We start from the raw sequence: 70,553 nt of genomic DNA, 5'->3' as shown, positions 1-70,553 counted from the left end.
CCCAAGGAGATTACCTATTTAGGAATAAAAGTTAGTCTTTCCCTCAAAAAACTGATCAAATTAAACCTACGACCAATTGTAACACGTATCAAGGATGATTTGGATAGATGGAGAAGTTTACCAGTTTCTTGGTTGGGCAGGATCAGTGTGCTGAAAATGAATATATTACCTCGGTTGATGTGCCCGCTGCAAATGTTGCCAAATTCCATCCCTAATAGCTGGTTTGCAAATCTGGATAAAATGTTTACACAATTTATTTGGCAGGGAAAAAAGGCAAGAATGAAAATTAGCAAACTTCAGAGAGCTAGGGATCAAGGGGGGCTGGGAGTCCCTAATGTACGGCTTTATTACTGGGCTGCACAAATGCGCTATATATATGAATGGGTGAATCCGGAACCTACAAATACATGGATTGACATGGAGTCTTGGAACTGTGGCCTCCTAACACTAAAAGACTGCCCTTTTATAACCTACAAGAAAGTAAAATTGGAGGTTCAAAACATTTTCATTGTCAGAAACACACTGAACACATGGAACAAGATGATGAGCTGTTTTGGATTTAAAAATCCTTTTTCTCTTCTGGCCCCGATATGGAAGAACCCAGATTTTGTTCCATCATGTCATGATGCTGTATACAAATTTTGGCATGAAAAGGGCTTGGACCGGCTTGTCAAACTCTATGAGGGAGGTGCAGTGGAGTCATTTGAAGCCCTGAAAAGCAAATATTCTTTACTACAGTCTCACTTCTTCCGCTATTTACAAATAAGACACTATATACCTAAAAACAGACATGCTCAAAATACATTTTTGGAAGACCTTCTTATACAACCCATACCAAAAAGATTTATTTCTCAGATTTACAAAACCTTTGGCTTAAATTTTAATCATTCTACTGACAATATTAGAAAGCAGTGGCAGAACGATATAGGGGAACAAATAGAAGAGAAGGTGTGGACTTCAATTATAAAAAACACTCATAGGATTCTGAGCTGTAATTCAGACAGAGAGACACAGTTCAAAATATTACACAGACTCCATTGTACACCACTGCTGAGGAGCAGATTTGGACTTGGCTCTCCAAATTGTATTAAATGTTGTTCAGAAATTGGTACATACACACACATGGTTTGGAAATGCTGTAAAATACAAAATTTCTGGTCTGAAGTGAAGGAAGAAGTTGCTACTTTGTTGGGATATGGCTTGGAACTCACCCCATCTCAGTGTATTCTGGCAGCAAAAGTGGACAATGCTCGGGACAAACATAATGCTAAACTGACTGATATTCTCTTGTATGTAGCTAGAAAGACAATCCTTAAACTCTGGGTATCAAAGGACAGCCCTACAGTGGAGGATTGGTACAAGGAGGTTCTGAGAATACTCCCTCTGGAAAAGCTGACCTACACGCTTCATGACAATTTTGAAGGATTTGTTAAGATACGGCGACCCATTCTGGACAATGTGGCCATCGTGGACATGTTTTGGACTGGACCCTGTTCTGATGGGTCATTGATGTTCCGGTCAGTTTGAGACGTACTGAGGCTGGCGGTGTAGAGGGGTGAACTGTTGGAGTTTTTGTTTGTGCTTTTATTTATTTTATTATTTTATTATTATTTTTAGATTTATTTGTTTTCTGTCTGATGCCTGCTGTGTGTTCTTATGTGTTCAGTTGTGGAAGACAAAAAAAAAAAAAATGTGTGAGGTGGGATTCTATTTTGTATTGTTTCGGTCCACAAACCTCAATAAAGAGAATATAAAAACAAAACAAAAAAAAAAAATCAAAATAATTTCATTTCATACCCACGACCCCCAAATGCAGAAGAGATGCAATTTAAAAAAATAATATAAAATATATCAAACTAATGATTTTTGGTGTCTAAATTCAATATACACACTAAAGAGTGTGTTTTTTGTTTGGGAAATGAGAGTGTGAAACAGTGATTTTTTTTTTCAGTGTGAACCTGTTCAGGGTTTTTTGGTCGGAGCTGCAAACCAGCAGGAAAACACTGTTTCCTCCACTGTCAGACACCACTGTGCTGTTGGGACTGGACAATGGAAACAAAACAACTGAGTATTTAGTGAACGTCTTAATTTTGACTGGAAAGTTCTTCATTCACAGATGCAGGTATTTCAAAACTAAACCCACATTTATTCACTGCAAGAATGATTTAAGTTTATATTCTAAATCTCTCAGGTTTGTGAAAAATAAACATGCAATGAAACTGGATTTAATTCTTGAACATTTTACTTTGTTGTGATTACAATGCCCTGAGATTTATTTAGATTTTTTTTAATGTATCAGACTTTTTTTTTTTACTCTCTTGCTCAATCCAAGTTAAACTTTGATGTGTGTTTAAATGCTGCTTTTTTTGTTCTGTATTTTGTATAATTGCAATAAAAAGGTGGAGTGAGGGGTAACTTCAGGTTTGCTGCAGTGCAGACTGCTGACCAGCAGGGGGAGGCAGAGCGCCTCAGAATCAGTGGGGTCATTCTGGAGTGCTTGAAGATCCTCCAGAGAAGAGAGAGAGAAGAAGAGGAGAGCTTCCTCTGGGGTCAGCCTGAGGTCCTCATCCTGGTCTCAGGTCTTCATCCTGCTCTGCTCAAATTGCTTCAAGCTCCAATTTCTACAGATATTTTGGGGAATAAATTAAAACGTTACTGTTTGAGAAAATAAAGGCAAGTGTTGATCAAAAAGAATGAATGACGACAGTGAAACAAGGCATCATAAAATTAATACAAGGAGAAGACAAATGATTTTTTAAGTAATTTGAGACCGATCACTCTCTTGAACACAGATTATGAAATACTTACCTTATTGGCGCGAATATAAGATGATATTTTTTTTCCAGAAACTGTATTCTCCACAATGGGGTCGTACTGTAATCCAGAACTAGACTGTTGTTACAAATCCGTGCCACTAGATGGAGCCAAAGTACCAGTGACCTGAAAGCAAATGAAGCATCACAGTCATATGTCTGTGGCCACAGTGATCTGATGAAAAATGGAGGAGCGTGACCATCTGGAACGAAGGAGCTTGAACTCTCGACAAGTGAGCGAACAACAGAGCCGAAGTTTTGATGTCAACTTTAAACTGATGGTAATCAACATAGTGATTGAACCGAGGTCGGTGAACTTGTCCACCACCTCAAGGGTGTGGTCGTCGATGTTCATGCTGGGAGCATTACTGACATCCTGGCCCATGACCTTGGTCTTTTTAAGGCTGATGGTGAGGCCAAACTCAGAGCAGGCATCAGCAAAGCAACTTATGAGAAGCTGGTGCGCTTCCTCAGTGTGGGCGACAAGACCAGCATCATCAGCAAAGAGCAGCTCCCTGATGAGAACACTCCGCACCTTGGTCTTTGCTCTGAGTCATGCCAGGTTAAAGAGGCCTCCGTCGCTCCTGGTGTGGAGGAAGACGCCGTCTTCAGAGTCCTTGAATGCGTAGCACAGGAGCATGGAGAAAAAGATGGCAAAAAGGGTTGGAGCAAGGACAAAGCCCTGCTTCACACCGTTCTTGACTGGAAAAGGGTGAACTGGACGACACCGTTCATGTCCTGATGGAATGACTTGATCATGCGCAAAAGCTTGGGGGGCCATCCGGTTCACTGGAGGGGAGCGAACAGTCCATCCCTGCTGACCAAGTCAAAGCCTTGGTCAGGTCGATGAAGTCCAAATAGAGGAGTTGTCTCTGCTCCGGGCACTTCTCTTGCAACGGTCTCACAGAGAACACCATATCTGTAGTTGACCTGGCTGCTCTGAATCCACACTGCGCCTCTGGATATACACGTTCGGCCAGCAGTTGTAATCTGTTGAGGACAATGCAGGCAAAGGCTTTGCCAACTGTGCTTAGGAGTGAGATGCCACGGTAGTTGTTACAATCGCTCTGCTCCCCCTTGTTTTTATAGAGGGTGATAATTTTGGCATCACGCATGGCCTAGGGTACATCTCAACCACACTGCGAAGAGTTCATCTGCAGTGGCTGCGGCAGGATCTGTGGATCCCGTGTTGGCCTCTACAGTCACGCCCAGCGCTGCAGCTCCCTGACCGAAAACCCACGGCACAACCCCCCCCCCCCCCCCCCCCCACCCCCACCATGATCTCTCGAGATCAACGGAGCCAACAAGAATCAACGCAGTAGAGTTAACAAACAACTGCCAAGCTGCCAAGATATATTAGACTGAATTATTAATGCATATGAAGTTGAATAGAACTTGAATTTGATGGTTATAAAGTTATTTACATCATTAATGCAGTTACTGAACCTTTGAGGCTACTTATTTGTTGCTCATTCACTAAGTCATCGCCTCAGATTCTGAGAAAGAGAATATAGATTTTTGTTTCATACTGCAGTAATATTTCTTGATCTTAAATCACACGAAATGTTATCTCTGCTGTGAGTTTTCCAAGAATAATTGTACAAGAAAAAATTGTTTTATGAGTAACCTTATCGTCTTCAAAATAGTTTTATTTTTATTTTCACAAAATGGTATTTGAAAAATAGGGGTCATCTTATAATCAGAGTCATCTTATATTTATGCATTTGACCAGGTCCCCAAGCAACACCGGGAACGTCCGCTGCCGTACCGTGCCGGCAGCTAGCAGTATCTTGGCTCTGTTTGGGGATTCGCAGGCTGGAGGGTTCGTGGAGGGAAGCGCCCTCTGTGCCGCCACTCAGCACTGACAGCAGCCGCAAACGGCGCTCTGTCCCCGGTCAGCCAGCGCTAACGGTGCTCCCTCCCGGCTGCCCACCCACGTTGATTTCTCCTGAGGAGCGGTGCTTTCTCCCCGCCCGTTCGTGGTGTTTTGTTCCGTCGAGCAACGCGAGCTCGCAGTGTTTTATTCCCTGGAGTGGCGCTTTCTCTCTGGCCGTCCGTTGTGTTTTGTCCTGGCTAGCGGCGCTAGCTTCCTGGCTGTTCGTGTTGTTTTGTTCCGGCTAGCGGTGCTAGCTCTCCGGCCGTTCATGGAGTTTCCCCCCAGCCGCCGCCGGCACTCCCCCCTTCCCGGCCGCCAGACACGTCCAGTGGTGGAGGTTCTCTCCATCTGGGTTTGTCTCCGCGACCGCCCAAGCCAATGGATTTCCGAACTAAGCCGTGACGCTGCAGCTCGGCTGTGGTTAGCAAGCGAAGCCCCGAGCCTGAGGCTGTGTAAAGACGGACAAAGCAACCTGGCTTCAAAATGAAGCAGCACCCAACGAGGGCCAGGAAAACAAAACCCGGTGCCAGCTTAAAGTTTTCTGAACTTCATGCTCAAAACACAACACCTTAGAAAATAATTATTTGTTTTGGGGGAACACAACACATCATATTTATTGTTAATACTATTTATAAATGCAGAAATTACAGAAAAAACTGGACAACAGAATCCTTTGAGCGTCTTTTTGAGTAGTTAATCCAGGAGCTAGTCATGGTTACAATGAATCAATAACTAATTAAAACTAGTCAACAAACTGAGTAATTGTGGAAAATAACAATGATAAGAGAACTTAATGTTAATGTTGGCTCCTTAATATAAACCTCCTGAAAGCCACTGGAAGGACCTGTCAATCATTCCAGAGCAGATCTGTCAATCAAGTAGCCACGCCCCCTCATGATGAAAACTTTAATGCTCTATATAAAATTCAATACTCATATATTTTCAGATGGACCACCTGATATCTCTTCCGGAAGATGAAATGCAATGAACAAAACAACTCTGAACCGTAGAAACTCAGCCGATCCAGTTTAATTGATGTTTCATTTTTAATTGGAGTCTATGGAGTCACGGTAATGCAGCCTACTGTTTGGGAGGAATCACAGACATGGAAGATTCAACACAAGCATGGACTGTAAAGTTACCAATACAAGGTATGCAGAAATCATTCAAGATTGACTCTGGAGCTGACACAAGTGTTATATCAGAAGAAACATTTGACAAGCTTGCCTACAACCCAAAGTTAAGAAAGCCAGCAAACAAACTAGAAAGTCCTGGAGGAAAGCTGGACTGTGCAGCTTATTTTATTGCCAGTACAATGAGAAAAGAGAAAAGATTCAGATTCAAAGCCAATGTGATCAAAAGTTCACAAAGCAGCCATCTATCTCCTCAGTCGCAATGTTGCTATTGCCATGGGCCTGAAAAAACACACAGAAGAAATAAAAGCCTCAATACAAATCACTGAAACTTGCCCTAATGAAGTAGGGAAGTTGAAAATCAAGCCCGTCAAAATCACTTTAAGAGAGGATGTGGTACCCCACAGCGCGACAACTGCAAGGAGAGTGTCAGTGCTACCAAAAGTAAAGAAAGAACTGGACCGCATGGTAGACTGTGGCATGATTCGGCCAGTATCCGAGCCGACAGAACGGTGTGCTCCAGTGGTCCCTGTACCAAAGAAGAACAAAGAGCAACTGAGGATTTGCGTCGATCTGAAAATGTTAAACAAGATAGTGTTATGACCCAGGGTCGGTGGGAGGTTACGGGGAGTGGTCTATTGTGCTCTGCCGCTGCTCCCGCCTCTCCCCTCTGCACAGGTGCTCCAGGTTAAGGTGATTGCTCCGAGGACCGCTATAAAAGCCAGAGCGTGCACGTGCTCTGGGAGGTCGCTGTCTGTGGTTCGCCGCCGCCGCCGCCGCCACCGCCTCGCTCCTCTGCCGCTCCATCCGATGACATCCTCGGGGTCCTGCTCCCGCTCGTCGGCTGCGGGCCCCTGTCGGCCTCATGTCGGCCTTTACTTTTGAGTTATGTCACTGGATCTTTTGTTTACTTTATTTCATTAAATTTTCCTTTTACGCACGTTACCCGGTCTCTGTCTCCCTCGTTTTGTTGCGGCTTTGAGCCGGCCGTAACAGATAGTAAAAAGAGTATGTCTTACCGACTGTTGATGATATTTTGCCCAAACTCACTGGTGTCAAGGTGTTTTCTCTGCTAGATGCAGCAAGCAGCTTCTGGCAAATACCGCTAGATCCAGAGACTGCCAATTTCACGACCTTTATAACCCCATTTGGCAGATACGATTTCAACAGGCTACCATTTGGGATAAGCAGCGCTCCAGAAATCTTTCAGCGTGAGATGACAGAACTTCAGAAAGGACATGAAGGTGTTGCAGTCTACATGGATGACATATTGATATACTCCAACACTTCAGAGGAACATGAGGTGAGACTACAAAAAACACTGAACACCCTTAAAGATGCTGGGCTAAAGCTAAACCATGAGAAGTGCCTCCTGCGTCAGCAGCAACTCGATTGTCTGGGACATTGCCGGGGTTGAGGAGTAACGGATTACATGTAACGGCATTACGTAATCAGGATACAAAAAAATTGGAACTGTAATCCGTTACAGTACACGCAAAAAATATGTAATTTCGTTACAGGTACTTCTGATAAAAACACAAATTACTGAGCGGGATTACTTTTGAAAATCGGAATATACCAGGAACAACAGATATCCAAGCCGTATACAGACATTGTGACACTTTACGGCACTTCACTGCACTTTATGGCACAAACCGCCACATCATAGATCTACGAACAATAGGCACCGTAGATATATAAATGACAGACGCCGCAACGACCGCTGTCTTGGAGCAGCCTCCCGCTCTACTGATATGTTTAACCGTGAATGAAACAACCGGCGATGCCGTGGATTTTACCACCTGCTGTTGGAGTCATGGCTGCTCCAGGGAGAGAAACTCATTCTTTAGCTTGAAACGTAGACATTTTGTATTTAAGTCAGATGAGGCCCAGAACTTCTCTGTACAATGTAAATTCTTCTTCCCAGAAGTGAAAACGTTCTCAACATCCAGGAACTCATCAAACCTGAAGACACATGTACAGGTATGAAACACACCTGAACTCACAGTGAAGCTAAAGTGTTATTAGCCTGCTAACCTGTCAGTAACCTGCTGCTGAGAACCGCAGCCTCACCAGGCTGAACTCAGAAGAATCTGATGGAGGCAATAATATCTTCAGCCTGGACGGAGGATTTATTGGAGAGTCTGCATGTTTCCTTCTGTCACTGAGGAATGAATCAACTCTGAACTCTTGAAAAAATACTTTGCATGGCCTACCTGAACACAAAACACTGCTCCTCACTGCAGCAGTACAGCTACACAGCAGATTGAGTATATAATATAAATGTGTGTTCACGCTGTCACTGAGTACATTTATATGCAGTCAATATTTGGGTTCAGGTCAATATTCCAGTTTCTGAATCATTTGGAATAACACGTTTACATGCTTAAACAGACAGAGTTACTCCTGTTTACATGATCAGGGATATCCCCATTCAGACCGCGGCCACAGACGACGCCATGACTGCATTTACACTTCCTGCCACTAGGGGAGCTGTTTGCATGTTCAACCTTATTTTACACAGACACCACAGAGGAAGAAGGGCTGCAGGCTCTCTCTGCATGTTGTTAGAAAAAGAGTGTGAGCCGGCAAGACGTGGTAAAATGTTTAATGATGCGATGCACCGTTTTTTTCAGTAAAAGAGAAGAACTGAACGATCGTTTTGGCACATTTTATTTACTTAGTAGCAGTTAAACTGTGTCACAAGTAGTTCCTGGACTCAAACGACCAAGATTCCTTGCGGGTAGAACATGCGCAGAGCAGTATTTCATGTCCGTTTCGACCGGGATATCCCAATGCGCGTTTATATGACCAGAAATTCCGGTTAGAAAAGGAGTAACCCAGGGGTAATATTCAGGTTTTTAAAAACCAGAATATGAGCATATTCAGGTTTTTGCACGTGTTTACATGGCTGTGCGCAACCGAGTTATTGCCAATATTCTGGTTAAGAAAGGGTTATTGACTGCATGTAAACGCTGTCAATGTGGCTCCTGGGGCTGCTGCTGGACTGTAGAGCTACTCGAGGAACACAGTCTGAACTGATGGAGCTGATCCTGAGTCAGAAAGAAAGTCAGATTCTCAGTAGGTTTAGAGGATGTCATGTTGGTATTAATTGGGGCTGAACACAGAGTGCAGCAGAGTTCATCACATTTAGAGCAGGGGTGTCCAAAGTCGGTCCTCGAGGGCCGCAGCCCTGCATGTTTTCCATGTCTCCCTGCTTCAACACACCTGAATCTCATCATGGCCAAGTCCAGCAGAAAGCCAGAGAACCAGCCTCATTGCAATCAGCTGTGTTCAGAGGACACGGAGAGGGGCTCACACATACCGTCTTCAGAGCGGGGGGGTGGGGGGGCATGTACACCCGCCCATACACTACGTCCTAGATAGCTGCCTAGTTAACCTATACACGCAGCCAGGTGTTCTGTCAGATTTTGCTACCCATCAAAAATTGCTACTTTGCGGCTATGCGCATGCGTTCCATGTCATTAAAGTCACGCCCATAATTATTTGCTCCCTGTCGGAGTTTGCGTCCTGTGAGCGTCGTGAGCAGGACAGGAGAGCTCTCGGAGAACTGGTAAGTACTTTGTGTTGTAAAACTGGAATTTATATGTCCCAGCATCCTATATCATAGCCCTATGTAATTATCCCAGCTTGTTTTGATGTTTTATCAGTACTTTTATGCAGGAGCAAATTTTGATAGTTCACTTGCACGCCATCAAATAATGCTCCCAGTACTCAGTGCACGAATGAATCATTAGTAGGCTATTCACCCCAAATACCCCCGTGTCATTAATTCCAGCTCGTTTTAATGTGTTTTATATGTACTTTAGGGTGGTAGCATATTTTTATAAGTTCACTTGCACCCATCAAATAATGCTCTTTTTTTAGGGAATGTGCAAGATTATTGCTTGGTTTGCTCCTTCCTTGAAGCAGACTGCAAGAAGAGCATGATAGAAATGGTAAAGTAAAATGAAATGTGCTCACAACTGCTTGTTCCTCAATAATGAACACAATTGTTTTTGTTTGGTTTTTTTACAGGTGCAGTATGAATCATGCTCAAGGTGGGCACATTTTGAATGTGCCCAATATGAGGATGCCAAGAGGAAAACATTTGTGCCCAAAATCTAGAAAGAATTAAAACTACTTTATCGAGTCTTTTGTCTTTCTATTTAAATGCAAGCAGGCCAGTCCAGGACCTACTTTTATGCCTTGAAGCCATGCTGTTGTTATGTATGTTGCATATTGGACTCTTAAAATCCAACTGTCTTTGTGAAGTGTGTACTGAGAGTGGACCGAGCCATCATGTGACCATGATTTGCTTCACATCTGAGCAAGGATTCAGCTGTTGTAATGCCCTCTCTGCTTTGCTGGACTCCATACCCCTTTGTTGTGATGGCTGACTCATCCTTCAAGACAAAGATTGTGCCCTACCATTGACCAGATACTGTAGGATTGCAGTGGATCAGGCCAAGTTTGCAGGGCAGAGCCGAGGCCCGCTTCAGATTTTGGAGGGAAGCCTTATTTGATGGGGTGCAAGTGAATTATCAAAATATGCTCCTGCCCCGAAGTACATATAAAACACATGAAAACTAACTGTTGGGATGAATGACACAAGGCTATTGGGATCGATACGAATGATTTATTCATGTACTGAGTACTGGGAGCATTATTTGATGGGTGCAAGTGAACTTATAAAAAAGAAGCTACCACCCTAAAGTACATATAAAACACTTTAAACTAGTTGGAATTAATGATACGGGGGTATTGGGGGTGAATACTAATTATTTATTTGTGCACTGAGTACTGGGAGCAATATTTGATGGGGGGGGGGGGCGGTATTGTATTGTCAAAATATGCTCCCTACAATTTTGGTTAAAAAAAAAAAAAAAAAAAAAAAAATAGAGGAAGACGCAAGAAGATTTGCTTTTTTTTAACATGGTAACGTCATTGTAATTAGATAAACAATTGTAATGGACAAAGCTGTAGGGAAAAAACAACGGCAGCAAAATTTGACACGGTAGCAAAAATTTATAGACGTGTCTATCAGAAAATGCAACGGTAGCAAAATCTGATAAGGCAGCAAAATCTGACAGAACACCGGCCCTGCTTTGAGACCTGCCAGGGCTTCGTCACTCCAGGCGGTTCTTCCAGCGCTGCTTGGACCTTTAGGACATCACCTGCCAGTGGTGTTACTAGGATGCCAGGTGTGGGTGGGCATTTGTCTTACCAGGGGGGCTCGAATTCCAGCATAAGGTCCTCATTCAACGGGGTGCTACTGGTATGGGGCGTCGGAGCGGGGCTGGGGGTGTCGGGGGGGTACTGAGGAGACTCTACAAGTACTTCAGCAAATCGCAACACATATGTATGGGATATCACATGCGGTGCCGGACATGCGGTGCCCCCGCCCCCCCGATAACGCTCCTGTCGCCTGCGATGTTGATGAGGCCCTCTGGCCAGACAGAAGCCGCAGGCATGATGCCCCGTAATGCTTATGCCTGAATTGGGGAGGGGGGGGCTTTCAAAATAAAATGTTTTGTCTGAAAATTTGTGATTCTTTGTTTGTCTATGAGAGAAGGGGGCATTGTCATTAATTCAGTGTGTTCCATTTCTATAATTGTGTTTTCAATTTTGCTCTACAGTGTTCTGTCCATGCTTGGTAGTGTTCAGCCAAAAGCTTATTATGTTTCTTCCATGAATGGTATGTGTGTGTCATGTGAAAATATGGCTGTTTTCCAAATAAAAACACGAGTTCCACTTTGTGAACATGTTCAGAGATTTGATGGCAAAGTTGTTTGCAAGGGGATGTAAGGGTTTAGCAATTTGTGTGTGATGTTTGGAGTTTTGTGTGTGCAGTTTTGAAAAATTGTAGTTTTGAAAAACGTGTTTTAGCAATCGAAAATAAACTGTAATAGTTAAAGGGACTTAAGGCAAGATTTGTGAAAAACTACACATGCATTTCCACTTTATTCAATGCTAATGGGTCGTGAAGCATTAAAAACCTAAAATAACAGGCCAATCCGAGTATCTGTCTGTTGCCTTATCCAGGCTGTGTGCCAAATAATTTGTTGCTGTTCGGGGTCCGAATTTCCCGCGCAATCGTGGGGATGTCACGTAAATGACGCTGTATGCGCGTTGCCGAACAAGAAGAACATGGCCGCCGTGGACACGGACTCAAACACTGCTGGGATCAGGGGCGGGCAGTGTTGCCAAAATGGTGACTTTCTCGCTAAATCTGGCGACTTTCCAAAGCCTCTTCTCGACTTTTTTTTTGTCAAAAGTAACTAGCGACAAATTTAGCTGCTTTTTCTGGTGCTCTTTGTGACAGGACGTCTCCGCTGTCCTCAGCAAGCAGCGGGTGCTGCGTGAGCCCCTCCCCCGTCCCAAATCACTCACAGACGGCCAGTCTCAGCAGCGCTCCCTGCTGAGTTGGGGCCGATTGGGTAAACGGCCCGGAGCTGCTCCATGGCGGCGACGGGAGAGCTCCAGCAGCCGCGGCCTGCTTCACGCGCCTCCGTGGTTATGCGGCGGGTCCCCGCGCGCTCCGCGGCCGGCACGGAGCGCGTCTCCGCCCGGGAGCAGAGATCCGGAGCTGCCGCGCCGCGGCTTGCTCCACGGAGGCGCGGAAAGCAGGCCACGGCTTCCACGGGCCGAGTGGAGCTGCCCCACGGAGGCTGACGGGAGAGCTCCGGATCTCTGCTCCCGGGCGGAGACGCGCTCCGTGCCGGCCGCGGAGCGCTCAGGGACCCGCCGCATAAACACGGAGGCGGAGAGGAGCTCCGCGACGGATTTAAAAATGAATCGTTAGATTAATCAATGCATAGAAGAACTATTTCCTAGATTAATCGATTACAAAAGTAATCGTTTAACGCAGCCCTATTATCAGCGTTATCTCGTGAGTCAAACAAAATTAAAAATAAAAATATGACCGAAGCCGGGCAGGCACCCGAATAAATATTGGATATGCGTTTGATTCATGGAGGGAACTTCAGCTGCATTTGGGAGTGAAAATGGACGCTTACAAAAATCACATAATATGCGCTGTGGTCCTGCAGTAATCCGCGACGTAGTAAACAGCAGGAGCATCCCTGGTGCAGTGCTGTGAAGCCGGACATTCTGTAAAATGTTTGTGCGCGCTCCCGTGCCGCCTTGGCTGGTGGCTGCAGTTCCCCACAGCACCTATCGCGGCAGCACTGAGGTAAATTTTGAAAAGTTGCCTTAAGTCCCTTTAAAGGTTAATTAATAGTTACATTAACTTAAAAAGGCTGTATCATGCTTTTTTAGCTAGTCCAAGCCCTAGAAATGGCATTAACATGGTCACAGTTTATTTTTGGCGCTAAGGAAAAGTCATTTTGTGTGAAATAAAAGATTTTCTGGGGCTAATTCTGAAACCCGGAAGAGAAAACGCTCTGTTTCACTGAAATCCCGCCTCCCCCCCTGTGGACTTTGAATGACAGCGTACTTCAACCAATCAGTGCTTCAAAACAAATACGCTGGCTAGCTTTAGCGCTTTAGCTTCTCTACACGCAAAGACACGCGAAAACATATTTTCCTGTGAGAACTCACCAAGCGCAGACCCTTCAGACTCTTGCGCTTGCTTGACTGTTGCTTTCAGACGATGGTTAAAGTTTATCTCCGTAATCAGAGTTAGAAAAAAGCGGCAACGCTGATTGCCGAGGGCCTGTGGGAGGGGGGCTCAGGGGAGGCATCTTCACCGTGTGACGTCAACATGGGAAACGGAGTGTTTTCACGTGTGCGGGAGGGGCTGACTCTCTGAGCTGCACAACAAGGAGGAAAGTTCAAACACGCAGGCATGAAGGAAAAAAACGCTTTGGGGGTGTTTTTGGTGAGTACATAACTATATAACAAGGTTAAAACATACAAAAAGTGAATTTTGCATGATACAGCCCCTTTAAAAAAAACACTGAAGAACAAAACCCATCGAATTCATGTCAACATTTTATTTAAACATTTCTTTAAATTTCTCATTTTTGGGACAGACCACAAACAAAAAACTCCTGAAGGTGAATCTTGTCTCACAATGTGGAACATTTCCTTTGAACTGGATGCTCTCTTGTGGTTTGGGGATCAAGCTGAACTTCCTCAATGAGCTTAAAACAAGAGAGTCTTTCTTCATCTATTGGTGATATTTAAGGTGGTGCAGCCTTGAACGACGACAAGTAAATCTCATCCCACATGTTTCACAAGGATATTACTTCTCACCTGTGTGAGTCCTCATGTGGACCAACAAATGACTCTGTTGCCTGAAACTTTTTCCACATGTTTCACAAGAATACGGCTTAAAACCTGTGTGAGTCCTCATGTGGACAGACAGAGAACTCTGTCGACTGAAACTTTTTCCACATGTTTCACAAGAATGCGGCTTAAAACCTGTGTGAGTCCTCATGTGGACCAACAAATGACTCTGTCGACTGAAACTTTTTCCACATGTTTCACAAGAATACGGCTTAAAACCTGTGTGAGATCTCAAGTGGTGCAACAAATTACTTGAGATACTGAAACTTTTTCCACATGTTTCACAAGAATATGGCTTCTCACCTGTGTGAGATCTCATGTGAACCAACAAATGATTCGGTCGACTGAAGCTTTTTCCACATGTGTCACAAGTTTTCTTCTTATCAGTGACCGTTCTTACCTTCTGACATAGTTTTGTTTTTTTACAGACAGGTTCACCACATGTTTCCTCACAGTCAGCCTGCTTCTCTGAAACTGGAAAGTCAATCAGTTTGTTCTCATGGTGGACTTCAGAGTCCTGAGAGAGGAGCTGCTCAGTGTCTGGTTCTTCTTCTGGTTCACTCAGGTCACTCTGCTCCTCAACAGAAGGAACCGTCAAGGTTCCACTTTCAAACGTCACAACAGGTCGCGCTGCCGTCTGGCTGGTACCCAGATCCTCGTGCTCCTCAGTCTCTGGAGGCCCTGGTTCCTCCTGGTCCTCTGGAAACTGTAGAAGCCCTGGTTCTTCTGGTTCATCTTTTATCTGTGGAGCTCCTGGTTCTTCTGGTTCCTCTTTTATCTGTGGAGCTCCTGGTTCTTCTGGTTCCTCTTTTATCTGTGGAGCCCCTGGTTCTTCTAGTTCCTCTTTTATCTGTGGAGGACCTGGTTCTTCTGGTTTCTCTTTAATCGCTAGACCTTCTGGTTCCACCTGTTCGAGACAGTAGTTTGCTTCCTGCTCCACTCTACAGTCAAGGTGCTGTTGAAGTTCTGCAGGGTAAAAAAGGGACAAGATTTAACATTAGTGTCATTACTTCTACAGTGCAAGCTTTAAAAACAAACTGGGACTGAGGTGGTCAAACTGAAAACAGTAATTCCAATTTAAATAAAAACGCATAAAGTTTCTCATTTTCACACAACATTCTGTTCACTGTTTACCTGAGATGTCCTGCTTTTCAATGTTCTCAGGAAATGCTTCTTCAAAAAACATCAATATCCACATTTTTATTGTTCAGGCCAGTGAGGGAACCAAGTCATCTTAGTTCCATCAAGCACCTCTGCAGCTGGATGAAGGAAGCAGCGCAACGTTGGAAAACACTTGACATTGTGATTTTATTTCTCATCCTGATATATATACACACTGCCTCGTGGAGAGTGGGAGCCCATCGTCTTCAAGGAAGAAATGTGGCGGAAGAAAATTCTGAATGATTGTGATCGGCGATCACTTAAACATTTGATAAAATCAAATCAATGAAAAACAACAGTAGAACTCAGGGCTACGTTTAAAAGTGAAAGCAAGAGCATTTCCATAAACGCAATGCATACATAAACACTGGGGCGGTACACCTGTCAAACGGTAACGCGGGTGTCCTCAGGCCAGCTCAGGGAGGAGAGAAACCTCCCGTAGAGCAGAAGGGCAAAAGCTCACTTGATCTTGATTTTCAGGATGAGTCCAGACCGTGAAAGCGGGGCCTCACCATCCTTCTGACTTTGTGGCTTTTAAGCAGGAGGTGTCAGGAAAGTTACCCCAGGGATAACTGGCTTGTAGCGGCCAAGCGTTCATAGCAATGTCGCTTTTTGATCCTTCGATGTCGGCTCTTCCTATCATTGTGAAGCAGAATTCACCAAGCGTTGGATTGTTCACCCACTCATAGGGAATGTGAGCTGGGATTAGACCGTCGTGAGACAGGTTAGTTTGACCCTACAGATGATGTGTTGTTGCAATAGTAATCCTTTAGTAAGCCTTGAGAAGACCACTAATCAGTGAGGCTCACCAGAAACAAAGGCTTCAGTTTGCTGGGGAGCATAAGGATTGGACTCTGGAGCAATGGAAGAAGGTCATGTGGTCTGAGGAGTCCAGATTGACCCTGGTCCAGAGTGATGGGCGCATCAGGGGAAGAAGAGAGGCAGGTGAAGTGATGCACCCATCATCGTGCCGACTGTACCAGCCTGTGGGGCAGAGCCATGATCTGGGGTTGCTGCAGTTGGTCAGCTCTAAGCTCAGAGGTCAGCTGACAACCTGAATATACTGAATGACCAGGTCATTCCATCAGTGGATGTTTTCTTCCCTGACGGCACGGCCATATTCCAAGATGCAATGACAAGATTCATCCAGCTCAAATTGTGAAAGAGTGGGTCAGAGAGCATGAGGCATCATTTTCACACATGGATTGGACACCACAGAGTCCAGACCTTAACCCCATTGAAAACCTCTGGGATGTGCTGGAGAAGGCTCAGCGCAGCAGTTAGACTCAACATCATCAATGCAAGATGTCAGTGAAAAATTAATGCCACACTCGACAGAAATCAATATTGTAACATTGCAGAAGCTTATCGAAACAACGCCACAGCGAATGTGTGCTGAAATAAGAGCTAAAGACGGTCCAGCGAAATATTAGAGTGTATGACCTTTTTTTTTGGTGCCGACTCCTTTTTCGGCCAGGCAGTGTGTACAGCGATGTGGAAAAAATACAGTCATTTCTAACAGATGACATGAAGAGGAATGTAAGTAAAGCCACACTCCTGCCATCCGGAACACATTTAACCTGTTTGTTGCTCTTCTTTCAATGTTGTTTCCAGCAACTCACTCTATGTGCAGGGGTGTGGTCTGCTTTGGCAAACTGATCAAGAACCACTGTGATTGGTGGATCGCTGCACACACTGGCCCTCATTAATCAAATGATCTTTCAAATGGGCGTAAATCTGAGCTGTGAGCTCATCGTATGACTGGGCTCGCGTGGCATGAATGAAACTTCCGTACCTCACCGATCTCAGTGTTCGAATGATCAGGTGTTGATAAATGCAGCGGCTGAATTTGATCGTCCTTAACATGTTACGTCCTGAAATATTCATGGTTCTGAAGCCCCGCCCACTGAGGCCAAACAACCACAGCTCCGTCCTCACAACACTTGATGCTCACGTCTCACACATGGCTGCACTCCCAGTCACTACACAAACCATACGTTAGTTTGCAAAGGACACAGCTGTGGTGGGATTGATGACCAACAATGAGGAGACGGTCTGCAGAGAGGAGGTCCAGGTCCTCATATCCTGGTGCCTGATCAATGACTTGCTCCTGAACACCAGCAGGATGAAGGAGCTGGTCGTGGACTTCAGAGGACACAGAGAAACTACACACAGCAGCTCAGTGAAGACTGTTTACACTCATTATATTCTTGTTTGAAGCCATTAGAGCACATATGTCAAAGTCAAGGCCCGCGGGCCAGATCCAGCCCGCAACTAAATCATCTATGGCCCCTGGGATGATATTTGATTAGTATTAGAATGGCCCGCAGGCCGCATCCACCCGCTGCTGTTTTGCACGCACCAATACTGCATTCCCCACAATGCAACGGGAGCGTGCGAACTCACTGCAGCACAGCAAGGGGGCTTCGGCTTCAATATTCATCAGCAGTCAGAGCAGATGTTAACTTTCAGCGATACTCCTCTCGACAAAAATGGCTCAACGGAAGGTGGATGCTGAGAACAGGGGTTTTCAAGCCAGGTGGGGGGCAGAGTACATGTTCACGGAGGTAAAACGCAAACCTGTGTGTCTTCTGTGTGGAGAAAGTTTGGCTGTAATGAAAGAATACAATCTAAGAAGGCACCATGAAACGTCTGAGAAACACACAAAGACAAGAATATGAACACGGAACAAAGGCTACAGAAGGTGGAAAAATTAAAACGAGGCCTTAAGTCCCGGCAGGCTCTCTTCAGAAAAGCCAAATCACAAAGCAAGGCTGCTATCAAGGCGAGTTTTATTGTGGCAGAAGAGGTCGCAAAATCAGCCCGGCCATTTACAGAAGGAGAGTTGATCAAAAACTCTATGCTTTCAGTTTGTGACGCAGTGTGCCCAGACAAAAGACAACTATTTTCTAACGTGAGCCTGAGCAGAAACACTGTTGTTCAACGTGTCGACCAGCTTTCCACCAATCTAAAACAACAGCTTGTGGAAAAGGGAAAAGATTTAATCACATATTCCCTTGCTGTGGATGAGAGCACCGACACATCTGACATTGCCCAGCTGTCAATTTTTATCTGTGGAGTGGACTCCAGCCTGAGCATAACAGGAGAATTGTTGGCATTACGTCCTATGCATGGCACAACTACAGGACACGATCTGCATGAAGAGGTGTCCAGATGTGTAACTGAGACGGGGCTGCCTTGGGGAAAACTCGTCGCACTGACAACAGACGGAGCACCTGCCATGTGTGGGCACAGGAGTGGATTGGTGGCAAGGATGTGTGAGAGGATGCGGGAGGAAAACATCACAGATGAGCTGACAGCTTATCACTGTATCATACACCAGGAGTCGTTGTGTGGCAAAACCTGAAAATAGAGCATGTAATGAGCACCATAACGTAGCAGTGAACTTCATCAGAGCCAAAGGTTTAAGTCACCGACAATTCAAGGCATTTCTGGGCGAGTTAGATACAGAGTATGGTGACTTGCCCTATCACACAGAGGAGCGATGGCTAAGCCAGGGAAAGGTGCTGCAGAGATGTTTCCAGCTGCGTGAGGAGATCTGTCTATTCATGGAAAGCAAAGGGAAAGACACAACACAACTCCGAGATGAAACGTTTTTGTGTGAAATGGCGTTTCTGTGCGACATCACAAGCCATCTGAACGTGATGAACCTGCAGCTGCAGGGACGGGGGCGTGTCCTCTCTGATATGCACCGTACGGCGAAGGCGTTTAAAACCAAGCTGAATCTGTGGGAGACACAGATGTGGAAAGAAAACTTGAGCCACTTTCCCAGCTGCCAGACCATGAAAGAGAAGCTCTCTACCGCTGTGTTCCTGAGTGCACAGCTTGCCGATAAACTCAACATACTTGTCGCCGACTTCCGACGCCGATTTGCTGACTTTGAAGCCCAAAAAAGCAGGTTTGAACTGCTCGGCAATCTTTTTGCAGTTGATGTGGAAAGCGCACCACCAAACCGACAGATGGAGTTGATTGAGCTCCAATGCAATGACACGCTGAAGGAGAAATATGAGAGAGTGGGTGCTGCTGAGTTTGCACGTTTCAATCAATCAATCAATGTTTTCTTGATATTAAGGAACATATTTTGTTTTTGAAGGACATTTCCTTTTTGCTGTTTGCCTGTTAAAAATGTGTGCCCTTGAAATTACTGACAGAGCCATAAAAGAATATTGGATTATTAATTTAATCATTAAATAATATGCACTGTGTTAGGTCTTGGTTCAATAGGCTATATGCAATCATTTCAACGTGTTTTAATAAACATTGAACCAGTTCAGCCCTCGGCTTGTAGCAAACTTGTTTCTTTGGCCCTCTGTGGATTTGACTTTGACATCCCTGCATTACAGATATGCTGTGAAAGACATTTAGTGTTTCACTCTCATGTTACACAGTAAATGTACATTGTTAAAGCTCTGGCAAATATTTCCTTGAGGAAACATGCCGAGTTTCCTAAAGTGGAATACGGTGCTGTGATTAAACTTCCACACCAGAGGGAGCGCTGTGTGCTGTAGTTGAAGTAGAAAGTGGAGAAGAAGAGTGAAAGTATTTGGAGTCACCAGTCTGCTGAATACAGGTGATGGAAATATTAAAAACATAACACACACACAGATCCTGCTTCTGTCTGTGGTGGATGAAACAAACAGCCATAACGATGGAGATCCTCCAGCAGTCACACTCACTGTTCATTCACACTTTAACGTACCGATTCTGTGTAACTTGATCTGAGGTTTGAGGATGACTTCCAGCAGTCTGTGTTGGCGATCAATCTTCTCCTGGTACTGGACGATAGTTTGTTGAAACACGTTGAAGATTTCCACAGCAGCAGCAGTGAGTGTCCGGGTGGTGGAGTCTCTCACTGAGTGGTGGGAATCCTCACTTCCACCATCAGCAACGGTCGTCTCAACAAGATCCTCCTCCTCTTTAATGTGTGCAGCTTCATCTTCCTCCTGCTCCACACTGGAACTCGTCTTCTGGTTCCTGAAGTGTTGCTGTGGACTCTCTGGAGGGAAACAAGACAAACTCCCTGATGAGATGGATGTGAATGTTTTACAGTGAGGGACAGATGAGACAGGACAGGCTGCATTTAAAACAGAGACATTTAAAAACAAATTAAACTGCTCCTTTATAGAAACCTGACAGCAGCTGTGAGGTTTAAAGAATAAATGAGGAAGCTGTCTGGATGCTACTTTGGCTTCTCTGAGCTCTCAAACGCTGGTGGGAAGTTTACAGGTTGACGTGGTTCAGACTTGTTTTTTTTCCCAGCAACACCTGAACACGTCATTACTCTGTAAGAGTTACTATAATGTCCAGGCCAGCTGAAAGCTTTACTGAGGCTCAGGACTGATCCAGGATCATCCAATCCAAAACAAGGAACTAAACAGGAAGTTCTCATTAGAGATAGACCGATATGGTTTTCTCAGGGCCAAAACCATCATTGATCATCGGCAGTCAAGGAGGCCGAAAACCAACATTTACAGCCGATATTCATTTGCAGTCAAAGTTTAAATATTGCCGTTGAATAGCACAAAGCCTCTCGGGCTTCTGTAGCTACTTCCTGTTTGTGTTCTGCAGGCCAACTGCAGAGATTTCAGAGTTCTTGATTGTTGCTCATCTTTTTCTGAGTGAAGGAAATATCTGCCTGTTTGTATTGAAATAATTAGCGTTGGAGTTTTGTATTTAGTAAGTGAAATGTTTTACGGCGTCACGTCTGTGAGGAAATCAGAATTCAGCATTAATCTTCCAGTCAGGAGACAAATCTCTTCTCTCCAGAGTTTTTTTCACTGACAGAGCTTCTTCTCTCCTCTCCTCTATGCACATGCATCTATGGTTCTATGCCAGGGTTCTGCAACCTTTTGGACCAAAAGAGCCATTTTTGTGACTTCCCACTATGTCAAGCTGGTTTGGAGCCATAAAGCACATTCAACATTTCAAATGAGGCCAATGCAGCTGATGGAGAGTCATATTTAGGATACACTCAAGACGTTTTAACTACAGTTCAGAATAATGAACCTTTTAACACATTTAATCAATTGTCTTACCTGATTTTAACAGTTTTGTGCCTCTTTTAAAGCTTTTTTCGTGGACAATTTTGAAATGTAGCTGTTTTAGCCATGTTACCTCCTTTTCATCAGTCTTGCATGTTTTTTTTCCAAAAAATGTTTAATACTTTTCTTTTAGAAATCTAGATATTTCCCATTTCTTAAGCCACCTTATCTTCTTTTTTCCCCTGTTCTTGTGGTTTTAGCCAATTTTCTAAATTTTATTTGTACTTTTTTTTAATACAGTTTGAACCAAGAATGGCATATCCTGTAGAATAGTACTGTGGTGTGTAACTATAACAAAGTAACTTACATGTTTATTCACATTTCATGTTGTGAAAGCTTCATGGAGCCATTACAGAGGTGCAAAAGAGCCACATGTGGCTCCAGAGCCACAGGTTGCACACCACTGTTCTATGCACATACATCCAGTGTGTTCAGTGGTTCAGAAAAGGTGCTGGTTCTCTCTTTTGCATCAGTCAAATTCTAAGTGCACGTACAGCTCATCCTGAAACAAACTTTCCTCTTGATACATTGATCACCGGTTTGAATCACTGCTACAAAGTCATTTTTCCCCATCAGGTTGCAGCAACAGTGTTTGGTCTGCTAACTGCTGGAGAGGTGAAGTTCAACATATACACAGCAAAACATCTTGAATATTTTGGATATGAGTTCCACTGCAGCTAGATGGAGTCACGGTCACTGTCAACAGTGCATGTGCACCTCTCTCGTGAAGCCCAGGGCAGTATGGGTAATCAAGTCAAGCTGGTGGTAAGTTTGTTAGGTGGGACACTTCCTCATTCTTCAATTTCAGCCAATATTAGGAGTGTTAACTTAAATACAGCACGTTTATAAACCACATAGTGATGGTTATTCCAAAAGGAGCCTCAAGCCGCGGCCATCAAACAGCTGGTTGGTTTGATTTTATGTCCTTCATTTATATTAATCAGCAGTTGGTAGAACCGCCACTAAAAGGTTCCCCAAACTGTTTATCTGCTCTTTACTGGCAGATTATTTATAGAAAATGAAGCAAATCCATTTTCTGTGGAGGAGCCATTTATCGTTTCTTCAGTTTAACCACCAGGGGGAGCAGGATGGTGAAGGTATCAATGGAGCACACAGGTGATTAGCTGCAGGTGTGTGAGAGGGACAGCACACAGTCTGTTGACGGTGTCTAATCGGCACGTGGATCGTATTTGTCCAGCTTTTGGAAGTCGATTCATGCACAGGAAATAAATGGGTTGCTGCTCCCAAACAGAGAAAAACAGTTAATTGATTGATTGACTCTCCCTGCAGATCCGCGTCAGGAATGGTTCTTCCTCTCCACCCTCATAAGGAACTCAAAGTGTATCAGCCCAGGTAGGAAATGGAGTCTACATTTCTGGGCTGATACACTCTGAGTTCCTTATGAGGGTGGAGAGGGAGAACCGTTTCGGACGCGTATCAGCAGCCCTCCTGCAGCTGCAGCTTCGTTTCTGTCTGCTGGCTTCAAAAGAAACAGAACGAGCCTCCAGCAGTCAGACTCAGTGTTCATCCACACTTTAACATACCTGTTCTGGAGAACGGGACCGGAAGTTCTCCTGTGATTTCCAGCAGTCTGTCCTGACGATTCATCTCCTTCTCGTATTCCATGACAGTTAGTTGAAACGCGGTGAAGATTTCTCCAGCAGCAGCAGTTAGTCGCTGCTGAATAAACTCTCTCAAAGCCTGAACGGAAGTCATTGTTCCTGCAGGAGATGAAATGTTTCCTCCGGGACTGGGAGACACAAACACTCAGCCTTCCCGCCAATTCTCACAATTTCACTTGACCGCCAAAGTTTCTTCTTCTCTCTCTTTTGGGAGCGTCACAAACAGCGGTCAGCATTATACTGACACCCTCAGGGCACAGGGGGAACTGCAGCTCATAGGCCCCTCATGAATTTGACTTTACAATGTAAATAGCCCCGAGGGGGGCTTTAAATCCTTTGGCACGGGGATTGCGGCTATTCATGATGTCAAAGAGCCTGTCAAAGAAATTGTCTGCAATAACCTTAGCATCTAAAATCATCTTCACAACAATGTTTCAAACAGAGATCATGTCAAATTAATTCAAGATTGAAAAACCATTCATTATTTTCTGGAACTTCCCTCTCGTCCCTCTACGTTCTGACGTACATCCCTTATCATACTACCTCAATGAATTCAGCTGTTGTGTCACAGTGTTTAAACTGTGAGTAGCCCAGGTCCCTCAGTGTGCAGAGAGCAACTGTTACTGAGCGACTCAAAGTCTGTGCGGCCAGGGACACCTTCATCTTCTGGTTGTCCAAGTGAACATGCTTCTGCGTGATCTTGTTTGCAGCATGTAGTCCCTCCTTTGTCTGAACCTCACTGAGATGAACGATGTACTTCCAGCTGACGGGACCAGTGGTGCTCATGATTGGGCTATAGGCCTTCAGAATCACAATCACAATCTTCACGAGTCACAGCTCACACAAAGCACACAGATAAAATGTGAAGAATCACATACAGTCGTAATGATCTAAATGGAAACATGACAACAATATACTGTAAAATAAAAAATAGATTTGTTAGAACAATCAGCATTTACCTGTAACATGTTACGGGCCAGTTTAAGCATATGGCAGGCGTTCATCATGACAAACACTCTCTCTCCAATCTCTAGATGTGCAAAGGAGGTCTTCAGGGGTTCGTGGGGGTTCCCCTTGAGCTCACAGCCAAGTTGGTTGCACATGCTGATGTTGATGCATGTCCATCCTTTCTCATGCACACCACTCTCAGACCACGAGCATGAAGTTCTTCCAGTGCATGAACAACTTTAGTGTATCTGGTGAGACAGCGCTGCATGGTCAGATAGTCAGCAATGGGAGCTTTCCAGTGCCCTTGTATGCCAACCACCATAAACATGAGAGCCTCAGACGCAACCTCTGTTTCATTCAATCTGTCTTCCATATCCACAAACCCTGACATTTTTTGGTTTGGAGACTATCTTGGACACTGGACACACTGTACTGTCAATTAACTGTCAAGAAAATTACTGTGTGCTTCTCACAGAGTTGTAAAACTCATTTTTTCTACAACACTGAACTGATTAAGAACAAAATTTATAAGAAAGGCACAACTTTCTTTGTGAACACATTACCTGTGAAAAGTAATTCCACAGGCTCTGGTCTGAAAGTTCTGCTCATTAGAGCATCCATAAGCGGCACAAAAGTGTGGCATCTTTTCCAGTTATGGCAGATGAATGTCTGCTGAAAACATGAAATAGAATATGTATTTGGATGGTGAAACCGGCTTTTTAAAATCATCCAAACAACCTGTCACAGCCACACCTCTCCACCCTCAACGAGGTGTCTACTTATATGATGTCTATGGTGTGTGTTGGGTTTTCCTCAAAGGTACGCATTTTCTGCTTCCCTTCAGTCCATTCAGTAGCCTCAGCATTGCATTTACCCCAGTCCTGCACTTTACAGCCTTGTGGTTTGACTGGGAGCTGGTCTGCTCTGGAGTCCCTGTGGGCTTGGCGCGACACCTGTCAGACTTGTGGGTGTGAATAAAGGATCACAGCTGGATCTTCTCTCCCAGCTGGAGTCAGGAGAGACGTTTCATTCTCTGGAAGAGTGTTTTTAGAAGGTCTCTCTGGACTGGTTTACCCTGCATCAGCTCTACCAATGTCAAAGGGTCAAAAACAAGAACATTAATGAGACACGATTAAAGTTCTTGTGGAGAAATAAATGTCATTACATCAGGAAAGAAGACAGAGTTACATTGCTGGAGGATGGAGGCTTGAATTTCTTTGATCCTGATATCATGATGGGATCTGAAAACTGAAACAGCTAAAATCCTTCATCATCAGCAAAGACTCTCTGGTTTACTTTCCCCAAATTTAATTTCCACAAAATGGGTGGAATACATCTCCTTCTGCAGTGTGACTTTAGCTGTAATGTTAAACTCTCAGCATTTCTGTGACAAGTGTCACTGTGTTGGAAATTGATAGACAAACACAATTTTGCTGCAATAACAGAGACATGCTGGTCAGCCGCAGATCAATATCTGAGACGGAGTGATATGTCCAAGGCGTCTGGTCTGGAAGCCCTTTGATGGACCCAGAAGGGAAGTTTTTGGATCATGAAAGTTTTTGTGCTAAAATTAATATAGTGTGTTAAAAAAAAAATGGTTTCAGAGATTGTGAAGTCTGTTCCAAACTCATTTAATTGTCTTGTTAAAGAAAATATGCTTCATTGAAACACAACTCCACTCTCAGATCACTGCAGACTGAAGGGCTTCAGTTTTGTGATGAGAAATGGACGAACACAACGCCAAGGACTTTCCTCTTAAGAGGACGTTTTCCAAACACAGTTAGCAGGAACTTCACTCTCAAAGAATTCAGAAGCGATCAAATCTTTAAAATTCTAAAAAAAATTAATTTCATACCCACGACCGCCAAATGCAGAAGAGATGCAATTTAAAATCATAATATAAAATTTATCAAACTAATGATTTTTGGTGTCTAAATTCAATATAAACACTGAAGAGTGTGTTTTTTGTTCGGGAAATGTTGAGAATGTAAAACAGTGATTGTTTTTTGGTGTGAACCTGTTCAGGGTTTTGTGGTCGGAGCTGCAAACCAGCAGGAAAACACTGTTTCCTCCACTGTCAGACACCACGGTGCTGTTGGGACTGGACAATGGAAACAAAACAATTTAGTATTTAGTGACCGTCTTAATTTTGACTGGAAAGTTCTTCATTCACAGATGCAGGTATTTCAAAACTAAACCCACATTTATTCACTGGAAGAATGATTTTAGTTTATATTCTAAATCTCTCAGGTTGGTGAAAAATAAACATGCAATCAAACTGGATTCAATGCTTGAACATTTTACTTTGTTGTGATTACAATGCCCTGAGATTTAATTCGATTTTTTTTAATGTATCAGAGATTTTTTTTTACTCTCTTGCTCAGTCAAAGTTAAACTTTAATGTATGTTTAAATGCTGCCTCTTTGTTCTGTATTTTGTATAATGGGGTATTTTCACAGCTTCACTACTTCCTGAAAATAGCTGTGCACATTCATTTCCTGTCTTACATTATTGGCCAAACTGATTAATCCAGGTGTGTCTGGTTTAGACTGCTGCAATAAGACACACCTGGATTAATCATTTTGGCCAATAATGCAAGACAGGAAATGAATGTGCACAGTTAATTTCAGGAAGTAGTGGAGCTGTGAAAATGGCCCATTGCAAAAAAAGGTGGAGTGAGGGGTCACTTCCGGTTTTCTGCAGTACAGACTGCTGACCAGCAGGGGGAGGCAGAGCGCCTCAGAATCAGTGGGGTCATTCTGAAGTGCTTGAAGATCCTCCAGAGAAGAGAGAGAGAAGAAGAGGAGAGCTTCCTCTGGTTCAGCCTGAGGCCCTCATCCTGGTCTCAGGTCTTCATCCTGCTCTGCTCAAACCGCTTCAAGCTCCAATTTCTACAGATATTTCTGGGAATAAATTAAAACCTTACTGTTTGAGGCAATAAAGGCAAGTGTTGATCAAAAAGAATGAATGACGACAGTGAAACAAGGCATCGTAAAATTAATACCCAGACAAGGAGAAGACAAACGATTTTTCAGTAATTTGAGACTAATCACACTCCTGAACACAGATTATAAAAGACTAATATCTGTATTGGCAGCAAGATAGAAGTAGCTCTATCCAACATTATTGGCCCCACACAGGATTCCTCAGAGGAAGATCAGGTCACAATAACATTAAACATGTGAACTTATGAGGCCACAGATTTTAAAATTATGGATGGTGCTCTAAAAATGAAATGGCTTCAATCCTTTTGGATGGATGTGAACAGATCTGGTTCTCATTACCTTCATTTGTCTTTAAAAAAAAAACAAACTGGGTGGCACTGATCTGTTGTTAAAATATCTAATTTACCTGTTAAATGTCTGTCTTTCACCAACAGGTTTTGTCATCTTGGAAACTAACATAAACACAACTTTAGCACAACGTCCCTTTATGGAACAATAGAGTCATTTTATTCAGAGGAAGGTCTGTGTTGATGGAGGACTGGTTGGCCAAACACATTAGGTCAACTGTGGCTCTGTTGGATGAAGGAGGTGACATACTTGATTTGGATAAATTTAACGATAAATATAATCTAAACTGTATGATTAGAGAATATATGAAGGTGACAAAAAACATTCCAAAATAATTTATTAATTTCACTAGAAATTCTTCAGGCAAATTATCACATTTAAATATCAACTGTGTAGATTTTTTTTACATAAAATATGTAATAGTTAATTTCTCAGATATTATTTTGTCAGCTCAATTTATCCTGGAACAAAAAAGAAGATACAAAACCTCAAAGACTGGACCCCAAATAAAGTTGTGGTTATTCGGACTAAAGTCTTTAAATTTCCAATCCCTCCAAAATGTACAGAAATAAGCTTCAAAATTCTCAAAGAAATGTATACTTCAAATGAATTTATTCAAAAACGATTCAAGGTAGAAAAATGTCACCTATATAAAGACCATTTGGACACAACAGAGCTGCATTCTTGGAATGTGCTACAATCCAAAACCTTTGGAAATCTGTTCCTCAGCGGTTGACGTCCAGCCCTGTGAACATAGACTTCTTCACTTTCCAAAACATACAGGTTGGGGTTTGCCTGAAGGATCCAAAAAATACATTTTGGTGAATAATATCATTATTATAACAAAATTTTATGGACATAAATCCTGTATGGCACAATCTTCTCCATCATGGCCTGCTTTGAAAAATGATCTCTCTTTGCTACTTAAAAGTATAAAGAAGGTCAACAATGCCCGAGCAAATAAACTCTATTTTCTAATGTCAGAATACAAATTGTTGTGATCCCCTTGTTTACTTTATGATGATGTAAATGCTGGTCTTTTTATTTATTTGTTTTTCTGCTGGTTTTTTGCTATATAACTTTAATTTGACGCTCCTCCTTTGTACTGAGTTATTTTCTGTGACTTTAACTATTTGGAGGTGATATACAGGACTGTCTCAGAAAATTAGAATATTGTGATAAAGTTCTTTATTTTCTGAAATGCAATTAAAAAAACAAAAATGTCATACATTCTGGATTCATTACAAATCAACTGAAATATTTCAAGCCTTTTATTATTTTAATATTGCTGATTATGGCTTACATCTTAAGAAAACTCAAAAATCCTATCTCAAAATATTAGAATATCATGAAAAAGTATACTAGTAGGCTATTTAACTAATCACTTGAGTCGTCTAAACAACTCGAAACACCTGCAAGTGTTTCCTGAGCCTTGAAAAACACTCAGCTTGGTTCAGTAAACTAAATCACAAGTATGGGGAAGACTGCTGATCTGACTGCTGTCCAGAGGACCATCATTGACACCCTCCATCAGGAGGGTAAGACACAAAAAGACATTTCTCAAAGAGCAGGCTGTTCACAGAGTGCAGTTTCAAAGCACATTCACAAAAAGTCTGTTGGAAGGGAGAAATGTGGCAGGAAACGCTGCACAACCAAGAGAGATGACCGCAGGCTTAACGGCATTGTGAAGAAGAGCCGCTTCCAGAATTTGGGGGAGCTTCAAAGACAGTGGACTGAAGCTGGAGTCCAGGTATCAAAAGCCACTGTTCACAGACGTGTCCGGGAAATGGGCTACAATAGCCGTATTCCCATGGTCAAGCCACTTCTGAACTCAAGACAACGGAAAAAGCGTCTGACTTGGGCTGTGGAAAAGAAGCACTGGACAGTTGAAGAGTGGTCCAAAGTCCTCTTTTCAGACGAAAGCAAGTTTTGTATTTCATTTGGAAGTCAAGGCGCCAGAGTCTGGAGAAAGGCTGGAGAGGAGCAAAATCCAAGTTGCTTGAAATCCAGTGTGAAGTTCCCACAGTCAGCGATGGTTTGGGGCCATGTCAGCTGCTGGTGTTGGTCCACTGTGTCTCATCAAGTCCAGAGTAAATGCAGCTGTGTACCAAGAGATTTTAGAGCACTACATGCTTCCTTCTGCTGAAAAGCTCTATGGAGATGATGATTTCATTTTCCAGCATGATCTGGCACCTGCCCACAGTGCCAAAAGCACCAGTAACTGGTGTACTGACCATGGCATTACTGTCCTCGATTGGCCTGCCAATTCCCCTGACCTGAACCCCATTGAGAATTTGTGGGGTATTGTCAAGAAGAAGCTGAAAGACACCAGACCCAACAATGCAAATGAGCTAAAGGCCGCTATTGAAGCGTCCTGGGCATCCATAACACCTCAGCAATGCCACAGGCTGACTGCCTCCATGCCACGCCGCATTGATGCAGTAATTCGTGCAAAAGGATTCCCAACCAAGTACTGAGTGTATTAATGGACATTTTCAAATGTTTGATTTTGTTTTGCTGTTATAATTTTGTTTTTTTACTTGGTCTGAGGAAATATTCTAATATTTTGAGATAGGATTTTTCAGCTTTCTTAAGCTGTAAGCCATAATCAGCAATATTAAAATAATAAAAGACTTGAGATATTTCAGTTGATTTGTAATGAATCCAGAATGTATGACATTTTTGTTTTTTTAATTGCATTTCAGAAAATAAAGAACTTTATCACAATATTCAAATTTTCTGAGACAGTCCTGTATATCTGCAATGTAAATCTACATTTTTAATATTGTTTTGTGATATTGACATTATTGTTTATGTTCTATTTGTTTGTTTAATATGTTCAATAAAAAAACATAAAGGGTAAAAAAAAATTGACATTCCCTCATAAAAATGTTGAATGTCTTCTTCCTGAAGTTTCTTTTATTTTTTATTTTGTGCCATCATCAGTGCTACAAATCTTCCACAGCTCGTTCAGTGAGGTGCAATGTTTTCACGGTTAAAAGGCTAAACTTTGCCCCACAGCACTGCTTGGAGCCACTGAAAGCTTGTAGACGTGTTCCAGTCCATAATCTCCTCATCCTGGTCCCAGTCCACATTCTCCTGGACTTGGACGGCTCCCACTAGTGGCCCAATATGAAATCTACATCTGTTTCTGTGTGAATGGACCATTTTCAAAACGTTGCCATGTAAATTTGCAACATTTTTGAAATAAAAATGCAAAACCAAAATGTTTTCAATTGAAATGTTGTCATCTAAACTTAAAAAAAATGAAACATAAACTGTTTAAAACAGTATCACTTTTGTGGACAGTATCGATCGCCTTTCTGATCCGACACAGAGTAAAACCACAGCTGCTTTCTCAAATGATAATCCTATGAGGTGAGATGAGAGTTTAAAGGATTTTATTTGAATTTATAGCTATTGAAAAGGCACGTGCTGCGATGAGAAAGGCACAGCTCTGCCCAGAGTACAGCATGTTCCTGCAGAAGCCTCCACCACCGCTGCATCTGTGCTTTTCTTCCACAGGTTTGACGTCTGGTGGCTCCTGCAGTGTGGAGATGTCCTTTCTTTGGCCCTGAGACTGCTGACTCTCCAGATGTGACAGCTCAACTCGTGGCTCCCATCTGATGTGTTGTTACAAAGGCCGCACTTGCATGCCTTTTATTGCACATTATATACTTTTTCTTCTATTTTTACTAACTTATGTTTAACATTGCAGCGTTGCACTTCGTAAGAAGTTTGTGAACTTGTTCATTGACAATGGCAATAAAGCTCTTTCTGATTCTGATTCCGATGTCACATAATGGCGACATTCCAAGGCACCTGCAGAAGGACTTTCTCAGAGCAGAGAAGAACCTGCCAATGAAACTGCGTCTCTTTTTTGGGGACGTGACATCGACGACACATTATGCTGCTTCTTTGTTCTGCAAATCCATCTCAACTATGACGTTTCGGATGGAGCTGTACTTCGAGCAGAGGGTCGCAGTTCAACAGCGTCCTCCTGCTCTGTGTGCTGTTCAGGTTGTTCAGGGGCCCATGAAAACACCACACTTTCTCTTCCATGTCTGCAAGCAAACTGGTGTGTCTCGCTGGAAGCTCGTCGGCTGTGGAAGGCTCAGCAAATCAGATTTTTTCTGTTCTTTTGTTTTATTGGTTTCTTAGGATTCATCCCTCTTAAAATGTTGTAGAGGAGCTTGCTGAGTTTTCTAGTGAATTTCGGGTCTTTTCCCGTTAAAATTCTTTCAAACTGATTCAACTCATTCCCACCCGGCTGGGTCTGAAGCAGAGCATCCACATGCTGGATGAAATCATACATTGTCTGTCTTCAGCTGGAGCGTCCTTTTGGTATTTCACCTCGAGTTTTTCCAGTATGCGAAAAACGGCCGCCTGGCAAAAGAAGGCAACACCTGTCAGTGACAGGCTGTGCATCGGATTCAGAGGCTCTCTCCACCCTGTAGGATCAGTGTTTTCCAGATTTCTCATTTTTTTGATTAACTGTCTCAGAAATTTCTTTGGAAACAATCTGACAGTGCTTTAAAGGGCTCTCAGGTCCTATCCAAACACTTCCACATCCACACACACCGCCGCCACCGCCAGGGGAGCTCCACACACACATCCACACACACACATTCAGGATCAGCGGGATCGGATCAGCCGACGCTGCGTGCATCGACACACACACACACACAAGAACCGTTTTAATCTTTCTTCCTTCTGATCTCCACCGGGACAAATCGAGAGCATAGCGGCGGTGCTGGGGACCGGGAGGACGGTATGGGGGAGCACACGGCGTTTCTGCTCTGTCTGCTGGCGACCTTGACGCTTTCATCCGAGGTGAGTGAGGAGCGACGGGAGCCGCTGCCCGTGGCGGAGCGTCGGCCAGCGCTGCCCCGGCTCCCGCAGCGGGGCCCCCGGTACACTCAGCCTGTCGGTACCCGGTGGGGACACACGGTTCCGCCACCGCGGCGTGAGATCTTGGGGTGGAAAAACAAACAAGGCGTTAAAACCCGGCCGGGAGTGGAGCTGACAGCAGTGAGCGGCTTATAGCGGATAACATGACGGCTGTGTTAAGTATCGGAGTCCCGGGCTGATCCGAGGCCCGCTCTCCGTCTCAGGCCCACAAATTAACACCCGCCGAGTCATTTTTAACGTTTTTCTTCGCGTCTCCATTTTTATCATGACGGCCACTGTCGCTGATAACCCACACAGATTTGCTGCGCAGAATAAACTAGCTTCACTGCCGGCTATGCTACCGAGGCCTGCCGTTAGATGTCAGTGATTGACAGCTTGCCTTGCTGGATGCTTTTGTGTTGTTGTACCAATATATCTGTTAAACGCCCAGCTTCAGTGACACGGCAACAGATAGGCATTTGCCCATAGTGAATTAGCTGTGTAAAAGTGCCAGTTCACAACAGTGGAGGTTGTGTTAAATGCTAATATCGGTTAGCCTTTTTGCAGAAAATCACAACGACGCCGAAGTTAGCCTCTGATTCGTCAGTGACGGTGGAAAAATTAAGGGAGGATGTACAGCAATAAAAATCTTCATAATCTAATTTATAACGTTTAATCTTTTTTAGAATACATTATTATAGATGAAGGGAGCGTAAAATCTATTTTCCCCATGCTGCTTCTTTAGATTTTTTTTTTTAATTTTCATTTACAAACCTATAAAATCACGGTATTATCAATTGAAGGGAAAGCATTTATTAATACAAATGGGGTTATTTGTGTTACATGAATTTATTTAATTGAACTGCAAAACAAATTACATCAGTGTTTGATATAGGACATACTAAGCCTGGCCATTTGTCAGTTTATTTGTCAGTGGTCAAAATGTATGCAAAGTGCTTGTGTGTGTGTGTGTGTGTGTGTGTGTGTGTGTGTGTGTGTGTGTGTGTGTGTGCTTACTGCAAATAAAGTGGTGAGAGTCATTTTGTAAGTAAAGTCCAACCATCCTTTTAAAATACAGGTTTTGGGGTTACTGAGGCATTTTTAACAACTTCGAGAAAACAGGCATTAAAGAAATACAGTTGTCCAAAATACAAATACACCCAGTGGCATTAGCTCTGTAGAAAAGTCATTACAAACGGAAAAAAAAAAAACACTAAATTGTGAAGAGGTTTCATGGCCCATGGGCCCTGATTGTTTGACACCCCTGTTTTATATAGACAGTTTAGCCTGTTACAAAATTAAAACATAAGGCATCAAATGTTTGAGTTTTTTTTTTTTTTACAGTGAAATGTGAAGGAAATGAATCCTGTGGATATGTTAAATTCCCCTTAACTTTTCCCTTAAAAAGTGGATTTGAGGCCAACTTCAGTGCACACAGGCATGACAACCGATCTGTAACAACATGACGGAGGCTCTTCATGTCATCAAACAAACCGATCGAACTCGGGAAGTAGCGGCGCTTTGGGCCCGATGTGTCCGTGTCCAGCCTGGGCTCCGTCATTCTGGCAGTGTTTCGACGCGCCTCGGCCCGGCTGCTCAGACTGCTGAGGAGGATGGAAAAAAAAAAAGAAGGATGCAGCCTGATTAGTTTCGTACAGGCAAGATGGCGCCGGCAGCTCCCTGCTGTGGTCCAGGGAGGAGAGTCAGGCCGCGGTGTGTGAGCCGTCTGATGCGCGGAGCTGGTTCTCCATCAGGCCTGCTGCTGCTGCTGCTGGTTGAAATGTCTCCAGCAGCAAAAAAAATGATGCAGGCCGCTGTTTCCAGGCCATACTGGGGTTGTCGTGACAGCAGACTCTTGCTGTTATTCCACTGCAGGTTGTGGATTTCTGTTATATCACTGTAACTTCCTGAGTGGAATAAAGGCACTTCTACTAAGGGAGTTTTATTTGCTAGGTAAGGGCGGGGTAGTATATCTCCCTTTAGTCTCCATAGTCCTCTTTTTTTGCCAAATAGTTTCTAATTTCTTTCTTTCTTGGACTCCTTATTTGAACAGTCTGGTTTATTGCTGATGGTGCAAAGAAAATCTTCATGAAGAAACATCCAAGTGGATGATTAACTGCATCGCAATTTGTGGTTACATGGTGTTTTCAATTTGGATTTTTTTTTTTAATTAAGTAATTCAGAAGTATATTCATTAGCTTGGTGTTTACATGGGGAAACTGAAGGATTGAGTCCTCTCTCACGCTGGGGTCTTCAAAGCGTTCTGATTGGACAGGGGGCGGCCGTGATGTGCTGACCTCTCCCGGAAGTAAACAGCGTTTTTCTCGTCTTTCTTTCTCGATTAACTTTGACGCTTCAGCTTTGAAAATGTCCGCGTTGTTAACCGCCCGTCGATCCGCTCGAAAAAGTGTCTGGTTACTCATCGCTTTGAATTCCATGCTGCAAAGGAAAACTTCTCGGGAAGAAATGAGGCAATATTTACACATTTGAACACATATATGTTGATATATGGGCTGAGTCACAGCTACAGCAAAGTCGGTGTAGAGGAGGATTCAAGGCAGCAGCGGCTTTTACAATAAATTGGTGAGAAAAGACAAAAGTTGAAAGCGAAGTGTGGTATCATGTCAGGCTGCCCTACACTCTGTGAGCCCACCGCAGCACCCAGTGCCCCTCTGACGCCGACACTGAGAAAGGCATGACTTTGAGCTCAGAGGAGGCTCTCGCTACCCAAATGTGAAGGAGGAAACACAGGATCAAGCCTGAATTAGTCATTTAAAGATGGGCGGCAGATGGCCTCATGGCGAGCGCTTTATTTTCAGCTTGTAGCATTAGTCCCGTCTTACGCCTGCCTGCCAGAGAAGTAAAGAGCCCAGAAGGCCAAACACACTGCCGTTTCCTTCAATTGTCTCCCCGATACAAAGAGAGAAAGAACACCATGTGCAGATGGCCGAGCCACTTCTATGGCAGGAGGGTGTTTCCCTCTCGCACGGCTTGATTTAGTATCGTGTGCTGTGGTTTCTGCTCTCATTCCACTGAAAGGAACGAGTTGAAAACAGGCGGACCAGGAGCACATGTGCCTCCCTGTGACTGTAACGCTTATCTCTTTGGCTTCTGTCCCCAAATGGATGTGCAGCCTGCCTGGCTTAGGCCTTAATCAGTTGTTACTTAATATATTAATGCGTAGTGGTAGCATAGCTTTGCCGTCATCCTTCCGACTTTCTAATCCCGGCGATGTGTGTGAATAGAGTTCAGTAGTATAACTGAGAGGGAATAAATGTGTTTGAGCGTCTTAAAGAGGATATGTCTTGTTGAGCTGTACTTATGGTTGTCTTCTTCTTCCTCCTCCTTGTGTGTGCAGGTGCCTGCTGATGACTCTGTGGGCTTGCTAACTGAGCCCCAGGTGGCCATGTTCTGCGGGAAGCTCAACATGCACATCAACGTGCAGAGCGGCAAGTGGGAGTCCGATCCCTCGGGCACCAAGAGCTGCATCGGCACCAAGGAGGGCATCCTGCAGTACTGCCAGGAGGTAGTGGACCGGAGCGCGGCGCGCAAACTGACGACGTCACAGCCGAGAGAACGCTGAGGTCTCACTGTCTTCTGGCTGCAGGTGTACCCCGAGCTGCAAATCACAAACGTGGTGGAGGCCAACCAGCCCATCAGCATCCCCAACTGGTGCAAGAAAGGCCGCAAGCAGTGCCGCAGCCACACACACATCGTGGTCCCTTACCGCTGCCTGGGTGAGCCGTCGACATTTTCTTCTGTGAGCCACAGCAGGACCTGAGAGTCTGTGGGAAAATGAAAACAACAGTGGTGAAAGAAGATAATAGAGAAGCTTTGTGTTAGCATCAAGTCTGGCTCTATTCAGTCTCCTAACCATGATCCAGACTCCTCAGTCCAGCAGGTGCTGATTAAAACAGTCTTTACTATCAGTCACTTTCTTCTTTATTCAGTTGGTGTGTTATAATATCACATTACATTGCATTTGAGTGGATTTCATACATAAAATACTGAAAAAATCAGGCTACTTGTATTAAGTGAACATGTAATATGTGATCACCTTGTTGAATATTGCAACAAAGTTATGATTTGTCATAAATACAATCTAACTTTGACATCGTGAGATGCAGATAAGAAGTTTCATATTTACCTTTAACCACATTTTCCGCATTTTTGATGTGTGTATGTGTTTTAACGTGGATTCATGTAGCACGTCGTCTCATTGTCTGGGTTTGTGTTGCAGTCGGGGAGTTTGTGAGCGACGCCCTGCTCGTTCCTGATAAGTGTAAGTTCCTGCACCAGGAGCGAATGGACCAGTGCGAGAGCCACCTGCACTGGCACACTGTGGCCAAAGAGGTGAGGACGGGCAGTCCGACTCTCCCTCTGCTCCTGTTTCTCTCCGTACCTTTTGTCCTCATTATGTTTCATCTGGTGACTCAGCGCGCCAATGTGTCGTCCGGCTGTCTCGTCTTATCTGCTGTCAGCCGTGTCGGCCTCTTTTTTTCTGATAAGTCTTCTGTATTTCTGTTTCTTTCGGTACAGGCTCTCACCAAGTCGATATATTTAGCCTTAAATGTTTCCTTCAGTGAGCTTTTGAGATGATTAAGCCAGTCAGATGTGAGCACATTTATTTCAAATGTTGGCGTTGATGTCAGGATCCACGGATTGATCAAATGCACACAAATTAAGAAATCATTTGGAATGCAGTCGGGATGAGACCATCACAGAAATGCTTCAGTCTTAAAGCGATGCAGGCTGATGGTTCAGTGAAGTTAAGCTGCATTTATTGAAAATAATCAATGAAATCTAGAGTCTGACTCGTCCGTCTGCTTTGAGGCATTTTTACGAGACGAACATTCATGTTTCATCTGCGCAGTCCTGCGGCGACCGCACCATGAACCTCCATGACTACGGGATGCTGTTGCCGTGCGGCATCGACCGTTTCCGGGGCGTGGAGTTCGTCTGCTGCCCCGCGGAGGCCGAGCGGGAAACCAACAGCATGGAGCCGGAGGGGGAGGAGTCGGACGTCTGGTGGGGCGGAGCCGACACCGAGTACTCCGATAACAGGTACGGTCGGTTGCTTGCACGCCGCGCTCACCGGCCCGCCGCCGCCCGTCGGTTCAGAGCCTGACGGCGACGCTCTGTCGCGGCAGCATGACGCGACAGGCGGACGCCGAGCCGGCCGCCGCAGAGGACGACGAGGACGAGGACGAAGAGCTGGAAGCCTTCGACAGGGACGAGAACGGAGACGGGGACGCGGACGAGGAGGAAGACGTGGACGACATGGCCGACGAACGCTACAGCGACGAGCGCAGCGCTAGCGTCGCCATGACGACCACCACCACCACCACCACCGAGTCGGTGGAGGAAGTCGTCCGAGGTGAGACGCCCGGCTGCTCCCTCCTTCCTGGGTTTCCTGTTGGCTTTTCTCATCGTTTCTGTTGTTTCACTTTTAAGTTTCCCATCAAATTCAAATGCTTCTGTTTAGTTTTTGTTTAGTTTTGGTTGTTTTGCATTTAATTTGTTTTTTGACTTTTAATTTGCCTGTGTGTGTGTGTGTGTGCGTGTCTCAGCCGTTTGCTGGGCTCAGGCCGAGTCAGGCCCGTGTCATGACATGCTGGAGCGCTGGTACTTCGCGCCCGAGAAGGGCGGCTGTGCCCTCTTCTTGTTTGGGGGCTGTGGGGGCAACAGGAATAACTTTGAGTCGGAGGAGTACTGCCTAGCTGTCTGCAGCAGCTCGTGTAAGTCCCGGGACTGGAGCCGAACCCTGAAGGGTCCTCATCACCAGGCCGCTGCTGTAGTTCCTCTTCTTCATTCACTCTCTGTCTCGCTGTCCTGAGTGTCATTTAACCCCTCGGAGCTCTGACGACTGCATTCGGCTGCTCACCCACAGACTGTGTCGTGTGTTCTCTCTTTTTAACTGGAGTCGAGATGATGAAAAAGTCACACAAATATAGTCCAGAAATCAAGCTACACACAAAAACTGTGGAAATTTGTCCAATACTTCTTTGTTGTAACTCTTCTTTTGGCGCTCCATCTTAATACCATCGAAAACTGAATTGTTTCCCTTTTAAATGACACCACAGTTGTGAGACGAGCAGCAGAGTTCAGGATTTCGTTGCTCCGGTTGTAGAATTGCAGAATCTTCTCTGCCGATGCCGAACAAGCCTCTCTTCGCTCCTTTAGATTTAATGATCCACAAATGCATGATTCCTACAAATATGCCTCAAATAATAAATCAGCAGGCAAATAAGCTTTGATACCACAAAGAAATAATTTACCAAACACAAATCATCTTACTTTTTGTTTCTAGTCTGTGATACTGATGCTACTCTGTGTTTTAGTGACGGGAGACCAGAGAAAAGACATTTCTTTCTTATTTTGGGACAGAAACATGTATTTATTCTTATTTACCTGCTTGTTAGCGATGATCTGAGCATAAGAATAGCTCTGTTAAATCTGTATCTGCAGTATGAAGCCAAAGATTTTAATCGGAAAGAAAGCAGATGGTCTGACTGCATTTATTTCTGTGCTAAGACAAATGACTGCTAATGTTAGCTTCATCTTTAGTAAACACACATCAGGGATGAATCGATTATCTCAAAGAGCTTTGATCCAGAAAAGTTGTGCAGCTTTCCCAACATTGAGCTGATAATTAAAGTTAAATAAAGAATTATTTCTTGCAACATCTTTTAAACAAGCAGCAAATAAAGGATCTGTTGGGACTGTTTTCAGCCTGAAACTAATGAAAGAAAGATGAATTAAAGGCTGACTTCATCATGATGGTCTCATTTGGCTCATTTAAGCTTTTTATTTTGTCCAAAGCGGCCATTATAGGAGGAAAAAATCAATCCCTGGCTTGGAACAGACAGAATCAGATTATTGTTTCTCCTCACCACAGGCTGCATTCTGGCTGGTGAACTTCGACCCCAAATCTTTCACATGCTCTTTGTGATCACGTCTAAAACTAACCGGTCCCTCTTGCAGCATGCGGACGGAGCAATGTAAACACCAAAACCTCAGACGTCAGCATGCGTCCCTGCACATGTATGTGTGTGTGTGTGTGTGTGTGTGTGTGTGCGCCTGCATGCCCTAACCCCCTGCTGGAGAGCCATGCCAGCAGCCGTGTGTGTGTAACAGCCATCAGTGTGTTTTAACCAGCCGAGTGTGTGAAAGAGTGGGGGGGGCGCTCCATTAAAGGTCAATTTGCAGTTTCCACCCAGCGAGCTCCATCAGCGGCGCTGCTGTCTGCCCTGATCCTGACTCGGCACTTTGTGCGTCTTATCTCCAGCCTCCCACATTAAACAGAGACACAGTTGGGCTTAAACACACACACACACTTATTCTGGGAAACCGGTCCTTGTTTGTCCCCGGATGACCGATACATAGCTACATACACCCTTCCAAGCATTTCTCCTGTGTGCCTAACCTGTTGTGTGTCATTAACCTACTTGTTTAGTGTAACCCTGTATGAGTTTTCCCCTTCGTGGAATGCATTGGGATCGACATGCGTGTTTTTTTTTGTTTTTTTTCCCTCCATCCTGTCTCTCTGCCATCATTTCAGACACTCTGTTTCACTCCGCTTTGGCCTTCTCCGTCTTTGATTCCCTCCTTTTGCTTCCCTCCAGTGCCCACCATGGCCCCGAGTCCTCCGGACGCTGTGGATCAGTACCTGGAGGCTCCTGGGGACGACAACGAGCACACCGACTTCCAGAAGGCCAAAGAAAGCCTGGAGGCCAAACACCGTGACAAGATGTCCCAGGTGTGCCCTTTTGTTTGTTTTTTTTGGGGGGGGATAATAATTGTGGGATCGCTGCAACAAGCCTTGACTCCTGACCGTGTGGAGTGTTTGCTTCGGCCCTTGATGCTTCTCGTCTTTGTGTTCAGGTCATGAGGGAGTGGGAGGAGGCGGAGAGGCAGGCCAAGAACCTTCCTCGCGCAGACAAGAAAGCCGTTATTCAGGTGAGAAAACGGCGTAACTGCTGCTGCGCTCGGCAGATTGAGTTCATTGAATCAAACCGTTGTTACAACAGGTGCAAACAGTGCTGGCCTAAATCCTTTCGGGAGGGTTATCACTCTGCTCCTGCTCAATTTAAGTATTAAAAGTATTGGGAAAACTATTCTTTTGTCTCTCACCATCATCTTGCACTAACCAGTACAATAAAAAACCTCCACCTCTGAGAGGTTTGGTCACTGCTGCCTACGCTCACTCATGTGGGATTGTTTTCTCTGTAAAAGCGCCATGTGATGTTGTATTTGGTTTCATATAAATACAGCTAAACTAACTGGACCAAACAGGATGTAGCACGCTTTTGAAAATGTCTTTTGTTTGTTTGTGCCACATCGATGGTGACGTGGGCAGTTCATCTTCTTCTGCAACTATTTTTACTCTTCGAATAATGCTGGGAAATGACCACCTCAAAAGTCTTTCAGCCCAGCAAACAGCAGCTTTGTGTTTCGATTGTGAAAGGAACCAGATGAGAATGTGACGTTTTATGGTCTGTTGCATTTGGAAATGAACATTTTCTGTATCTTTGCCAAAATAGGAACTGAGTCGGTTGAAGTGGGGTGGATGGAGGATGAGTGAATGAATGGAAGTAACAGTCGATCAGTGATCTGTGTTTTGAGCGGCCCGTGCTGTGTGTTTGCAGCACTTCCAGGAGGTGGTGGAGGCTCTGGAGCAGGAGGCGGCGGGAGAGAGGCAGCAGCTGGTGGAGACCCACATGGCCCGGGTGGAGGCTCTGCTCAACAGCCGCCGACGCCTGGCTCTGGAAAATTACCTCAGTGCCCTGCAGGCCAGTCCTCCACGGGTACGTGCACGCACACACACACCTCTCACCTCTCAACAAAACCGTGGAGAAGTTTAGTTTTCTCGACACTGATCCCTCTGACTCCTCCCCCCGCAGCCGCGCCAGGTGCTGAGCCTGCTGAAGAAGTACGTGCGCGCCGAGCAGAAGGACAGGCAGCACACGCTCAAACATTACGAGCACGTCCGCACCGTCGACCCCAAGAAGGCGGCGCAGATCCGACCTCAGGTACGCCTCCACACGCCCTCGCAGCTGCAAGTACAGATCACGGTTTTAGAACGGCGGATTTGTCAAACTCGAGAGCAATCCTGGCCGCCGTGCACAAACTCAGTGGGTGAGCAGGTTGCTAGGCAACAGCCTGAAACGCTGCGACCTGATGTGGTTCAGCTGCTCAGTGAGCTCCGTTTGCCATTTGTTTGCATAAGATAAAGCCTCGATGTGACCCTCCGTCGTCCTCCAGGTGCTGACCCACCTCCGGGTGATCGATGAGAGGATGAATCAGTCCCTGGGTCTGCTCTACAAGGTTCCTGCTGTGGCCAATGACATCCAAAACCAAGTCGGTGAGTGTTTCGTTCACACAGTGCAGTAAATCCCGTGCACCGACTTGACCCGGCGGACTGTTTACCTCTCCTCCGCCTCCCCGACGCTCACTCTGCCTTCTCTCTGTAGCGGTGATCGTGCAGAGGGTCCAGTCGGAGCTGTCTCAGCAAGTCTCCTCCCTGCAGAGCGACGGGCGGGTGAGTCCGCCCGCTCCCGCTCGCATTATGCACGGAGTGTGTGTGTGTGTGTGTGTGTGAAAGCGCACTCTCCCACCTATATAAATAGATTTACCCCGACTGAAGGATACCACAGAGGAAGCAAAGTCGCCGTGCACGCTGAAACTTTGATGCTGACGTGGCTGGAGAGCGAGGGTTTCATACAGGACAGGGCGCTTTAGAAAGATGGGAGTTAATGAGCAGGATCGACCACATGAGGGAACAAATCAAGTTAGAAAAAACATATATTTTAGTCTTTTTGCATCTATATGACTTCAGAGGCTCAGGAATCCTCGTCAGGAATGTGTTGCATTGCTAAAGAGGCTCTGGACGGCTGGTCTGCTGCAGGTGGACGGCCGGGTGAGCTACGGGAACGACGCCCTGATGCCCGATCAGACCTACAGCTCCGCCCCGCTGGACCCCGGCCTGGACGGCTTTGGTTTCATCCACCCGGAGAGCTTCAACCAGCCCAACACGGAGAACCACGGTAACACACAGGGACAAGGTTTATTTTTAGCCTCACTACCAGTCGGACCCTATTTAGAATGTAATCTCAGTCTAAAATACGTCCAAATCTGAAAAATGAAAAACTTTCCATCAACCAGTGGATGTTGTCTTTTTGTTCCCTGCAGTTGAACCCGTCGACGCTCGTCCCATCCCGGACCGGGGGCTTCCCACCCGACCCGGTACGTGCTCCATAACCACACACACACGCACACGCACACACACATTATGGGTTCTCCTGTATGAGCAGAATTTAAGACTGCAGCAGTGCCTCGCCACCGGAGCGAGACGCCGCCATCACGTTTCCTGTTTTCCACCCGGTGACCAGATGAGCGCCACAATGTCGATGTCGCTTCGAATGCTTGACTGCCTCAAACCTGTTCTGTTTGTGGCAGCTTTTCTAATTTCTGCTTAAATCAAGATAAAGTGAGTTTCTGCCTCTGTGCAGATCTGCTCAGACAGACTGACTCAAGGAACTCAGCCTTCTGTCGGTTAAAAAATGTAGTTTTTATTGTCCTGATTTGCAGCTTTCTATGACAATACTATAATGTTATAACTTCCACATTTCTTCTTGTTGCTTTCATATTAATAATTTTAAATTGATGGAACACATGAGTGTATAGTTGTGCTCAGTGTTTCTCTGTTTCCAGTGTCTGCCCTGAAGCCGGAGGAGATACCCCAGGTGCGGACGGAGACTGAAGACAGGCAGAGCGCCGGTTATGAGGTTTACCATCAGAAGCTGGTGAGGAATCGAACCGTCCACCTCTGCTCGGCGCAGGCCGCCTTTCTCTGAGCTCACACACAGCCTCGTCTTCACCCCGCAGGTGTTCTTCGCCGAGGACGTGGGGTCCAACAAGGGCGCCATCATCGGGCTCATGGTCGGAGGGGTCGTCATAGCAACCGTCATCGTCATCACCCTGGTGATGCTGAGGAAGAAGCAGTACACTTCCATCCACCACGGGGTGATCGAGGTAAAAAAGAGGGGAGAGGTGCTTCTTTCCTTCTTCTTCTCTTTTGAATCGGCGTGTGAGGATTTCATTCGATCCGCTCTCCTCCCGTTCGAAGGTGGACGCCGCCGTGACGCCAGAGGAGCGCCACCTGGCCAAGATGCAGCAGAACGGCTACGAGAACCCCACCTACAAATTCTTTGAGCAGATGCAGAACTAAAGGACTCCAACATCTCCTCCACCACACTGACCCCCACCCTGCCTCCTCCCTGGGTCTGCGTTTCCCTCCATCGCTCTGTTAATCAAACCGTGTCGAGCCCAAACACCTGCACAGCCATGCTCACATCTTCTGTGGGGAACACGACACTAAAAGACAGGATCTAAAGTAGGATCTTGTTTTATTTCTGCGTTTTAAGCTCAGTGACTTAGGTGTTTTTTTGTTGTTGTTGTTTTTTTTTTAATGTCCTCTTTCATTTTCAGTTACCCTGCTTGAAAGGTTAAAAAAATATGATTTTTATTATCGATCCTTGCATGTTCGGGTCAGGACGTTTCGGCCAAGGAAAGAAATACATGAAGCGAACCTTAAATCGTTTTTATCAGAGCCAGCTATCCGATCGACAAAGGTTCTGTTGTACCTGCACATTTCAGCCAGTCACCCCCCGAGTCCTCAGTGTTCCTCCTGAAAATTCACTCCACACATGTAGAGAGCTGTCGGAGCGGCCCGCCGCGCGATACAAGTGTTTCAGGTTTGTTTTTCAAAAAAAAGGACAAAAAAATAGCAGAAAAAAAAAAACCGCAATGAAATTAAGAAAAAAATATTGAATGTTTTGTTTTCTGATTTTTTTTTTTTTTTTTTTAATGTGTAATATATTAAGAACAGAGATTAGCCGTAAGTATATGTAGTGCATGGCAATATCGATGACTGAATAAGGTATACTGTACATGGTGGTCCTCGGGTCGGGGGCCCCCTCACTAGATATTTTAGCAGGATTGTACATTTCTAGTGTCTTCTTTGTGATCTCGTGATATGAAGAAGAAAACGAGTGTTGAGAATCTGGTCTGCTTTGCCATCACACGGACTCGCTTTAACCGAATCTTGGCTCTTTATGCTCATTTCCATGCTTCACTGTTGTGTTAGCTGCATGGGCAAAGGAAAAAAAAACAAACAAAGAAACAAAGCTCTCTCTACGTATGTAATATATGAAGTGTAATAGTATCCGAAAGGAAGATGATTGTGTTACTGTTTGCGTTCTATGCACTCTTGTCATTTTTGGAAGTCTGATTATTCCCACCAAATGTCATTGCTGTTGAGTCTCTGATGCCAACTGTCGCTGCACTTTTGTTTGGAGGAGGCTGGAGATCGGACGACGGGGAAGTTTTTAATGAAAGCGCATCATTCCACTGTCTGGACTGTAAATATTTGGCCGGCGGAGGTCCTGCTCTCGCCGGCCCGGTTTCACTACCACCGCTTCCCGTTCCCTCGCCTCTCACGCTCTCTCCCTCTCGCTGTGGTTGTACAGAAGTTCTCGGTGTGCGAGTTCAACAGACGGGGCCTCCCGGGCGAGAACAGGTCGATTTCCGGGTGGTCGTCATCTTCTCCAGCGCACACATTCCTTCACCAAATCTCACGCACACATTCTATTTTTCTACATCTCCTGTGTATACATGTACAGTGCTTCTGTTCGTCACGTGGTGAAAACTTCTTTGCCCGTTATCCCTTTTCAGATCTACCCCAGGTGTTGAATTCCCACTGTCTCACACTCCCCCCCCCCCCGCTTCTAAATTATTGATCATAGACATGAATGTGACATGCATATCGTGCATCTTTGAAGTACAACACATATCACCTCTGTGCATCGTATCCACACCTGTACAGACACACGAGCTGACGCTTCGAATCAGGTGAATGTTTTAAATTTGTACCGACGCTCACGACTCTGGGTGTCTCTGAAGCCGAGTGGTTTGAAACTTTTCTTTTTTTTTTTTCTCCCTCCTCTCATTGATTCAGTGACCTTCCTCTGTGTGTAGTTCAATGAACCCATTTGCTTAGAGTTAAGAAAAAGCTTTCTACACTCACTATATCATGAATAAAATTTTGAATGTACATGTGGCTCGTCGCTCGTTGTCGCAATCACACTCGGAATGTAGATATTTAACACACACCACAGGTACAGCGGTTAAGAAAGATGCCTGCCACTTTATTTCCCCTCGTGGACAAAAAAGGGTCCAACAATTTTAAGGGAAAGGACACTAAATAAAATACAAAACGGGTCCTCTATAAATGGAGAATATGAAAATACACTTGCCGTCGTGGCTATCAAAAACAGAGTACCGGTATATACAGTGGAAATTGTCCTAAACTACATAGGAGGACGCACAACATGAAGCTCACAGCTGGGTTTCTTCCAGTCACACGCCCAGCCGTTAGGTCTCATGCACACGATCGGTAATTACAAAGACCTCATCCTCACCACGCTTCTCTTGGTTAGAGTTAAAGAAAAGCTTTTTTTTAAAAAAAAAAAAACAAAAAAAAAACAAACTTGTCTGCCTCAGCCTGATTTCCATCAACTGAACTGTGAGGAGGATAAAGTTGTTCATCCACACCGACGGGGATTGGCTTTGTGTTTCCAATCAGCGATGGAGGAGGGCAGCGGAGCCTGAGGGGGGGCGGGGGGGCGGGGGGGGGGGAGGGGGCTGTGCCGCGGACCCCCCTCAGCTGTCCTTGTCTAGCGTGGTGGTGGCCAGGGTCACTGTGGTGATGGGCTGCCCGATGCCGTGCATCTGCATGCGAGCCAGTTTCTTCTGCTCGCACTCCGACACCAGGGTGTTGAGCTCAGCGGCGCTGTAGCCAATCAGAGTCCTCAGGTCACACACAAACTTGTAGACGAAGCGCTTCCCCTGCACCTTGCTGATCATGTCCCCGTCGTAGTAATATCTAAGAGAGCCGGAGAGACACGAGAGAAAGCGTCAAGTCAGAGGAGAGTTCCAGAAATAACACTGACACTGTCATCTCCTCCATTAGTTTTTCTTCTTTTATAAAGATGTCTTGAGTGTACTGAGCAGTCACGAAGCCAGAGGTGAATAAAAAGACCTTAATTAGCCCTTTAAATGTAATCACCCTTCACAGCTTTCTGAAAGACTGAGCTTCACTTCAACCAGTGCATTAGAGCACTCCACAGATGTTCACTGACACCAGCTCGCCCAGCCTGGGGCGAGCTTTAACAGAAACATTCAGTGAGAGGTCACAGAGAGGGAGCTGACCTGAGGGCTCGGCTGAGCTTCTCGTAGTTCATGGTGGGCTTGTTCTTGCGCTGGCCCCACTTCTGAGCCACCAGCTCCGGCTGGTTGAGTTTGAACTCCCCCTCCTCCCCGACCCAGGAGATGCAGTCTCTGGCGTCTTTATCTGTGAGCAGCTCCAGCAGGAACTGCCACAGCTGGATCTGGCCGTTGTTTCCTGACAGTGGGAGGACGGCAGCGTCAGCGTCGAATGTTAAAACATTAATTAAAACATGCACCCGCGGTCAGTAGCTGTTAGCATTTTCAATATTAAAGTTTTTGTGAGCGCAACAATTACAAAAGAATAGTCCAAATTTGCTGACTAAAATATTCTTGAAGCTTGAAGTTTTGCGTCTGTGCACACCGGTGTTAGAACGAGTGTGTGTGTGTGCGCTGTGTGTCTGGCCGTTACCTGTGCGGTTTCCGGGCGAGCTGCGCTCCTCTCCTGAGATGCGAGGAGCACGGGGGCCACGGCTCTGCTTGAGCACTTTGATGGAGGTGTGTGTGTTTACCTGAGCCGGGATTATCTGCACGGCTGGAGAGACAGACGACAGAGTTTTACTGAGAAGAATGAAGGGAGGGTGCTTCATCAGTGAGAAAAGGGACAGCGATGAAGCTACTGCTAACTCAGATCGCTCTCAAGTGAGTTAAACGGTTCCCCAAGTCGTGCACAGTGAGATCACGTACTTCAGGCATAGCTGCAGGTGTTTATAAGATGATTTTGTTTAGAAGCTTTCTGTGAGTGTTTCAGGAGAAGTCTTACGCTGGTCAATAGTGACAGTGGCATCTCCTCCAGACTGGTCCTGACTCGCCAAGACATCTGAAATAGACACGAAGAAGAAGTTCAAAACTGTGTGGAGCTAAAGTCTGACACACACGAGGCAGCTTCAGGCTCACATTTTCCACTCCTCACATTAGAGGAGAGTGTATGATCTGAGCGTCTCTCTGACTTACATTTGCGCAGCAGCTCCAGGTGGCTCCAGAGGATCTCTCCATTCGGTACTTTCAGCAGGAACTCCTCCTGGTTGAAGCCACAGAGCTCTCGACCTGGAATGTGGATGCTGCCTATTTCCATCTCGTCGATGTTGAACTCCTTCATCACCCACACGGCCCAGTGGATGACTTGGTCCGCTGTCCACAGCATGGGGTCTGGATGCAGAGAGTGTTTGGAGTAGTTACTACAGCGTAGCGACAGAGGAAAGTCAGCTCCACACTGAGGTGATGAAGCGCTCCTCACCATATGGGATACCCAGGCGGACCTGCTCTTTGCGATAACCTTCCAGAGCTGCGGCCCAGCGCGTGACCTGCTCCGAGGTCTCATCGGACAGCGCCGATCGCTCCACGGCGATGAGCTGTCCCTCCTCCACCAGCGTGCCCTCCTCTCCCGCGGCGTCCGGATCGATCACCACCTCCACTGTTTCTACCGGCTTCACTATTTCCATGATGTTCAGCTTCTCCTCACCTGAGCGGAGGCGGAACACGGCGCGGGTTTTTAGAGCCACGTCAAACACGACGACTCATGAAGTGATCAGTGAGGAGTTCGACCGGTACCTGGTTTTGTAATGATCTGCAAGCTGAGCTGCACTGTGCCATCTGTCTTTACTCCCTGATCGAAGAGGCTGTGGTCAGGATGAAGCTGAAGGGAAGAATGAAATCACAAATGACAAGAGTCCTCAGACCCCGGAAACACACACACACACAGCTGAAGCCTGCAATGCAAATGTTTACCTGAATGTCCTGTAAGCAAATCTCAAAAGGATCCAGTGAGATATTTAGCCGGGGCTCCAGAAGTTTCTTCAAATTTCCGATTGGCTCTGTGATGTCGATGTCCTGCTGCACCAAATCGGCTGCAGTGATGGTCTGCTCCTCCACGCTGCAGAAAGACGCAAGGAACAACTGAAAAACTGCGCTCCATTCAAATCTAATTCATTTGCTTTTAAAACAATAAAAATCTTTCTTACCCCTCCTCCAGACATGCCTGCTTCTCTCGTTCATCTATCTCGATCTCTATCATCTCTTCGGTTTCACTTTTAGACATTCTGTGAGGAAAACAGAAAGAAACCAACACGTGTTTACACACGTTTTTACTTGGATTGGCGCATCAAAACTTACACTGTCAAAAACTCTGATGTAAAGAAAATAGTGTATATCTCTGAAATAGTTTGAAGTCTAAAGACAAGTGGAGCATTTACACCATCTTCATCTTTTATTAATTACATATTAATTAAAACAATAAATTCCAGATAATAAGCTGAATATACTGTATATCAACATGTTGTTTGTCTGTAGCCACAATTTCAACAGACATGGAGCCGTTTGGTGTTTTTACATTATTAAAACTATTCTCAACATAGAAAAAAAAATCACATTTAACAAATTACTGCATATCCTTACTGAATTAGTGCAAATAATGCAAATCAAAAATAAAGGTATACATATAGAACATTTTTCAAAACCAATGGAAACAATGATGAATTTGATGTACTCTTGAGAAAGGTGTTTGAATGTGGCTGCTTTTATGAGGTAAACATAGATGAAGTTTTGGAAAGGCTTTTGCAATTAAGCAATATTTTCTACAGGTCGGTCAATGGTTCAAAACCACACTAAATTATAAATTCTGACAATTTGGAACCAAAAAGGGTCATGTGAATCCTTTAAATTCTGCTTCTTTGTATGAAAAGTGCCACAAAAAAGTTTATTAGATAATAGACATGTTATTTACCCTGATGTGTGATATACACCCAATGTATAACACAACCTACAACCAGAGGATAATTCTGCTAAATTATCATGTCAGTTTATCAAGACTCATCTGTAAGTAAATTAGGTCTCCCAATTTAATATTTAATTGAGTTTATTTTTAATGAACTCCCTAACTCTTGCAAATAAGCGCTATTTTAAATGAAAGCTACTTTTTTTCCTTAAGTGTTGTCCTGAAATAGAAATCAATAGAAATACACTGAGAAAGCCACAGGTGACGCTGCACAGTGACTTCGACAAATAAACAGCTGGAAGTTCCACGTTGAAACAATCTGAGACCAAATATATAGCAGGATCAACAGATTAAATTCAACTTTTGCTTCAAAAAGTTCCAGAAAATCAGAAATGTAAACTTCACGGGAAGTCTTCCTGAAGTAGCACATGATCAGAGTCTGTACAGTATGAGGGGGAAAAGACGCCAAAACGTTGACCACACACTGAAACTTTAATACATCTGGAGTGTGTTTGGAGCTGGGGGTATTTAAATCTGCCCCGGTGCGCGCGGGGTAAACACACGGGGCAGTTTGAGGCTGCCAAGGCCTCTGAGCCTCGACTCCTCATTGGCCGTCCGGGACAGTTCACTGGCTGCTAACGTTAGCCAACTCGAGGGCGAGGCTGCGGCGTCTAAAGGCCGGCTGCCGGGCCCGAGGACCCCGCTCGGCTCGTAGGCTGGGAAACGTGCGGGGGGAAGAAATCCCCCAGAAAAGTGTTGTAAACACCCGGGGCCACATGTTAGTGCTGCGGGGCGGCGGGCCTGCGGTTCAGACAAGTTAGCTTCAATATAGCAGCGCGGGGCGAGGCAGCATTACACAACCCGGAGCTCCGCGAGCGACAAACAACCCGCTAAATATCCCAAAAACCCCGCCGCGCTCACTAAATCTGACAAATCCTCCCCGAATCGCACTTTAACCGAGCTCGAAGAAAACTTTTGAAACGGAAATAGAATAAACGGAAACAAAACAGCATAGGGCAAATGGAAAGGAGCCGGAAATCCTGGCTAAAGGTTTACAGCGCAGCGAGACTTCCGAGAGAAGCTCATCCGCACCAACCGGGGACTTCAAGAGGAAAACCAGCACCGGGAAACCACCGAGACGAGCCCGACACGCTCCAGCAAGCTCCCGTTAGACATTTTGACAGCCGCCGGGGGTGAAAGGCGCGGGTTTGATCGCCTTTGGGTGCGTACGCAGTGAGTGTTTGTGACCGGGCTGCGTCTCCACGGACTGTTAGCCGCGCAGCTAGCTCTCCACCGGATCAACAAACTAACCTGTTCTCTTTATCCAGCTAACCGGGAGGCACCGGGGTCAGCCCGTTTAGCAGCCGCACTCCGGCGTTTGTCGGTGGGGGGGAAAAGTTATCTGCTGTCGTCCAAACGTGTGTGCCTCGGGTTTTTTTTTTTAAGGGGGGTGGGTGGGCGGGCGGCCTCTTTCCCGTTAAGCTGACGAGGAGCAGCAGCAAGCGGCTAGCGATGTTAGCTTCACAAAATAGCGGGAAGAGTCGGAGCGCGACGACCAGACCCCCCCTCCCCTCCTTCTCCTCCACCCTCCTCCGGTTGAACACCGTCCAGCTCCCCCCCACACACCTCCTCAAACCGCCTCCGTCCCACCAACGCTCATACCTCCGGGTCGTTCAGGACGTGGAGAGAGGCTGCGGGGGAGTTCAGCTGAGGCAGGGAAGCATCCACAGCCACTCGGCCGAGTCGTTTCATGCAAGTTTTGGGCCCCAGCGAGGAGGGCGGAGACTAACCGGCAACTCACGCTTACCTTAAAAATCTAAAACAACCACGAATCTGTTTACTAGTGTCTGCCAAGCCCCTGCTGCAGCTTAAACACGATGCTTTGTAACCCAAAAAGCTCCACAGTGCTCTCCTAAAACCCACCTGATCATCAATGTAATGTGAAACTTTATCTTTAAAGATATTATAATAACATACTGTACACATTGGGGTCCTATGTCCGTGTAATGAGACCTTAGGTTTTTTGTGAGATATTTAAAGCGTTTGCAACAGGTGTAAGGGGATTTCCATTAAACCTCCCTTCCACCGCCACTGTGTGTATAAACAATAGAATATAGAAGTTTATTTTTCCATTCGTGTCATTCAAAATGTGAAACATATTTCAGATTTTAAGCAGTGTCATCAACATATCCCTTTATTTCGTTACCTTATGTCAAAATACCATAATTCAAACTTGAAATTAAAAATAATGATAAATGTCTAAGATTACATTGAGTGTAGAGCTGTAGTCTGTTTCTGTCAGTGTCATTTTCACCATTTTTTTCCTGTAAATATTTGCATTTTTTTGGTCCTGCCTCCTCATGAATATTGTCTCTTGTTTTTTGTTTTTTTGTTTCCACTTCTAACTGTGGTCATTTTGCAGGTTTTAGTTGCTTTGTGCCTCTTTGTGGTTATTTTATCTCGGTATTGTTTTGTATGTCTGCTTTTTGTCAGTTCTGCTGTTTTTTCTTTTCTATCTGTTCAGAAGTTTTCAGAAAACAGATGAAGATGTATAAAGCCCATAAAAAATGCTTACTTTCTCCAGTTCAGCCATGATTTTTTTTCTTGAAAACTGCCGACTTTAGACTTTGTTTTGTCTCTTTCCAGTTTCAGGTTCGGCTTTCAGTTTCGATAGGTATGACATTCCTCTAAAATTATGGCAGTTGTGAAATATTATTATTTCCAGGTTTTGAGAGTGTTTGGGTCAGTCTAAAATGTTTTTCACTTGGATGTGATAGTCGCTTTAAATATCTTTTGTTTTAAAAACTGATCTTCCTTGCGTTGTGGCAATGTGTGAATGCTTTTCAGTGTCCGGTAATCCAGACCAACCCTCTTATGGATGTTCTGTTCCAGGTGCGTGCTCCTGCTGAGTACTTCAAACCAGATTTAAAATTTGCTTCAGGCGATTAAAAAAAATATTTATCCCAAATTTGCTTGTCTTTTTCAAAAGTTCAACTGCAAATGATCAAATGCTGTGGCCCGATTTTTAACTAAATGTATATGAACGTATACGCAGGTTAATTTCAGGATCGACTTGAAGTGTACAAGCTGCCTGCTGCCTGTTGTGTTCGCTCTCTTTTTGCTTTATTTGGACTTTTTTTTAATCAGTTTTAGTTTCCATTAAGGAATTTCCCTCTCTGGTGAATAATGTAATTCCACCCCCCTCTGATCTGCACCCCCACTCTTCTGTTGAATTACTTTTCTCACATTGGGATGGTGGAGTGGTTCGTGTTCTTGCCTTCACAGCAAGGTCATGGATTCAAGTACTGGTGCAGGGTTTGGTGAGTGTAGGTTTTCTCCCACAAAAACATGCTTGTCATGTTGGTGACCCAGAACTGTGAATGTCAGTGTGTTTGGTTTTCTGTCTTTCTGATCGACGGGTGTCCCGTTCAGAATGCACTTACCATGTAGTAAACTGATTACAACCCTAAACAGGTACTTCAGTACTGATGATGGATGCAAATGATTAAACTTGTATATTAACTTGTAAACATTAAAATGTCTCAATAAAACAGTCTGTTTAATTCACGTTTGACTCGTTTAGTTTTTTATTTTCATGTATGAAAATATAAGTGTTTGCTGAGATCTGTCAGTTTTTTGAAGAAATGTATTTTATTGTGTAAAATGAGTAACTTTCACAAACACACTTCAGCTGGTTAAGAAGCTGTATTTTTTGTTCAGTTATGTATAACTGATCATTTACGTGCAGTTTCAGGCTTCCTTGTGAAGTAAACTACTTTAACTGCGTTGTTAAATCATATGTTGATGTTTTTGTTCACTTTAAGGTTGGTTTTATTTCAACCGGAAATGACAATTGACCCATATTTCCGTTTTTGCTGTCAAAATAAAGGCAGTCAAATTAGTGTTTTTTTTATAGCATGGATTTTGGTTTTTATTTATGGTGTACTGATGCGTTGATATGGTTTAATTTTAAAGTTATGAAATCACACTAAGGAAGCACTCGAAAAAAAATAAACCATGAAGTTGTGAGAACATGGTAAATCTTCAAAATCAAGTATATTATAGTTGTAAATTGATTTCAGTTGATTTTGTCATTTGTTAAACAATTGTTGAATGGCACAGATTGTTCAATAAATCAGACTTCAGGAGAGGCTTGTGTTGAACTACAAAGGTAGCGAGTACGTGCTTTTATTGTGAAGGTCGCCGGAAGTGCCGGCTCATTGCGCTCGGGCCGGGGCGAGCCAACATGGCGGAGTACTTGGCCTCCATTTTTGGGACAGAAAAGGATAAGTAAGTAATGAATAACGGCTTCATTGTTCGTCAGGGACTCTTCCGTCCATGTCGGCCACAGCCCGGACAGAATAGCTCTGAAAAATGAGACGTTACTCTGAAGTTTCTGGCTATAAATGCTGCAATGGCATTAGCAGATAGCGTTAGCATGCTAGCCTCTATCATTAAAAGCGCGCGGCTAGTGCACAGTTAAAGCAGCTGCTGTAACATCTGGGCTAACCGATCACTGGGAAATAACCACTTTCACTGTGACTGAATATAGTTATTCTACCACTGAGTCCTTCTCGGGAATCGTCTACTGTCTGTCGTTGGGCTAGCTTCAGCGCTCTGAAGCCCACACGTCTTTGTTTGAATGGGAAACACATGGACTGACGCTGAAACGAGGAAATCTGCTTCAGCCACTTCACCCAAAGCAAACTTTATCCCCTCTACTTCACCTTACTTTGCAGGCTACAAAGTCTTCACTTTACTCAATAACCTTAAGAATTCCCTGTCTATGTCTGGGTAGACTGGATTTCAAAATAGAGTCTAAAACAATGTGATTTATGGTTAAAAGGTTAAAACTTCGAGGTTAAAAACCCGAAATGTCAGGATGTCTTGTTTTTCCGCATCATGTAAGATATACACACATATATATATATATATATATATATATATATATATATATATATATATATATATATATATATATACATGAATTGAGAATGAAACGGTTTGTTATAAGAACGTATACGTTTTATAGTTGAATAGAAAATACTTTGACCGTCTTACTCTACACTGAAGAATCTTTGTCAGTTCATCCAAATCAAAAATAAAGAAGTAAACAATCATTTGCAAAAGGCTTAACTCTGACTGATATACGTGGAAATGAATTGACAGAAAAAAACACCTCAAAATACTATTTACAGGGCAGAGCTGCAGAGTCTTAGGTTATCCTACTGCTCTGTACTGCACTGTGACGGCACGAGTCTGATGCAGAAGGTACACTTGCTGTTGACCAGGACATCGTGGAGATAGTGACAGTCACTCCTCAAGACGGACCTCAGTTTGCAGTCATCTCTGAGACCACCTGAACAGAGTCTATCTCCTCCCTCCACCATGTCACTGGCCCTTCCTGTAAAGCGCTTTTTCCCCCCATATATATCATATTACTGGTTAAGACCAGTTCTGTTTGGTTTCAAGTTGCATGTGTCCTCTGAGCTACACATCAACATACAGCATAAGGGTGAGATGCTTCTAAACTTGCATAACTGCTGAGATTACTGTGAAGAAGTGTTATGTTTTCAAGTCTTCTTGATGTATTTTCCACCCACTTTCAATGTGGGTGTCACTTTTCTCAAACATAACATTTGTTAAACAATTCAGCTGTTTTGTATGTGTTGACTTTGTCTTTTATTAATTTTCCTCCTCCTTACCTTTCATTCAGGGTCAACTGCTCTTTTTATTTTAAAATTGGTGCCTGCCGACATGGAGACCGCTGCTCCAGGTTACACAATAAGCCAACATTTAGCCAGGTAACAATCACAATCCAGTCATTTATTTATTTTTAATCGACAAGACACATGTAGTGAACTTTTAATCGATCCATATCCAGCAGTCTTTGTAGCTCTTCCTGTTTGTCACTGTGCTCTGATAAACTATAAATTACTTTTATTTGTTTCAGACAATTGCCCTCCTGAATATTTACCGGAACCCTCAGAACAGTGCCCAGTCCGCTGACGGACTCACCTGTGAGTAATGCTCTAATCCAGTCAATCTACCATATTGTCTTGGTCCTGGACGCTCATGCTGTTCGCTCTGTGAGGTTCATGACGGTTGGCTCACTCGCTCAGGGTCGTGAAGTCGCAGTTCAGCTGAACCTAGGCTTTGTTTTCGTGTCATTAATATTACGCTGCTAAAGAGACGCTCTTAATGGCTGAATCATTGTGAGATGCTTTTTGAAACACGTTCAGTTTATTTCCAGCAACTGTGTGCAGGAACACCTGAGAATTGAGTTGACCTGATTCATAACTGTTATGAAGACGCTGAAAGTGGCTCTAAAACCTCTGCACATAACAAACTTGAGTGGATGAATTAAGCCCCTCTCTGACACTCGTGGTGGGTGTACTGCTGGTGTGAACATGGTTAATGGGGAGCCGGGTCAGACAACCTGCCTGTGCACCAGGTTTGCTGTTGAATCCCACTGCACCATATACCACATAATGTCCACGATACATTTCACCAAAGGCTTACTGTACTGCTGTAAACGAGATTTTTCCATGTTATTTGCATTCAGGCAAAATGTTTGACCAGTCAGTCTGAACTGCGCTCCCCTCGGGGGAAGAGCGCACGGAGAGAGAGCTCGGTGAGGTGAAGAGGAACACTTGGCAAAGACAAGCCGACTTTCTGTTGTTTGCATCTCTGAATGTAAAGAAGAAGAACATGACCACCTTTTATCGATTTGTTTGAGTTTACATTCCCAGTGTCCGGTCAGATTGTGATCGTGGACAAACATCAGATGTTTTAAATGTTGACTCGACTCAGTAATAGTTTCAAACTGTCATTTTAAAGTAGCTGCAGCCTGGTAAGATGCAGAAAAGAAAGAGCTTCTGCTGATCTGGGGTAAGGTTGTTTTAAAAGATTGTGGCTTGACCTTTGTTTACCTGGCCGTGCTCAGTTGGCTGAAGGCAGTCGCACTTTAATGGGTTTCAACAACCAGTTCAACAGGTCAGTTTCAGAGTGAAAATACGATGCCGAGCTGATCTTATCTCCACATGGGAAACAGTAGTGGATTCAAACCGCTGTTTGCTGAACGGAGACAGGAAATGTTTTCTCACAAAACAATGAATTTCCCAGTCAGTTTTATGCCTGTTTACTGTTTATTCTTGTCAACCACCAGGTGCCATCAGCGACATGGAGATGCAGGAGCATTACGACGAGTTTTTTGAGGTAAATTGTGACGTCGGGCTTCTGCCTCAACAGAACAGAAGCTTTTCTTCTTGAGTCAGTCTTCAAAGCGTGTCTCGTCATTTAGTCGTTTTTCCGTTCCCCCTGAAGCTGAAGTAGCCCTCTCATCTTCACAGGAAGTCTTCACAGAGATGGAAGAAAAGTACGGAGAAGTGGAGGAAATGAACGTATGTGACAACCTCGGGGACCACCTAGTTGGGAATGTGTATGTGAAGGTGAGTGTCGGGTCTCAGAGCCACAGTGTTGCTGTTACTTTTTTGTTTCTTTACTATGAGAACAATTTATCTCACCTCTTGAAACTCACACACTCGCCTCCACGTTCGGCAGTTGCACATACTACTCTCACCGGGATGTGTGAAGCCAAACCTTTATGGATGGAAGCAGTTAACCTTGATTTGTTGCTGTTGCAGTATTTTATTGAGTTAACAAGCAGATTGCAGAGGATAGATCTGCTGCGCTCTACTTTTTTTACCTTTTTACCGCTCTGCCTTTGTTTCTTCGGCGGGTTCTGGTTTGGCTTCCTTTATTCTGTTCATGTGATTTTTCAAAGTCCTGCGCCAGAGCTCTCGGTTCTCTCCTCATCTTTACTCTGCGTTGTCTCGATGGTCCTCCTGCAGTTTCGGTATGAAGAGGACGCAGAGAAAGCTGTGATAGATCTGAATAACCGGTGGTTCAATGGGCAGCCCATCCACGCTGAACTCTCTCCGGTCACAGATTTCAGAGAAGCCTGCTGTCGTCAGTACGAAATGGGGTGAGTGAGCTTAATAAAAAAAAAAAACACACACCAGGAGAGGATTTCATTGGGGGAAAAAATGCAGAACAAAAAACAGAAAACCTGAAGAGTCTCATTCACCATATGAAGCCATGTGTATTTTAAACATTGTTTTCAATACTAATTATCGCACAATACACAACATCACATCAGATGAAACCTTAGAAGCCACAAATTGAAATGAACATACATTAAAGAGTTCAGGTTTCATCACACAGGAGATACGGGAACCTGCACGGTTCACCGTTTCTCTGAAATGAACCCACACTCACACCTGCACCCTCACAAGGATCACATCACTTTACAATGAGAGCGGCAAACATGGCGTGAAAAAAAGGTTCAATCTGTCCCACTGGATGACCTTTCACCCCTCCATCCTCCTAAATCACTTCATCCAGTCCATGATTACAGGCCAAATAAACTCATCCCGGATAATCAGATCTGGATGAAGTGCAGAAAGAAAACAAAAAAATTAGAGACCGCTTCAATAAAGAAACTGCTGTTCCCATCTTGTCCACTGGGGGTCTCCCTGTTTCATCTAGTTTAATTTTTAGGTTGTTTCTAATAGATTAGTGAAAAGGTTTTGTGTATTTGTCTGTTTTTGCACTTCAGTGAAGTGGATGTGTTTCGTTTTCACTGTTTCGAGGTCGTCAAACTCTCATTTTTCTGGTCGGGACAGATTGAGATGAGACTGTCAAAAAATCTGTTCAAGTAGCAGTTTCCTCATAACAACCCAGTGTTTTCTGACTGCCTGGACCTTCTGTCCCCCCTCAGGGAATGCACTCGTGGGGGTTTTTGTAACTTCATGCACCTGAAGCCCATCTCTCGCGAACTGAGGAGAGAGCTGTACGGCCGTCGCAGGAAGGGGTAAAACACACGTTCCGCTTCGTCATGCAGACACCTGGATGACTCTTACCAGCTGGCGGCAGTTTCTAATGGCGCTCTCTCTCTCTCTCTCTCTCTCTCTCCCTCTCCCCCCCTGCAGCCGCCACAGGTCCCGGTCCCGGTCCAGAGACAGGCGGTCTCGCTCCAGGGACAGAGGCCGGGGAGGCGGCCGCGACCACGAGCGACCGCGCCGCGACAGAGACAGAGAACGCTCCGGACGCTTCTGAGCCGCCGACCACGACCTCTCACTCCCCCCCCCCTCCTCCCTCCCCGTGTCCACGCTCCTCTTTTATAAGTTTGTACCCACCAGACCCGATCCCGGACTAACTGTTAGGTACCCAGTTTGGAAGCTGTGACAGCATCGACGGTCTCGTTTTGTCTTGATTTCTGAAAGTGACTCTCACCTCATTAAATTTCACTTTTTTTCTTAACAAGCCTGATTTCTGTTTTCATTTATTATTCAGCAGTAGTCCTCAGAGTAAACGTAATCGCCCATGTTTATGTAGCTTGATTTAGTTGGTTTAGTTTTCAGGCAAGCAGCTTGATAAACTTTTCATTTGCAGAGGAGAAGTCTGAGAAATGCTCATTAATGCTTGATGATTCCTGCAGGAGCGCAGTCAGCGATGACATACACACCAAATTTAGCACTGTGAGTGACACATCTGTTAAGCCCATTTATTCTGTGTTTGGTCTGTTTCTTAAATAATTTGCTGTAGAAGCGTTTAAGTTTGTTTCACATGAAATGATGCATTTCTGTACCTTCTAATTAAAGGGAGGTGTATGAAGTCACTAGTATTTTTGCAATATATTATTCTTCTGAAGATGAACAATTATCTGGAGTTGTATTTGGCCAAAAATAAGCAGATGCAAATATTTTCATTTTCACAGTGAATATTTTCTTATTGAGAAGCACCTTTTGTTTGAATACTGGGATAAAAATACATTTCTGTTAAGATTGAAGCTGAGTTTTGATCGTGGAAATTTGGTGAAAAGTCTTTGATAAGCATCGGTGAAAAAATGTACGAATTGTATATTAAGAAAAACATCTGCTTTGACATTTCGAATGAAACAATTCTTTTACCAAAACAGACATATATTGGGTCAACTTTGAGTTTTAAGTAACAACTGAAGAGCAGAAATTACAAATGAAATAGAGTAGTAAAATGTATTTTGGAATAATATATAAAATAATATTTTGAACGTAACGACCATCATTTAGGGAGATGACGGTGTGTCTAATAACTACGCTGACCACTATGCCCCATTTATTATGACAGTGTTGGCTGCAGCTATTCCACTTCAACAGTATATGACCAGATAAAGTGTCTTTACTTGTTAAATTACTTTCAAAATGTTAGTTTGGTGTTGATTCTAACATTTTAGGACATTATTGACCAAAATATCACACATTTTAACTTATGGGTTGCTTCACTGCTTTCTCCATGTCTTCATGTGTAATGTGTCATTTCCCCAGAGGGGGGCAGCAGAGACCCACAGCTGAGGCAGTGGCTCAGCGTGTGTGTGTGTGTTTGTTCGTGTGTGTGTGTGTGTGTGTGTGTGTGTGTGTGTGTGTGTGTGTGTGTGTGTGTGTGTGTGTGTGTGTCAGTCAGAGGCTTGGATCCCACAGGAGTGGTTTTCTCAGATTTCTCTCAGATTTTCCAATCATCCGACAACAAATAGACACGAAACTGCCACGAGGGACTCAAAATGACCAAAAAGAGGGGAATAAACCAAAAAAAGGTAAAACCAGATTCAAGACAGAGAGAACGATGACCAATAGACCCGGATGGACCATCAGGAGCTGCAGAAGAGGAAAGATGCAAACAAGCTCAGAGATGCACAACGATCATTAAGAGAGACAAAGTAATGTCAGAGAGACACAAAAGGACCATAAACAGCTCCGAACTGTCCTCAAAGATACAAATCAGCTAAAAACAGGCACAAAATTAGCACTGAGAGAGGTAAAGTGGACTCTTGCATCTCCACCTAGAGCCACAAAAATAATCAAAAAAAAAAAGGAAGGCAGGTGTTAAAAAAGGGAAACGACTCCTGAGAGTGAAGAGCAACACAGATGCAACAATTAAGAAATACGCTCAAAGAGGATCAACTGAGTGGCCTGTTACATGCAAGAGAAATTAGAAATAGATGTATTTTTTTCTGTGAAAGGTTATTTTCAGTAGTGAATTTGTAGTTAAATGATCTTCAGTTCTAACTTTTCTCAATATCCGGTCTCAAACTGAAATGAATCAGTTTAATTGATATGAAGTTTTGTGCCACTGGTGACTTTTTGCACTCAGAAATCACGAGTGACTCATTCTAGGTGTTTACGAGAGCCAGATTAAAATAACAGCTCCGGTTTCACCGATCCCTGACGTCAGGTGGACGCGTGGCTCGCTGGAGGCCGGAACCGCCAGCCTCATCATCAAACAGTGTCGATCCGGAGGTGAAAAGTAGTCAGAACACAGAAGATCAGCTGCAGATTAGATAACACATCACGCAGCACCTGGACTCCATCCCCCACTCCGAACTCCGACGTCACGGGGTCATCCCAGAGGTCACCAGGCAGCACAGTGACGTGGGTCTCTTCTGATCAGCAAAGCGAGGCTGATTTCATGACACGAGTCAAAAAAAAAATCTGCGACAAAGATTTCTTACTTCTCTGATCTAAATAGCAGCACTAAACGGAACGCCGCCTTCACACAGCGACTTGGCCAAATCTCAATTCAGTCATTGGTTAAATGCAGTCAGTTTAAAATCCAAAGCCTGTATTTAAAAGGTATCATATGTGAGTTATGTCGTGTAAAATATTTAAATCGGCGAAGTAAAGAAAGCGAGCAGCTAGCTGCAGCCTCGTCAGACCTGTAATACCATTTTATACCAGAAGATGGTACAGTGAGCTAATAAACCACCTGAAGAATTAATTAACTTAAGACCACTTCCATAAATATGAACTAAACGCCAGTATGTTACACAGTTTGAGCTTTTGCTGCTCCTTTGCATCAGGTTCTTCTATTGCACACACCCAATCTAAATTTGATTTATAACGTTTCATTTCCATCATGTGGGTTAATTAAGGACGCTGCACTGATCCCTCTGCAAAAATCAGACGCACTCTGGAGCTTTGATAGAATTTGCTGGAAATGTTTTACAAAAAAATATAATCGTGGACAAACCGGATCTGAGATCCTCCCATGCAGACATGTCGGATGGAGCTGGTTTCAGGCTGCTGGTGCATCATGACCTCTGCGGATCGAGGGTCATGCTGGGAGAACCTCCTGCAGTAATGAGTCGGTTCAGGTGTCACTCCTCCGGCAAACAGGAGTTTAGTGGATTAGTAAACACGAAGCCTCGGCTGCCATCGGGCTCGGTGAGCAGGAGATGGAGAACATTGCATTAAACCTGTAAGTAGATCAATGTGCTCCGAACACAAACCTCATTAAGTGTAACTTCATCGCTAATGTCATGAAAACTAATAAACATTTTACAAACATTTCACTTTAATACTACACGTGTTTTCAGTTCATCTGTGCACAGCGTGATTTATGTCTGAGTTTGTTCTTTTTTTAATGATGGTTCTGCCTTTTCTGCCCTGTGGATGGTAAACAGCACAGTCTCTATTTCTTTGCTAAGAACATGAATTAATTCGTTGTTTCCTGATTTTGAAACGCTTTAATTTGCTCTGGCTGGTTTCTCTTCCTCTTTCCTCCATAAAACATCCTATTAGAGCCTGAAAAGGTAAACACAATATCATTTTCCCCTCGTTTTGACGGCGATAGGATCTGTTTAGCTGCCGGGGTTTTGGCTGCCTCTTGACGTAAAGGAGGAAACGAAACGGTTTTCAGAATCAACAGGTCATCTGAAGTGTGTGACTGGCCGCTGAAACACACTCAGACCTTTCACAAATGAAGTATGACGCACATCCAGTCCAGTTCATCTCACTCTCTCAATGCTGCCTTTGCCTCTGGAGAATAATTGCTGCGTTAGAGGTTAATTATTTGCCTCAGGCTCGACGCCTCGGATTGACTAATCAGGTATAGGACCGAGCTCAGAAAGACCTTCACAGACAGAGAAGATTACAAGTGACGTGAGACGCAGCGGGGGCCTTGAGGATCAGTTGGCGAACAGCAAAATCAACTCAATATAATGAGACACTCTTTCTTTCTTTTTCTGATTTACCACGGTGGGAAAGACGTTCGGGGTTTAATTGCATAAAGCAGGGATTTTAATCTTCGGTTTTCCAGATTATGAAACCTAAATAGTTTAATTGCTCTGAGGTAACTCTGTGCGTAAGAGAGGTTGCATGAATAAATTCCACATCATTGCACACAGCATTCCTGCAGCTCTTGTCTTCAAAAAGTCTTCGGTGAAGCATCATATCACATCCAGTCTGCTTCTGTCTGTGCACTTTATTTATTTATTTTTGCAGAAACCAAAAGTAGAGCACGACCACAGAATGAACAACATGCACCCATAAAGAAGAAGCCATTTTCCGCAGAGGGAAATCATCCGGATGAGTAATTTGAAGTGACAAAATCCATCCGTGACCTCTCCACACGAGCTGCTTCTTTTCTGGAAAAGACCTCACTCACTTTTCCTCATCTCTCCGGCCTGTCAGCAGCGTTTAAATCACTCCATTTTCTTCCCGTTCTCGTCGGGCCGCCAGCCCTCGAGTGGATGAAACCCCTGACCCCGGCCCTCCGGCGCGCTGACCACCGTGCGACCGCACGTAGCCGCTGTTCAAACAGCGCCCGAGCAGCGGCTGCACGCTAAGACTCACAGCCGCCTGACCCCAAGGCTGCAGCTCCAACTGTTACATAAAGACGCTCACAGAGATGGCAGTGTGCGCTCATGTTCTGCAAGTCGCACGATGAGAAGACATTATTTAAGAACAATTTATGAAAACGAAGACATGTTCCTGAGTGAAGTCTTATCAACCATTTGGTGCTTGAACGTGCACGTTTGTACAATACAGTCCATATGACGAGTGACCTGAACACTTTGAGATGTATCTATATCATTTATAGCATCTACAATAAAATAATAGGACTGTAACGTCCGTGCATAAGTTAGTAAAATACATTAATATAATGAGATCTCCTTATTCCGTCATCATGATGCATTAATATTGCAGTCGCACTAATTTATGCATGAACACAGTTGGAGGTTGTTTTGTGAGCGTCAGAGACTTTGAGCCTGCTGAGCAGCCTGCCTGTGATCCGTGTCGTTGGTTGGCCTGACACGTCCACGTCTGCAGGTGGTTTTATTTACTAGCCGCGGACATGATTAGAGGAAGTGTCTGAGTCTGAAAGACACTACGCTACACGGTCCATTACGACTTTAAATGAATCATTTTGGTCAAAACATTTAGAGACGCTTGTTTCCAGAAATTCACTGTCTGTGGATCTATCCCCACCGCTCTCTCTCTCCCGACCGTTTCTACAACTCAAAGCTATTTCTGATGTTTCGAAGGCAGAAATTCGTTCCTGTCTCGTCTTGGCAGCTTGAACGCCGCTAACAAGAAACTTGGACGGGAGCTGCAGCAGGAGAACACCCATTAAATGTTCTCTTCATTTTATTCCAATCAGCAGCTACTATTACTCTCAGATTTCCTGAGATTAAATCGGTCTCTGTTACAGTCATTCAACACTAATAATGTTTCATTTCCAGTCTCTGAGTTACTTAAAGATCGATCACAGTGCACGTGCATGCTGGACATCCACTGGAGGCCTGCTGCATGAAAACGTCAGGAACAACCAGCTGCTGAGAATTTGGAAAGATGATGAAAATACAATGATTTACCCCTCAATAACTGCCGTGAATGTGCACCAGAAGGAGATGTATCTCAGTGTAAACATTTGTTACTCGTGAGCCAAAAACCCAGGACGTTCTGTTCTGTTTAATTCAGTTAAATTCAACAAAACTAACTGACCACAGCACATCTATCGCCTGTCTGGACCGTGACTGATGGTCTGGAGGCAGGAAAAGTTTCTACGTCCGAGCTTTCCTGGCTCAGGCAGTCTGGACCAGAGTCGAACTCTCCGCCAGCGTCAGAGCGGCCGACGTCTAAAAGACAAACAAGCTTCATATTCGTGTCAAAATGTCCGGCAAGATTCAAGTGAAAGACGTGTGTTTGGACTGCAGATGTCAGATTATTAAAAAACTCAATAAACTGTAAAGTATGTCTTCAGGAAAGCGTTGTTTTCGGAGACATAGCAGGTTGACGTATTGTGCAGTCATCTGAAAAAGACAGAGTCTCCTCTCAGCTGGATGTCAGAGATGAGGGTAAAGGATGCCGAGGTCCTTCAGAAAGATGTAATTGATGTGCCTGTCGGCGCTCGCTCGACAGGGACGCACGCACAGACCACACACCGTGGTGTGAATGACACGTCTCCGCCGGTTTCTGCGCCGGTGTGCAGCAGCACGGCTGCCGGCGGTGACGGAGGACCATCATGGCGGGGGTCCGCCGCCCTCACTGCCGGCAGCCAGTCAGACCGGGGCCTCGAGCCCCTCGGTGCGGCCGCCGGTGTCGGTGACAGCCCCGCCGGCGTGGCCCGTCACGCCTCCCGGCCGCCGTTATCTAACCCGGCGGAGTGAAGTCACCGGCTCGTAGCACCGACAGTCTCGACCCCGCGCCTCTGCGTCAGCACTGAAAATAGTTCAGCCTCTATTATCAATGCAATCCCACTCCAGGAAATCAATGGGCTTCGAAAGAAAGAAAGAAAGAAGAAGAAAAAAAGCACAGTTCTGCGTTTAACAATGAAGAATATAGCTTGACCGGTGAACCGGCCCTAAAGTGAACCGCACTCAAATCCCCACAGGTCTGTTTGTGCTGCACAAAGCAGCCTCACAGGCTGCAAGAGAAACTCGGCACAGATCAAAGCTGCAGAGAGAAAACAACATCTGAAAAAGAAGAAATCATAAAAGAAAACGAAAGAAGCATGTGATGCAGCCTGCGACATGTTTCCTGCGTCGGGTACAGATGTTCCATGAATTTACAGGTTCCTCTAAAAGCCAGAAGGGAAGATTCCTTCATGAATCACGAGAGAACGTAAAAAAGACGCTCGGGAAAGAGGTCATAAAAACACCCTTAAACGCTGAGAGCAGCCTTTAGTTTATGATCTCGGAGGGACTAGAACGTTTTCTGTCCTTTGTCCTGCAGAGCCGTGCAATCTGAAGACCAAAAGGAACCATTTTCCTCAATATAAACACAAATATTCACACTGATTATTCAGTTCATTCATTATGCACGAAACACACTAAGTAGCAGTTTGAGGCAATTCTGCAGCAAATCATGACGTGCCAACCGAAAGTGATGTGCACTGTGTACTGTTTTTATTTTACAATAAAAAAAAAAAAAAAAAAAAAACAGCCCCATTATCACAGCTAACCTTTTAGCTCAGGGTTAGCAAAACATTAGGCTTTCAGGCTAAAACGGCTCCGGAGCCCCAAGTCGCTCCCGGACTAAACCAGAGATATAATCCCTCCAGCGAGTCCCGAGCCGACCTCTGATGGGAAGCGACGAGGAGGCATCTGCGTTTTCGCCGTCGAGCATATTTCTGCCCTTTATGCTGCTAATTTCTCTGGTCTGGTCCCGATGAGATGGAATTCCTGCTCTATCTGCTCGACATTAGCAGGTCAACTCCATGCTCTGGTTGTGTTGAACAGGTTTCTAATTGTTTTCGGGTAATTCATCTGTGATTAAACTATTCCACACACGACAGCCTCTCACTGGATGAGTTGAGTTACCCGTCCAGAATTTACTGTTTATTTATCAACAGCTGGCACCATCGCTCTTATGTAATGTAATTTAGGAAGTGAAACAACTCCTCTGTTGTAGTCTTTTTCTTTTTTTCCCCCCCCACACCACATTTACTGCACGCAGCCCCATAAAACCGAGATCAAAGACGCACTTCAGCAACAGCTGCTTTTGCACTCGAGTACGCAGCTTTCACATGTCGATGACTAATAGTTCTGCTAAAACCTCCGTCTGCTCCCCGCTGGAATAACGTCCTTTTAGACAGAACTTCCACTGAAAATGTTGCGTGGATCCTGAGGTCGATCCCTGTTCGGAAATGCCTCCCTCAGCCAGGAATGCAGCACAATAGTGAACATTGTGCGGAATCACAGGGTTTTCATTAAAGGCCGTGAAGCCGGAGACTCGCAGCAGAAGATGAGCAGAACCCGTCCCGGTTTTAACTTTCACATTTTGCGTCATTCCCCTCCGTCAAACGGCATAAATCACAAACATGTCGTCTAATGAGACGATGAAAAGCCCTGCTCCGGCCGTCCCTCACCCCCTGTCTGCGTCACGCGCCGTTAACACGCCGTCCTCTGGCGCCCGCTCAAGAAAACACATGAAAGAACGGCAATTTCAACGCGGCTTGGATCTATACGCGCCGACAGAGACATGCTAAGAGAGAGTGTGAGTGAATCGCTGGAGTGGAGAGAGGAGGAAAAAAGTGAAAGGAATGGAGGGCAGAGCAGCTGTTTGCTCTGATTCCTCTTGTGCGTCACGCTCAGGCCCCTGAGGGGAGCTCAGCAGCTCCAGACTGACCTTTGCACTTTATCTGAGGGGATACAGGTTGAAGCGATGTGGTTGAAGGGACGTGTTTGTTGTTTCTTGAGACTGAATGTTGAATGCTCACGTCTCCGCCTCTGCTTGATTTTTTTTCTTCCCTCTTCGCCCCCGAACATCAGAGGACGGGAGCTCGCGGTTCATTTTAGCATATTAAAGAAGCTTCAGGGAGGCCTCGTGCGAGAAAGCACAACATATTCAGCCTGTTCCAAGAAACCTGTGTCACCAAATCGCAGCACAAATTAAACATTTTAGTCTCAGCTGCATATTCATCAAATCCATCAAAACAAACCCTACAAAAAGCACATTGTGCAGAATTTCTCGTCACTGTCATGAGCCTGCTGCTGAGATCGCCAATGCGGAAAAGGGTTAATATGATTTAATGGCCTGAACAGAAAAACAACCGGCTGCTGAAGATCTGGATGCTGCGTGGAGCTGATTGCCTCCTGCACAACAAAGTGATCTCGTTAAGTCGTTTTCCCGTTAAGTATTCATAATAACGGCCATTTGTCAGCAAGCAATTTACCACGATGGACTGTTGACATTTTACAACTGGAGTCTTCACTGTCTGAATGTTACCTCCACAGTCGCACTTCAGATCTCAATACGAGCAACATTACAACTACTTTTTATTTATCAAACGCAGCAAAAACGTGCCCAACAGACTTCAACAGACTGAGGAGAAAAAAAAAAAAGTCTGACAGTAATTTTCTCATGAGAGGCGTCATCTGTTTGCATGCAAGCATTCGGAATAATAACATTTTCAAAGTTGTTTTCTTTATGATGCACATAAAAATACAGTCACGTTCCAATCAGGGCTAAAGAGTTGTAGATCACTACTCCACTGTCAGTGTGACTTTTTACTTCAAAGATGCCTTTAGTCAGCAGGGAGGAGCAGGTTAAGGCGGCGAAATGCAGGTCAGACCAGCGATCATGAAGCCAGGACAGACCGGAGATGGCAGAGAGAAGGATGCTGTAACAGCGCAGCAACATTTCTAGACAATATTTATGTGGTTGGCATGTGAACGGCGTCAGTATTTAAACAGTCAACAGTGATGTTTCAGCCGAGCTGCAGAAATAAAGGTCAAGAGGTGTAACGACTGACCTAAATAATAATCAGGGCACAGCGTTGTATACAACAACAGTGACTGCTGGGAGAGGGGAGGGGAGGCTTCACCTGAGAGTATGCATCGCTTTTTAAAAGTAGAGACAAACGTGTACGAAGGCACTCCTTAACGACGGCGCACTGTTGATACAAGAGCACCTCAATAAATAACCTGGATGAATAACCTGGAGAACACAGCTCCTGTCATGTAAACAAATGGCTTGTTGACTGTAGTGTCTGAATCTGTCCGGGGACTGAAGTAAAGTGATAAATATCTCTGAGGAGACACGTAAACAGAGCGGTGGAGTTTGAGGCTTCTGACCTGCCAAACTCAAACCACAATTCAATTAGAAAATCAGTTCAAATGTTTGTAATTCCTCGTTCCCAGTGCTGAAGCTGTTCGTGGCTCCATACTGAATTCATCCATCCGTGTTTCACAGCGCGTCACCCAGCTTCAGGCCATCGCGGCGAACTTCCTGAGTCCATCACAAGACTCTCACACACACTTACATTCACACCTGTGGGCGAATGAGCCTTTCCAGTTCAAGTCAAACGCATTTTTAGAGTCTGGGATGAAGTATGAATATTCTGAGAAGACTGGGAGAACATGCAAACTTCACAAAGAAAAAAAAAAACACTTAGAGTCCAGACTTGATGAAGAGACTCTATTCTTGTGAGGTGAGAGTGTTAACCACTGCACCATCAAGCCCAAAGATGAATTTTTACTGCATTTTATGAAGTATCCCAGCATTATTTTGAGCCAAGTGTTCTCCTGGGGCAAATATGGGACCAGCAGCTCTTCAAGATACGATGGGGCCTGGTTGTTAAGAGCCTTATAGGCTGAAAGAAGGATTTTTAATTCTGGATTGAACTGTAAGCCAGTGAAGAGAAGCTAATATTGGAGTACTGTGATCTCTCCTGCTGGTTCCTGTCAGAACTCTTGCTGCTGCATCGCTCTGTGATGTGGATTAGTTGATAAAACGATCAAACATCATTAATTTTATGGGCCTTTTTTGATATCAAACTATAAGATATGATTAAATTTGAAAGATTATCTGCTGTGCAGCAAAACATTTCTAAGTGAAATGTTGTAAAAAGCCACAGGGAGACACTTCGGAGTGTTTTCCTTTGGTAATGGATGAATTTCTCCCGGACTCTGCACCTGATTTACACACTCGACTTGAAAATATGAAATAAAAGAAAAATCTCTGTTCAATTATTTAAAGCAGCACCAGTGTCCCCTTTCAAACAAACGCCCAGCGCTTAGTAAGTCGTATTTAGGATTATTTTTGCGTATAGTACATGATATTGTTGGACTCAACATCAAGTGGCTGCATAAATCCAGGAGAAATGTTTCTACTTAAGGGAATTTTTATGAGCGAAATGCTGAATTGGGTCTTATTTTGCTGAATTTAATGTTTTTCAATATTTTTTTTTAAAATCTAATTTGTTTAATGGTAGCTCGGGATGTTTAGCCAAACCTTTCATTGCGTGTATGTCCCTTAATAACACTCTGAAATGGAAATAACTGTATTTCCATGCGTGCTGCTGAGTTGCTGAGTTACTGTCCCTCGGTGTGAAACAGGGAGCAGCCGAACAGACCTCTCTTCATAAACCAGAGCGAGCGCACAACAAAGCACAATCAAATCTCAGCTGTCACACCGCGTGAGGTTAAACACACACCCATCAGCCGCCCGCCAGACAGGAATCTGTAAATGGGAGGGTGCAATCGCTGTCTGTCCCACCAGAAAATAAAGATTAGTGGGGCAGAGGTTTAGTGGCACACAGACCCAGTGGTGCCGGCCGGGAGAGGCCCGTGATGCTGATGCGCAGTGAAAGGCCCCGGTGGAGCAGGAGCTGTGAGTCAGAATGCTCGTCCAGACAGACGCCGTGCGGAGGTGTCTCTCCGGGGACACGCAGGGCTTTTCTGTTACGAAACCCGGAGGCCGGGGCCAGGAGCCGCCGCCGCCGCCGCCGCCGCCGCCGCCGCCGCCGCCGCCGCTGCAGCTTTTCAATACTTTATGACATGCAAGAGCAGGCATTAGGAACATCTCTGATCTGTCAGGTAACACAGCAGAGCTCTTTATCCGGGGATGCTCCACATCGCAATAAAACACAATCAGTCATCCATTAACAGATTATCCACGGCCATTATTGTTTTATGAATCCAGCATTACGTCATATTTTCACAAAACGCATTTTAGGTTGTCTTAAGCTTGTTTTGCAACCCGTGTGCTCTGGTTTTTAAGAATTTTTGTAAAATAAATAAATAAATAAAATGTTTCATAATGAGGATTGTCAAATAAAAAGTCACAACCATTAAGACAGTTATAAAACTCACCAGATATTTCACGTTGTGCAATATTGATAAATGTATCGAGATCAATGATAATCCCCCCAGATCAAAGTGAAAATGTAAGACTACATGACGTCTGTTTGATTTCATACAGTCTATGTTAAAAATGAGGAGGTGTGTGTGTGTGTGTGTGTGTGTGTGTGTGTGTGTGTGTGTGTGTGTGTGTGTGTGTGTGTGTGTGTGTGTGTTCTCGTATTTCTATCCTTGTTGGGGCCAAATGTCCCCACAAGGATAGCAAAACGTGAAACGACGTGCCTTGTGGGGACCTTTTTCCGGTCCTAAGTAGGAGAAACAGTGTTTTCTTGACCATGTTGTTGTTACTGAAAAAAGTAAAAGTGCAAAAACATTTCTTTAGGGTTAGGCTTTGTTTTAGTGTGGGTTAGGGTTAGGGTTAGGGTCAGGGTTAGGGGCTAGACATGAATGGGAGTCAATGGACGGTCCCCACGAGGATAGAAATACGAGACTGTGTGTGTGTGTGTGTGTGTGTGTGTGTGTGTATGTGCATGAATATTTCAGAGAAGGTGCGCTTGTTTGTGTTTTTGTTCCAGGTGATGGGGAGGGGAGTATTGGGTGC

The 70,553-nt window shown here is 44.6% G+C and overlaps 3 protein-coding genes across 7 annotated transcripts; 2 read left to right on the top strand and 1 right to left on the bottom strand.

The window, feature by feature from the left end:
• Window positions 1-31,785: 31,785 nt before the first annotated feature.
• Window positions 31,786-44,101, top strand: appb (amyloid beta (A4) precursor protein b). 2 transcript variants are annotated; one of them, XM_030111140.1, is made up of 18 exons: window positions 31,786-31,994; window positions 35,410-35,577; window positions 35,659-35,788; window positions 36,292-36,404; window positions 36,925-37,115; window positions 37,202-37,428; window positions 37,622-37,789; window positions 39,677-39,810; window positions 39,936-40,010; window positions 40,700-40,858; window positions 40,955-41,083; window positions 41,316-41,415; window positions 41,525-41,592; window positions 41,959-42,097; window positions 42,243-42,296; window positions 42,765-42,856; window positions 42,939-43,085; window positions 43,180-44,101. In XM_030111140.1, exons 1-18 carry the CDS (start codon window positions 31,935-31,937, stop codon window positions 43,279-43,281), a joined length of 2,256 nt encoding a protein of 751 aa, XP_029967000.1. In that variant the 5' UTR covers window positions 31,786-31,934; the 3' UTR covers window positions 43,282-44,101. The 2 variants fall into 2 exon arrangements, with proteins under 2 accessions (XP_029967000.1, XP_029967001.1); XM_030111141.1 differs by lacking the exon at window positions 37,622-37,789 and having other exon boundaries at window positions 31,788-31,994.
• A 1,479-nt stretch (window positions 44,102-45,580) lies between these two features.
• gabpa (GA binding protein transcription factor subunit alpha) lies at window positions 45,581-50,835 on the bottom strand. 4 transcript variants are annotated; one of them, XM_030111144.1, is made up of 10 exons: window positions 50,713-50,835; window positions 48,299-48,376; window positions 48,066-48,210; window positions 47,889-47,973; window positions 47,575-47,799; window positions 47,292-47,486; window positions 47,101-47,157; window positions 46,750-46,872; window positions 46,323-46,515; window positions 45,581-45,996 (listed from the first exon to the last, which is right to left on the bottom strand). In XM_030111144.1, exons 2-10 carry the CDS (start codon window positions 48,373-48,375, stop codon window positions 45,774-45,776), a joined length of 1,323 nt encoding a protein of 440 aa, XP_029967004.1. In that variant the 5' UTR covers window position 48,376; window positions 50,713-50,835; the 3' UTR covers window positions 45,581-45,773. The 4 variants fall into 4 exon arrangements, with proteins under 4 accessions (XP_029967004.1, XP_029967005.1, XP_029967006.1 ...); XM_030111145.1 differs by having other exon boundaries at window positions 50,677-50,816; XM_030111146.1 differs by lacking the exon at window positions 50,713-50,835 and adding an exon at window positions 50,147-50,593.
• Window positions 50,836-53,260: 2,425 nt separating this feature from the next.
• u2af1 (U2 small nuclear RNA auxiliary factor 1) lies at window positions 53,261-58,377 on the top strand. The gene is made up of 8 exons (XM_030111147.1): window positions 53,261-53,340; window positions 54,767-54,854; window positions 55,004-55,070; window positions 56,219-56,268; window positions 56,403-56,501; window positions 56,904-57,037; window positions 57,833-57,925; window positions 58,044-58,377. The coding sequence occupies exons 1-8, from the start codon at window positions 53,297-53,299 to the stop codon at window positions 58,168-58,170; spliced, it is 702 nt and encodes a 233-aa protein (XP_029967007.1). The 5' UTR covers window positions 53,261-53,296; the 3' UTR covers window positions 58,171-58,377.
• Window positions 58,378-70,553: the final 12,176 nt, after the last annotated feature.

This window comes from Salarias fasciatus, chromosome 16 (genome assembly GCF_902148845.1).
Source record: "Salarias fasciatus chromosome 16, fSalaFa1.1, whole genome shotgun sequence".
NCBI lineage: Eukaryota > Metazoa > Chordata > Actinopteri > Blenniiformes > Blenniidae > Salarias > Salarias fasciatus.
The sequence above is the reverse complement of the archived record's forward strand: the minus strand, read 5'-3'. Positions and strand labels throughout refer to the sequence as shown.

What these genes read in the sequence shown, in the direction of transcription:
- appb (XM_030111140.1), top strand. Translation starts at nt 31,935, where the DNA reads ATGGGGGAGCACACGGCGTTTCTGCTCTGTCTGCTGGCGACCTTGACG. An exon ending in CCTTGACGCTTTCATCCGAG is followed by an intron (nt 31,995 to 35,409) that starts GTGAGTGAGGAG and finishes TTGTGTGTGCAG; the next exon opens with GTGCCTGCTGATGACTCTGT. An exon ending in ACCGTGACAAGATGTCCCAG is followed by an intron (nt 39,811 to 39,935) that starts GTGTGCCCTTTT and finishes CTTTGTGTTCAG; the next exon opens with GTCATGAGGGAGTGGGAGGA.
- gabpa (XM_030111144.1), bottom strand. Translation starts at nt 48,375, where the DNA reads ATGTCTAAAAGTGAAACCGAAGAGATGATAGAGATCGAGATAGATGAA. An exon ending in CACTGTCACTATTGACCAGC is followed by an intron (nt 46,873 to 47,100) that starts GTAAGACTTCTC and finishes CTGTCTCTCCAG; the next exon opens with CCGTGCAGATAATCCCGGCT. An exon ending in AAGCTCAGCCGAGCCCTCAG is followed by an intron (nt 45,997 to 46,322) that starts GTCAGCTCCCTC and finishes CGGCTCTCTTAG; the next exon opens with ATATTACTACGACGGGGACA.
- u2af1 (XM_030111147.1), top strand. Translation starts at nt 53,297, where the DNA reads ATGGCGGAGTACTTGGCCTCCATTTTTGGGACAGAAAAGGATAA. An exon ending in ATAAGCCAACATTTAGCCAG is followed by an intron (nt 54,855 to 55,003) that starts GTAACAATCACA and finishes TATTTGTTTCAG; the next exon opens with ACAATTGCCCTCCTGAATAT. An exon ending in TTGGGAATGTGTATGTGAAG is followed by an intron (nt 56,502 to 56,903) that starts GTGAGTGTCGGG and finishes GTCCTCCTGCAG; the next exon opens with TTTCGGTATGAAGAGGACGC.